This window comes from Cucumis sativus, chromosome 4, assembly GCF_000004075.3.
Source record: "Cucumis sativus cultivar 9930 chromosome 4, Cucumber_9930_V3, whole genome shotgun sequence".
NCBI lineage: Eukaryota > Viridiplantae > Streptophyta > Magnoliopsida > Cucurbitales > Cucurbitaceae > Cucumis > Cucumis sativus.
Window position 1 is genome coordinate 4,362,854 of NC_026658.2, and position 71,294 is coordinate 4,434,147.

General features: G+C 30.9%; 6 protein-coding genes and 1 long non-coding RNA gene across 13 annotated transcripts; 3 read left to right on the forward strand and 4 right to left on the reverse strand.

Annotated features, from left to right (window-relative positions):
• Positions 1-200: 200 nt before the first annotated feature.
• On the reverse strand, positions 201-6,181 carry LOC101203513. Its single transcript, XM_004149701.3, has 5 exons — positions 6,026-6,181; positions 5,771-5,911; positions 5,226-5,688; positions 3,712-3,839; positions 201-1,015 (listed from the first exon to the last, which is right to left on the reverse strand). The coding sequence occupies exons 2-5, from the start codon at positions 5,846-5,848 to the stop codon at positions 554-556; spliced, it is 1,131 nt and encodes a 376-aa protein (XP_004149749.1). The 5' UTR covers positions 5,849-5,911; positions 6,026-6,181; the 3' UTR covers positions 201-553.
• A 14,105-nt stretch (positions 6,182-20,286) lies between these two features.
• On the forward strand, positions 20,287-25,408 carry LOC101203271 (endoglucanase 6). Its single transcript, XM_004149700.3, has 9 exons — positions 20,287-20,585; positions 20,667-20,879; positions 21,560-21,760; positions 22,324-22,413; positions 22,568-22,732; positions 23,335-23,619; positions 23,728-24,076; positions 24,165-24,227; positions 24,492-25,408. Exons 1-9 carry the CDS (start codon positions 20,391-20,393, stop codon positions 24,788-24,790), a joined length of 1,860 nt encoding a protein of 619 aa, XP_004149748.1. The 5' UTR covers positions 20,287-20,390; the 3' UTR covers positions 24,791-25,408.
• A 558-nt stretch (positions 25,409-25,966) lies between these two features.
• LOC101203036 (F-box/LRR-repeat protein 14) lies at positions 25,967-30,620 on the forward strand. 5 transcript variants are annotated; one of them, XM_031884675.1, is made up of 7 exons: positions 25,967-26,324; positions 26,834-26,988; positions 27,249-27,466; positions 28,003-28,612; positions 29,100-29,600; positions 29,900-30,040; positions 30,136-30,620. In XM_031884675.1, the coding sequence occupies exons 1-6, from the start codon at positions 26,155-26,157 to the stop codon at positions 30,004-30,006; spliced, it is 1,761 nt and encodes a 586-aa protein (XP_031740535.1). In that variant the 5' UTR covers positions 25,967-26,154; the 3' UTR covers positions 30,007-30,040; positions 30,136-30,620. The 5 variants fall into 5 exon arrangements, with proteins under 5 accessions (XP_031740535.1, XP_004149747.1, XP_031740537.1 ...); XM_031884677.1 differs by adding an exon at positions 26,569-26,675 and having other exon boundaries at positions 26,182-26,421; positions 29,900-30,620; XM_004149699.3 differs by having other exon boundaries at positions 29,900-30,620.
• A 2,486-nt stretch (positions 30,621-33,106) lies between these two features.
• LOC101202800 (long chain acyl-CoA synthetase 4) lies at positions 33,107-39,071 on the reverse strand. Its single transcript, XM_004149698.3, has 19 exons — positions 38,588-39,071; positions 37,902-37,965; positions 37,705-37,794; positions 37,552-37,608; positions 37,315-37,363; positions 37,081-37,157; positions 36,869-36,908; positions 36,663-36,757; positions 36,173-36,340; positions 35,882-35,992; positions 35,724-35,811; positions 35,440-35,506; positions 34,995-35,070; positions 34,775-34,892; positions 34,398-34,643; positions 34,163-34,302; positions 33,868-34,050; positions 33,639-33,758; positions 33,107-33,403 (listed from the first exon to the last, which is right to left on the reverse strand). The coding sequence occupies exons 1-19, from the start codon at positions 38,737-38,739 to the stop codon at positions 33,362-33,364; spliced, it is 1,983 nt and encodes a 660-aa protein (XP_004149746.1). The 5' UTR covers positions 38,740-39,071; the 3' UTR covers positions 33,107-33,361.
• A 6,004-nt stretch (positions 39,072-45,075) lies between these two features.
• On the reverse strand, positions 45,076-52,402 carry LOC101223070 (mitochondrial inner membrane protein OXA1). 3 transcript variants are annotated; one of them, XM_011654912.2, is made up of 11 exons: positions 52,251-52,402; positions 51,984-52,084; positions 50,794-51,274; positions 50,597-50,687; positions 49,248-49,295; positions 48,967-49,025; positions 47,133-47,208; positions 46,879-47,010; positions 46,668-46,775; positions 45,751-45,805; positions 45,076-45,664 (listed from the first exon to the last, which is right to left on the reverse strand). In XM_011654912.2, the coding sequence occupies exons 3-11, from the start codon at positions 51,267-51,269 to the stop codon at positions 45,369-45,371; spliced, it is 1,341 nt and encodes a 446-aa protein (XP_011653214.1). In that variant the 5' UTR covers positions 51,270-51,274; positions 51,984-52,084; positions 52,251-52,402; the 3' UTR covers positions 45,076-45,368. The 3 variants fall into 3 exon arrangements, with proteins under 3 accessions (XP_011653214.1, XP_011653216.1, XP_004149745.1); XM_011654914.2 differs by having other exon boundaries at positions 51,984-52,045; positions 52,251-52,399; XM_004149697.3 differs by lacking the exon at positions 51,984-52,084 and having other exon boundaries at positions 52,251-52,397.
• An 876-nt stretch (positions 52,403-53,278) lies between these two features.
• LOC101206642 (putative RING-H2 finger protein ATL21A) lies at positions 53,279-56,308 on the reverse strand. Its single transcript, XM_004149714.3, has 3 exons — positions 55,731-56,308; positions 55,463-55,628; positions 53,279-53,900 (listed from the first exon to the last, which is right to left on the reverse strand). The coding sequence occupies exons 1-3, from the start codon at positions 56,250-56,252 to the stop codon at positions 53,407-53,409; spliced, it is 1,182 nt and encodes a 393-aa protein (XP_004149762.1). The 5' UTR covers positions 56,253-56,308; the 3' UTR covers positions 53,279-53,406.
• An 8,212-nt stretch (positions 56,309-64,520) lies between these two features.
• On the forward strand, positions 64,521-65,886 carry LOC116403281. The gene is made up of 3 exons (XR_004215957.1): positions 64,521-64,788; positions 64,895-65,019; positions 65,544-65,886. It is a non-coding gene; the product is annotated as an uncharacterized LOC116403281 (long non-coding RNA).
• Positions 65,887-71,294: the final 5,408 nt, after the last annotated feature.

Sequence of the window (71,294 nt, forward strand, 5' to 3'; positions counted from 1 at the left end):
CTCAAAAGTATTAAATTGCAAAAATAAGAAATAGATTTCAAATTTATAACCCATTTATTAAATTAGAAGTTGTCGCATGTACATAACTGAACTATCTTAAATATAATCTCCATTGTTGAATCAAATCAATAGGAAGAAAGGGTGTTTCTTTTCCTTTTCTTTAAATGCAAAATACAAAAGCATACGTACCCTACATACAATGGAAAGAAGTTTAAGTAATAATAAAGCAAAATTATTATCGTATCCTTGATAGAAAATGTAAAAACTATTCAACTGAGAAGAGAATATAAATGAGGTTCTGATGCCAACACATTCCTGGCCAATTCAATAGCTAAATGTGAGAGAAAAATTGAGAGATAATACTTACAGAAGTTGGATGCAAATGCAATAACAAACATATGCTTGTTGGTTTAAAACAACACGGCTGTACTTAAAGAAAAGGGTAAATGGGTGTACCAAAATGTACATTGTGTGAAGAAATCCTGACCGAAAACCACAGATAATCGGATTCACCCTCTCTACGTGTATGAATGTGTGAAGCTAATACTGGTGACTAATCTTTCCAGCCATCCTTATTCAACCGTCGTGAGGCGAGGCCTTTCGAAGAAAGACTTGGAGTAACGGGCAAGGAAGGTGTGTGTGGTGTCTCATCATCCCAATTGTCATCCCAACTGTTTTCCCATCCATCGTTATTGTCAGCAACGGCTTTGCCTCCAAGGGAAACAGGGAGCTCCATGTCCAGCCTTTGATATTTAGAATTGCTACTTACGAAATTCTTACGACGAATGCTGATGATCACTGAAACAGCTGCAATGGTCAGAATTACACCAAAAGCTAAAATTGCGATAACGTGTGGTTTTGTGAGGTAGCTGAACCACGAGGACTTGGGGACATTATCAGAATCTTTGGCATTATGGTGCGCAACAAGATCCCTAAAATCAAGACTACAACGGCCGCCACCTGAAGTCAGAACGATAGTATTCCCATCTCCTCCATCGCCGATTGAAACTTTTACCTACATAATTTGATTGTTTGGATGTGTATATTACGATGAAACTTCAGTACATGTGTCTTACAATCAGCAGATATTCCATATTATTAAAAGGCTTAGTTTACTACAATCTAATTGTCACTGGGATACTTGGTGAGATAGTAGTCAAAGATTATCAAGGAAATAGATGAGATCTTTTATTGGATTTTAACCATGGGCTATAGGGGTGTAAGAATAACCCTAAACCTAACCTTAAACTCAAATAACTCAAACTACCCGACTCATATGATAAATGTTGGGTTGGGTCTTTTTTTTTTCCGGGATGGGTTGGGACTCGGGTTGAGGTTTTTAAATTTTGGTCGTCCCAAATTAATGATATTATATATATTTATATTATATTAAGTTTTATAATATGATGTTTGAAATGTTTTTTTATTTTAGAACATTGGTTCATATTTGAGTTTCCTTAAGTAATACCGGATGTTTTAAAACTTTTTGTTAAGTATTATTATATTAATGTTGTACTTTATCGATTTTTTGGATGTGTGGATTTATGGATATGATGTCATCATGTTTTTTAAATTTAACAAAAATTAGAAATGGGAAAAGAATCATACTACCCAATAACCCAACTCAACCTATATTTTAAGGATTAGGTTGGGTTAGGAATGCTTCTCGGGTCATTCAGATTGCCAACCAAAAAATTCGGGTTGGTCCCAAAATACCCCCAACCGAACCTGTCTACACCCCTAGTGGGTTATAATTTGTTGACTGTTCCTTCAATGAGAACTTGTAAGCAGGATTGTCAGAGAAGCATAAGACCAGTATGACCTCAAAAATGTGTACAAACTGCTGGCTGTTCTGCCGACAGAGTGGTGATAACTGATGCTCGAGGCAAACCAAGTTATCACTCTTATCTTCTTTAATGTGTCAGAATTAATGGAAGAGCCTTGAGAAAGTTCTGATTTCAACGTAAGTGCAGAACAAAGAATTTTCAACTTTGGGCGATGTCTTCTTCCCTCAAATTACAATATTTCTTACACCATAATCCACTCTTAAGCTTGGCTTGAAGTTTAGCCAATGTTCTAAGGTTAAGTTCCCTAGCCACGATTGCTGTGCTATGATGGGAGAGAATGCATGGTATATGGAAGTTCAGACACAAGAACGATTCACTATACTGAACTGACCAAACTTTTGAACCTTTAATGGAGTTTTATTTCCAAAATTATTTGTATATGTTCCTTTTTTGTTTTTTTTTTTTTTTTTTTTTTTTGTCTTTTTCTAATTGAAGTCAATTGTAAATGATATGAATCAAGAAGTCTCTATGTTACTTCCAGATCCAATCACGTGTTCAAGAGCTAACAAGCTAAAGTTAGCATTGAATTCTCCCATATAAATAAAGATGAACTCAATTGAGATGGTTCAAGAGACAACTAACCAAAAGCTCTATAAATGTTTCATGTGATGTTCCACAAGATAAAATTGATCGATTTTTGTAAATTTCATTATTGTAATTTAATTTGCAAACAAACCTAATATTTGGTAAAAAAAAATTATTTTTACATCCATGTATGTTTTATTTGGATTTAGTATTTTTGAGTTAGGGGTAGAATGGACTTTAAAGTCTCTTTGGTTAAAGTAGGATAGATTTTAAGGGCGAAAAGGGAATACAGAATGTTAGTTTTTTAACTTTTTAATGAAAAATCTCTTATAGATGATAGAGACTCATCACCATTTTTCCGCAATTCTTGAGACAAGGTTGTATACCAAAACCATTCGTGTAAGTCTAATCATTTTGTTGGTGGAGTGTTTGAACTTGGAGTAAGAAACTAGTCCTCCTTATCCCTTGGTCCTCGATCAAAAAGCAATTCAATTCTAAATCCCTCCCTTTGAAATGACATCAATTGACTTCGGGGTTTTGGAATTTATTGTGATGGACTCAACAGAGGTTCCTAATTTATAAATTTCAAGAGTTTTCACACCAGGAAAGCTTCATTGTTGCTCCGTTGGCTCTCTAGGGAGAGCACATTTTATCCTCCCATTTCTGAATCAGCTCATAAAGAAATGCTTCTCTAATCTCCTCAGAAGAGTGAGAACCTTACTATTCTTCCCAATAAAATTATTTCTCTCGTAAAAACCCTGGTCTCTCATAGTCATAGTAAGTCTGCAGTTCCATTGAATCCACAATAACTACATATATAAACAAGCATAATACTGGTAAAACCAATTCACAACCAATAATTACTGAACTGGAAACATTTCAGAAAGGTGGGTGGAGGGATGTGTTGTTTTCCTATGGTCAGAGAGCAAAGATACGAGTTTTATAGAGAATAGACTTATATGTAGAGTTGAAAATCAAATAGATGGAGCATCCGTTGATACACTTCGATGGGGATCTTTATCTAGGGAAAGTCAAAACTACTCTCCTGCCTCCACATTCACTACTTAGATATCTTTTTTGAGACACTTGGGAGTTTAGGGACGATGTCTTATCATCCATGTTCTTTGCCTTAAAGGAAAAAACGATTGGGTGCAGTGCATGAAAATTTGGCATATAATGTAACAAGGAGCGAAAGTCCCTGCACCAAGCATTAAAGGAACAGATGATTGGGGATTGGTTATTCATTGATCTTTTCATCAAAATAATCAAACATCTAACTTAAACATCTCACTATTTAAGGCTACGATTTCTTAAGCATCATATGAAATGGTCTAAATACCTTTTTATTTTCTCTCTCTTGAAGTTGAACTTCACTCTTCTCCAGATGAACAAAATCTGGGGCAGAAATTTTCGCAGTAAGAGGACCTTTTCCTTTGTTCTGGATTAGCAACAAAAGTTGAGGAGAATCTGCAACATTGTATACATACAAGAATGTAAGATTTGAAAATATATACAACGCATTAACTGAAAAAATAGAAATGATTAATAATGAGACAACTTTTATTGTGATGAAGTGCACACTAAGAAAAGGTAATAACAGCTGAAAAATGTTAGGTTCGTGTATTTGTAACCATATGCAACTTTCAATCTGTAGCAATCCCATTTGTTTAATACAACGTAACCAATATTCTTAGCATACATTTAAGTCCAAAACAGAACTGCCCTAGCCCTGCAGAGATCAGATTTGATATTGCAATAGATGGTTTGCACATTTTGTTTAATATACGTGAGTGTTCAGGCTAGCTTATGCGCACCTCAACTAATTTCACGGAATAACTTGTCTGATTCTACAAAACTTGGGTGTCAAGAAAACTCTTAAAATGTTAATTCCTAGGTAGGTGTCCATCATGGATTGAACTCATAACCTCTTATCAATTGGTTGCCACATTCATAATGGCACTCAGATGCCAACTTGTTGAAGGAAAGCACATCTAAGATTTGAAAGATTTTGGTTGGCTAAGTAAAATTGGTTATTACTCAAAGAAGTTAGATTCGAAAACGATGTCCACAAAGGAAAACAGCATTGAAATAGAAAAAGAAAATCTATAACTGTCAATCATCACCTTAACAAGCCCAACCATCTGTGCTTTTGACTTAAACTCCATGGACCTTAATGTGGAAAAAAATAATAAATAAATGAAGATCAATACAGCATGTGCCTTTATAGTGGTTAAAGCCCTAACTCACCTATGCCTTGAACATTTAGAATTTGCTCAAATCAAAATTAAGATGCTGTGGTAAGAGAAAATCTAAAATTTTAAAAGAGAAGATCAATACAAACATGTGTCTTTGCAGTGTTTAAAGTCCTAACTCATCTCGACCCCTGAACCTTTAGAATTTTACCAGGTGCTTAAGTCAAAATTAAGATTAAGTTGTAAAAGGAAATCTAAAATTTCTAAAAGCGAAGATCAATACAGCATGAGCCTTTACAGAGTTAAAGTCTTAACTCATTTCTGCCTTGAACCTTTCGAATTTTACCGGGTGCTTAAGTCAAAATCTTTATTATGTTGTAAAACCAATACACATGCAAACTTAATACTCATGATGCAATCTGATTTCAAGTTATACTATATAGTAGCTCCCCCACCCCCCCAAGCACGTCCCACATTTTAAATGAAGAATATGGAAGCCTATTAAAATCATCATCACATATTAAGAGCAAAATTTTGTACAGAATAAAGAACTACCATTTGCAGAAATAAATAGAGCAAAAACAATTGGAATCGGTACAGAAAATAACTTAAACCACCATGTTTAGTAACAAATTTAAACTCAATTGCTGTAAATGCATACCATTTCCTGGAACTCGCAAGCAAGCAACCAACTTCTTTGCCTCATCAGTGCATTTATTTGATGAATCACAATCCTCACCGGAAGAGCCATCATTTCTTTTCGAGGCTGAAGATACTGTACTTTCTCCCTTCCCACTACTCTTAGACCCATCCTTTGAAACTGAATTATCCACCGGCTTCCCCTTTACTTTGTCTCCCTTATTCCTCCCTTCCTCTCCTAAACCATCGTCCTTCTTTACTTTATCGGCACCTTCTTTCGATACTGTTTCACTTTCAGGATCCTTCTTAATTTTATCCTCACGGTTCTTAACACCCTCCTTTGAGACGCTTACTTGTTGTTCAGACTTCTTTTCCTTACCAGCCGAAACAGAATTAAGATCCTTATTAGGCCCGGGGTCTTTGTTTGCATCATTTCCTTTATTCACTGTTTTCGAATCTAGACCATTGTTGGCACTATCTTCCACCTACATTCAAATCCATCGCGAAGGATACGCTAAACAGAAATGATAAATTCAATCCTACAGAAGCGAAATGAAGCTCTCGTACCTTAGAATCAACACGAACGCAGTAACAAATTAGCAGCAGTAAAAAGAATCCAACCGAAATGCGAAACTGGGTCTTCATAACGTCAAATGTGAAAGAACAATAAGATTTTAATGTCTTTGCAGAAACATCGAACTTTGTTTGCTAGAAAAAGAAAGTGAAGTGAAATCAAAGGCCATGGATGAGCGAGAATAATTAGTAACTAAAAACCAAAAATAAGAAGAGGAAATCAGCGGAGCAAACTAAGAGATAGATCACCTAATTGAAGACGCCAAATGATTCCATGGCTTGGTTCGATGAGGTCACCTATGCTTCTGAAAGAAGCAATGAAGAAAGCTGAAGGAGCTCGATCGTAGGGCTCCACTTCAGCTCCAGTTTTGAAAAGCATCTGGAAAACGAACGCCAACGCCGTTGACTGACTGGTCAACGATAATGTTTGAAGCCCATTATCAGCCCATCTTTCAAGATGGAACAAACTGGGCTCAAGATGAAACAAATTGGGCTTATGGCTTCAAAGCATCCATTAATGAATTGTTAAGTCTCTAATTCTTAATCCATTCTAACCTTGACAAGGAGATGGAGTTTCAAACTAGACTATCACATTGTATGTTCCTTCAGCTATGCTTGTTTTTCAAAATTTTGTTTAACATGAAATTGGTTTGATTTTTTAGTATTATATTATGGTATATTAAATGTGGAAAAACTAGTGGATCTAACATAGGAACAATATCACTGATCATATATTCAACAAGAGGGTCGTTACGAAAGCAAGTAGAAAAAGAATAACATAGAAATTGACAATCCAGTTTGGTACAAAATCACCTATGTTTGGGTGACAGTGTGTTCAATGGAATGAAACGTCGCTATTTAAATAATTTAGCAATGACAATTAAAGTACTTGTCAAACATACTCCAACCTCTACATGACTATCATATAACTTGCTCTTTAACATTTGAACTTAAACTCCTCCTAAGTTTGAGCTTCTCTTACTTCTACGATATGCTTCTTTAAGCTTTGTATGATATCCTCTCAATACAATATGCTTATACTTCCCCTAAGAATGAGATCTCATTGTATTCACTTATATATTTAGTCTCCCCTTAAATACTATATCAAAAAAGAACAGTCTCTCGAGATCTAAAATGGAAACTTGAAAAACAATCTTAACGAGAAACACAAAGATATTCAATAACAATGCATGGAGAGGTTGAGCCTTAGAAAAATTATAAGCTCAAAACGTTTCATGTACACACGATTCTTTTCATAAGGTGGCTTACTTTAATTAAAAATGGAAATAGTAATATATATATATATGTATGTATATATGACTAGCCTAGAGACTTTTAATCTATGAGAGAATGAATATTTCTTGTATGAGAAAATGGAAGACATAAATAGTTGAAGAAAGAGATCCACCAAATATGCAAAATAGTCTTTCATACATGGAAAGAATATTTTGTTGAAGATGTCAACAATGTGAATGCTATTACCAACATTTTTGACATGTTATCTAACATAATGCTCAAATTAAAATTAGGCAATTAAAGTAGTAATAAAATGTGTGTACACTTCTTCCACGGGTGGTGAATAATGATGTTCAAATTGTCATTGACAATGATCAAACAACCATTTTTCTTGTTCCAAAGATTGTAATTATGTATTAAATCAAATAATTATCTAATATAAAAGCTACTCTATTTATTTTTTTCATAAATTATTTCAAAGAGAAAAAAAAAGAATATATCCACAATCCAATTGTTTATTAAGAGAGTCTTCCAATCACAAAATTATGAAGCAAAATTAGTTTAAAAGTAACAAAGTCTAAAAGAATCTAACTAAATATTGATGATCAAAGAAAAATTAGGCACACCATATAATTAAAAATTATATATATGTATATGTATATAGCACATATATAAAATTAAAAATAATAAAAATAAAAACAAAGTGCCAAATAGAGAGAGCACAATCTAATAAGGTCATCAAGACTTTCACTTGCATGCCGACCTTATAATATATATACATAAAATCCAAAAGACAAATTGCAAATTATACAAATACTTTTTATTCCATAATGTCGCAAAGATCAAGGGATTTTTATTTGATCTGATTTCAAAAATTATTAGGTTACTTCAAGACAAACTCCATTACATCTCTTTAATAATGTCCCTTCATTTCATTGCTTTTTATTCTTCTTATTGTATGGTGTCATTTCACACTCTTATCATTTGTTTTCTATTATGTCATTTTAATTATAAATATAATCACTCATTTTTATTCCTATTTTTAACCCAATTAAATTGCTTTTCATTCACGAATTTTGCTCCTAACTCATTCCATTCAAATACCAATAAGTAGTTTTTATGTTTGTTATATTATAATGCTTTTGATCAACTAATCGGTGACAATTTATAAATTTGTTTTATTGAAGTAATAATTGAAGAAATTTAAAAGTTAGAAATAAGAATAATAAATATAAATTCAAGAAGAAAAAATACATTTGTATTTGTAAGAATCATAAATGTGGTGGCTGTATTAATTGAGAAAAAAGTGTTATCCTGCGGCTGTGACTGTGATGAAACGGCGATTTTATCTCAGTGACTGCGTGGCGCAGTCTGAATGGCGGTGATGCATGAAGCACGTGCATTAAACGATGTCGTTTTTCTTTGTTTTTGTTTAGGGTTTAGGGTTGAGAAGAGAAAGAGAAAGAGAAGGCAGGGAGCATCACGTGGAGGGCCTGGGAATTAATTGTCAGAGAGCACGTGGTTGCACATGATCGTAATTTCATGGTCCCTTTAAAATTGGCCACGTGTCCAGACATCCCCGCGATGAGCGGCATTCTAACACTGCCTTTGTGGCTCTCATGTAAATTAATTAACACCAATCAACTTTTCTTTTTCTTTTTTTAAATTCTACCAACCAATTCTACCCAAACCAAACTTATGCTTTTAAGATAAGAAGATAAAAGCAATTATTTGTGATCACTTCTATGATATAACATTGTCCTACACTTCATTTTAATCTAATGCTTGTGCTTTTTAAACTAACGTCGTCCCGTTTTGTTAAGTCCGTTTCAAGGAGAGTCATCCTAAAAATATCAAAGCATGGTTAAAAAAAACTTTAAATAATTAAACGTTACTACCTATACCAACAATATATACCTTTATTTTCAGTGATTCAATCATAAAAAACTCTAAAGTTAGACATGCATAGTTTGGAGCAATTCTATGTTGAATGATCTACGAAATTTTCTATGATGCACGTGAGTAAGACAAAAAATGCTGAAAGAACTCGTGTTGGTTTCTAGGGCAACTTTCACCCTAATAGGCCTTTAGGACAAAGTATAGGTAATATTGACAGGTCGTAGGGAACGCAAGTAAATGTTGAGATCGTTAGTTGTCGAATAAGTCTAAAGTAACAATTCATCCTTACTACTACTATTACGTACCTATAACCCAATTGAACCATATAGAATTAAAGTTAAGAACCAAAAGTTCACATGACATTAATGCTTAAAAGGGTGAGGCTAAGTTGGTCTTATTCTCATTCAACAGTGGAGAATTAAATTAAATTAAAAATTGAAATTATATGAAATGAAGTAAAAGTATAATCACAGTAACGTAAAGAAAGGGAAATTAGCTTTCTTCATTCTAAAACATATATTACCCAATAACCTTTACAAAGGAAAGTATAGGTTAAACGTTTTGTTTGCTTTTTATATGTTAATGCAATGCTGTATCTTTTTCTTTTCTCTGTAAAGTACCATGTTTGATTGGTGAAAAACACTACTATTTGGAGGTTTAGCTGACTATATATGTTTTTTCCATATTTAGCTACGTTATATCAACACGGAAATTTGTTTGAAAGAAATCTAAATTTGATTAAAATGTGTTATTTTGATGCAATCTGTAAAGGTTTTGTGAGAGTGGGAGTGAGACAAATGAATACCAAAACTGAATTTTGGGACAGAAAATAAATTGAGTTGTATGCAAGCCATTATAGTATATTTTGACATACAAACAAGTTACCATGAAGGTAAATGTTGTCTAAGAGATATTTCAATGTTATTTACGTAAATAAATGACTTTTTACTTCTTCTTTTTTAACTAATATAAATAATTTACAGCAGTATCAATGTTTTCACCTAACAATCTAATAGACACAAACTCCATTTTACCTTTTTAAATTTAATAACAATAAAAAAAGAAAAATGTATATAATGGCATTAATTAAAATGGTTAGTTATAATGTGGAAGATTTTATGACTTTATCAAATTGTGCTTTCTCAACTGCTTTACCATTAATTTTCGTTGCTTTGTTTACCTTTTTTTATCATTAGATGAAGGACCAAATAGTAAAAGACATGCCGTTTTTCAATATTCATTTAATTCAAAGGCGAATTTGCAATAAATATTATTATATTTTCTAAAATTTCTTTTAATTTAAAGGCAAATTTGCAATAAATATAATTAAGTGCGTCGTACTCGTACACACCAATTAACTGCCCGAAAATTAGGTTCCCCACTCACTCCGAGTTTTTTTTTTTAAATGCCCGACCGTGACGTGTATTATTTAGGTCTTTTTCTTCTTTCTTCAATAAATTAAAAGTTAATTGCAAATTAAAATACCATTTCCCTTTCTCTTATTTTAAAATTTAAGACAATTCAAAACCGTACAACCCTCCAAAGGTTGTATCAATTAAAATATTAAATTAACAGATATAATTTAAATAAAGGGATTTTTATAAATGTGTCCAATTCAACCTCCAACTTATACAAATATATCATTTGAAAATTAAGTATATCCAAATAAAATATAATAGAAAGTTTAAATCGATACAGTCATATAAGTTTACGGTTTAAATAGACACACTCTTATAATTTTAGAGTTTAAATTAATACGGCGTTTGAGTTTTAAATTGATACATTCAAGATTTAAATTGATATAATTATTAGTTTAGGGTTTCAATTGATACAATAAATTATGATGATTGTGTAAGTCAATACTTTCTCCAAGTTCAAATTTTATTTAATTTAGTTCATATACATGCAATTATTTAATAGTTTAAAAAAAAAATCAAGAAAACAAAACACGTATTGGGGACTAAATTTTAACTTAATAAATTCTACAATTAAATATATAAAGGGAACAATTGAGCAAACTTTAAAAATAAGAACCAAAATCATATTTCCATCTAAAATAAATAATGAGATCATAAATATAATTTTTTTTTAAATATTCAAAGCGATTAATACCTTTGTTATTCTATATATATGGTATAGACATTTCCAACATTAGCTCGACCATACAAGAAATATTTTAACAACGATCTCTACTTAAGATCAACTGAAGTATCCCTTAAATAAACTAATCGATCTTTAAATGTGTTTACATATTACACTTGCTCGATAATGAATGATAAAATTTATAATAAATTTATTCACCTCTATCCAACAATCTAGTAAGCTAAAAACTCCAATTTATAACTTATTAAGTATTTTATCAATTAAACGTCTTCTTACAATCTGATTTGAAAGTTTATTGTTTAAATATCTAACTTCATTGTCCTAAAGATTCATGAAAAATTTAAAGGATATGCTGACATTTACTCTGATTTAAAAATACATATATATATATTTATTTGTGGTTTAGTTTTAAAAAATGTAAAGCGTAAAGCGTTAAAATTGGAATTAAAATATGAGTAGTGATGGGAGAGGGAAAAGGAATCAAATTTCAAAGTTGGATTTGGATATGAAGAACAAAAATTTTGGGCCCTCCAAAATCAATGGCAGTTAAAGTGTGGACAATCTTGGAAGCTTAATTCTAGGGATTTTTCCTTTTTATATTTCCCCTTTTTCTTTTTTCTTTTTATCAACTATCAGAATTTAATCATATATTAATTCTCTAATTCACTAGTAATTTAAAATTTCTAAAATATCAATTGTCTCATGTTGAAAAATTAAGAAGTCCATAAAGAGTATATATAAGATCATTTTATAGAGATGTGTAATAGTAATTAGAAGGTAGTAGAGTGTCTCTTTCCATGTGTCATCTGGTCGAGTGGGCTAAGGCTCGAGCAACCACGTTACTGCAAAGAAAAAATCAAACAGTTTGTTATGATGTTGATATTTAAAGACCAAATTTGGAGGGAAAAAAATAAGCAAAGCTTTCAGATTTTTCTTATTCTCCACTTGATTATTAGGTATTACTTTTTATTGGTTGATTAGACACATTCTCTCACCCACTATTTAATTAAAAGAAATCACTCATAATTTAAATAGTTAAAATATCATTATTTATGTATTTGTTAAGGTTGTAAATTTGTAAATTTTCCTTAAAAATTAATTTAGATAAATTCTCTAAAAACCATCAATACTCATAACACCAAAGACACAATTCAATTAATCTTAAGTATAGAATCTGGCATTGGAAATAAAAAGTAACTTCACATGATAAGAATGTAGTTAATTAATTGAGATGAAAATTCAATACTTAAAAACACCAAACTTGTAAGTTGAGTGAGTATAGAAAGTTTGCTAAAAAATTAATAAGAAAATTTGAAAGGTTTGTCCTACTATTAAATGCATAATAATACATTTATGAAAAAGAAGACCATTGTTATAAAAGAAGAATTTAAAATCTTTAAAATAAGAACCTAAAGCTTCCCAACTGCTTGCAATATAACCTAAAAATTAATTAAATTTGTTCCCTACCTTAATTTGATGGCAAAATAAAAAAGAAAATATTTATAACATCATAATGAAGAAGGGAAATTAAATTGTTGTGGGGCTCAAGGCGTGTTCTTTTCATCAATTGTGAACCAATCACATTCATTTCCTTTTTCGCTTTTTGCTTTCTTGTTTTTATCTTCTTATTTTTTTACTATTAAACACCTACACACTTCCATATTTCCATCCACCCCCTCACACTCTTCACTATTTCTATTATTTCTTCCAACTTTTAGGTCACTCATTTATAATAATTATTATTATATTATTATCCTACATAGTTTTTTTTTTAAAAAAAAAAAACCTTTTGTTAGTTATTATTAACCCTTTTTAAAAAAATATTGTAATCTAATATTTGAAGACGAATCCAAGATCTTTGTTAGATTTTTAGAGCTAAATAACTAATTTTCTTATTTTTTAAAAAAATATAAAATTGGACCTTCATGTTAGATTTTAAATGTAATGTTAGAATCTAGATATGAAACTTTTTAAATTTTGTGTAGCTAACGAGTTTGAATTGAAAAGAATAATACACAAATCTCACATAATTTATTTATATATACAAACCTTTTAAGTTAGGTAGATAACAATATTCGAAAATCTAAATTTATGTGTAGTGTAATTTATGTCTTACTTTTCACGACAAATCTTCATGGTGTAGATCCATAGTGCGTTAGTTAGTCAGTCATAAATTTTGAATTTTCTTAACCACGAGTATACAAATGCTTTGGCCATATAAGGAGTACATTAAAAAATTCACACAATCTCTAACACTCTTATTCCTTAGACAAAAAATATTGTTATTTATGAATGTGAACTAATGACACCATTCATAAGTTCATTAAATTTCTCGATAAAATATTTTAGTTTGCTTTTTTATATACAAAAGGTTGTGTAAAAGTATTAGAAGGTAAAGGGTGGTATTTTGAAGAGTCCCTATGTTGTAAAATGCAATATGTAAGAGGTAGCATTGGATTGAGTTATTGAGCATTACATCGTTACTTCCAAGGTAAAGGCCGCATGAGATGTAGAATAATGACAAAGTGCCTTTCAATTATTAGTAAAATAATTGTGTGTTTTGTGAAGCATGCATTTAATTTTATTATTTAACCCAAAAAATATGATTTGCTTTTTTTGAATTGATATATTGTGTGGTTGACTCAGTCAACACTTTCTTTAAAATTACTCTTCTTGAGCCTTCTTGGAGTGAATGAAAGTGGGAATTCAAAACAATTCTCAAATTCCACAAATTAAAAGTCAATCATTCTCTCTCTCTCTCTTTCAAGATAATTTTAAAAAAATAAAATTATTTCTCTTGATTTCTTACCTTAGGTTCATCTTTCTCGTCGATTTTTTTAATTGAAATTTCACAAATATATGTATATATATTGTATTCACACACAATATTTGGTTTTCCCAAGAAAATAAAATTATAGAATAATATTTATGGTTAGTTATTCGTTACCAACCTACCTAGAAAATGAAGTGACGGATTAGATTTTGATATTTGAATATATAGCAATATTAATGTTATATACATCATTTTATTTTTATTAAGAAATAAAATGTCCTTGTAATCTTTAAAATGTATAATAATTTAGTTTAAGAACTTGATGCTTTCAATCTGTGAAACAATTAATATTATTAAAAACTACAAACCAATCAACATATGCAAAACTAACAAATCTCTAAATGTTTAGTCTTGTGTTGAATGAATTAAAAAACGTATTTGTATTATAGATATTTAATATTTTCAACTCACAAATTTATTTTCCATTTTGTGTGATTATTTATCCATTATAATATCTTATAGATTTTCAATAATTCTAATTATTTAAGATTTTCAAATATATATGTGTGTGTGGGGAATATGGAGGGAGTTGAGAGGGAGGGACCGGCAGCATTAAAGAGCACTCGTGGTCTATCATTCCCCAAAAGGTAACATGCCTTCGTATCTTTTTCCAAATCCCCTCCGGGCCCCCTCTCCTCTTATTTTTCTCTCCCCTTCACGCGCCTCTCCCTCCTAACTCTTCGGATTTTCTTTTCCCTTTCAACTTCTAACATTCAAACAACTATTCTCTGGGGAAAATTAAGTTAACTCTATTTCTTTTTTTTTTTATTTCATACACCAATTTCTTACCAATCTTTAACTTCACTCCCTAAATTTCATCCCATTCTAACTTTTCAACTCAAATAAATTCATTACCATGTATCAATTTAGTTCATTAATCTTTAAATGATTTTTTAGTTCGTCTAAAAAAACGTGAACATTTGGTAAGTTGGAAAACGTTTTTTTTTTTTGGCAAGGACTTGGAGGCTTTTAAGGATGCAACATGGACACCCATGCCTCAAACATTCTTATGTATTTTTATACATGCATTTTGCTTCAAACTTTAAATAATATACACTATTTTCTCAGATTGGATTCAATTAATTCAATTGCTTGTTAAAAATAATTCAATTCATTATTATTCATTATTATTCTCTCCTTTTTTTTCCCTTCCTTTATTTTGTTTCTGAAAGGTGATTCGGAGAAAAGTGACTTTATGTTTTTCTAAAAATTAGTGATTAGTAAAAATATACTTTAGGGGATAATATATTATTAGTTATATGGTGTGTTAGGTTATTACAGTTATCTATCTTTTTCACAATCATTTTGTCCTTTGTCTTTAATCTAAGAGAACTTACCCCAAAAAAATGTTACATATTGATTTAAATAGACTTGCATAGTTTATGAGTGTTTAATTTACACTTTAAATTATGGGATGGTATGAAATTAGATTACGAAGTAGTAATTATATTAGTTTAAATCACAAACTTTAGGAGTTGTATAAATTTAGATCTCAAACTCACGTTATTGTATCAATTCAAACCATTCATTATGTTTTATTTAGATATACTTATGAAATTTGAGAGTTTAGATGGATACATTTATAAAGATTCGGAGTTTAGATTAATACACTTCTGAAAATTTAACGTTTAAATCGATACAACTATTAGTTTGAGATTTAAATTGAAACAACGCTCAAAGTCTATAATTAAAAATTAACACAATTATAATTAGTTTAAGAAACCTGCGTATTAATTTTAGGAAAAAACTCAACTTTATGCTCTTTATCTATATGTATAACTGAAATATTATCAATATTAAAAGTTAGCGCAGAGGTAAAATTGTCTCTCTTAACGGAATCTAAACCAAAAGTATAAACTAATATTTGTTGGAAAGAAAAAGGGAAAAAAGTGTTTGAAAACATTTGTTAAAGAAAAAACTTTGAACCCAAAAGCATCTAAATATTTGGAGTATGAGAATACACAACTTTATTGGAAGCATCCTTACTTCGTTGACATTTAATTTAGATTCTTATCTTTAACTTTTCTTTTATATTTCTTTTTTTCAGATTCCAAAAACAAATTTCCCTATTTTTTAAAAATGAAATAAAAAGCTTAGCACCACGTAGCAAACTTAACAATAATAAAATAACACAGCCTAATATATTTGGCATTGGGGTTAGAGCAATAGGCCCCTCAAGTTCAACAAACTACGATGATGCTTCCTTCTTAAACCAAACCCTCACTTTTCTTCCTCGAGACCATAACATTATTCTTCTTATCACTTCTAACTTCAAAATCCTTAATTTACCATTCTACTCTCCGTAAACCTTTTAAACTTCTTTCAAAAAGTTTTAATTAATTAGGGTTTGTTTCAATTTTCAATTATACATTAAAATTTTAAAATCTCCTACCGAGTCCTTATTCTCATTCCACTCGACAATACATTTTTTTAGTAGGTTTATGGTTTCTTTATCTTTTTTATTTTTGACAAAATATCATAAACGTGTATTTATTCCACATTTAAAAAGTGATGAAAATATAAAAATAGAGCATATACTTTTGATTTCAAATCACTCAAAAATTAAAATCACTTAAAACTTAGGTGTGTTGAGTACTCCAGTTAAATTTACTTTTGTATTTTTTGAGTTGAGAGTCGCTGAATTAAAGAGTACGATTCTAATGTACAAAAATTTTGAGAGAGCGTTCTTGTAATTGGCTTGGAAGATATAATCATTTTGTGTGGTTCTAGTAAGTTTACACTTTTTGCAATAGTGACTTTCGTATGATCTGTAGTAGTTTTCTTTCGGTTTGGAGTTCTTTTCTACGTTAATTGTTACGCTTTCAATTTTTATTGTTCTTGTTTTATTCCTCGACCTATCTTACTTTTGGTGAAATTTTTGTCTCTAACAAAGTCTATAAGACAACTCCATTGTCTAGTGGAAAGAAGATTTCTCAACATGCCAATTTGTGGTTTAACGTTCTAAAGTGCATGGGACCTTTTTTATTGTCTCTTTAGTATAATAAAAATAAAATGATTCGAACCACACGGTGATCAACAAAACTGATATTTTTTAAAAAAATGAAAGAAAATAAAAGTCAAATAAATATGAAAGGTAATAAACAAAATTCCCTACTAAGAAATACAAACGTGTGTTTTAAAAAACAAAGAAATAAATTAATAGGAAAAAGATGTAAAGAGAACAGTGGTAAATATAAGAAAAATTGTTCATAACACTTTTTGTAAGTAAATTAAATAAATGAAAGATGGTTAAACATTTAATAAAGAGGAATTATTAAATACTAAAGAGAACCTCCGACAAAAGATAAGAGTAGCAGCAGAGAGCGTCACACAACCGGCGTTAATCGGTGATGACGGGAGGTTGCCGGTTTGACCCTATTTGACGTGTCAGGTGATGGTGTTTTGATTTAATTAGAAGTAAAATGAAATTAAATTAAATATACTAAGTTTCACAAACTTCTGCATAATTAGAAGACAAAAAATAGTAATAATAAATCTCCAAAATTAGCAAAAGAAAAGAAAATAAAATAAAATTTGGTTAACCTCTTTTTTCGTGTAGACCGTTGATTGCGGTTAGGAATAAAGCAATCTGACAAGCACCGATCTTTTTGACCGTATCTTCCTTTGTCATTTTCTTTCTTTTCTTTTCAACATAATATTTTTCTAACCTCTTCGAATTATCATTTTTATATTATGATGTAAAAATTAATATTTATTTTTAGAAGGAAAAATAATGCTTCTGTCAAAAAGTATCCTACCAATATATTTTGTATGGTTTATTTTAATTTTAATCTAACACGTAATTGACTATAGTGTTTAAGTCATATAACATTTAAATTAATAACAAAGAATAGTTTAGAGTCTCATTTTATTCATTCAACAAAATAACGAAAATACGTTATCGAATAGTCAAATTTTAAGTCGTGTAACAAAAAAAAAAAAAAAAAAAAAAAAAACTTGACTAAGACATTCCATTAATTTTATTGCACATAAAAGTTTAATTTGTCAAGTTACAACCCTTCAAAATCTTAAAATAATACAAAGGGTTGGAAATACAAAAGTTTAAAATTAAAGATGACTTATCATTTTATACAAATTTTATATTTCATAAATATTACATAATATCAAATGGGTTTTTATTAATGCAAAATTGCTTTTCTAAAAACAAACAAACAAATAAAAAAAAATTAGCTAGTTTCTTTCTTGCAAGAAAACTTTGTGGATGTTTGTCTTCAATATATCATTTTTGTTGTGTTTTGGTAAACAAAATTTTCTTTAAAGATGCTTTTTCCTTTTTATTTTTTTCAAAAGAAATTAAATTACACTAAAATTAGAATTTAATATTTTGACACCACATATTTGTTGAAAAGAAGAAAAAGTATGTAAAGTATTATAAAATGTATGTAAAGTATAAAGAAAAGGAACAAAATTAGTATGGAGATTATTAATTAATATTTGTGCTGTCGGTGGAGTTGTATAATAATAATAAAAATTAGGAAAAATACAAATAAAATGTGAATAGAAAAACAAAAACAAAAATAAACGGAGCGATTGAGAAGTGATGATTTGTCGGGTTGTCGGGCTATTGAATCCGGAATACAGGTCACCCTTCCTGTCCGGAACGCAATCCCCAAAATCACGCTAATACCCCTATTACCAAACAATATTACAACATTGCCACAAATAATATAAACCCCACTTATTTTTAATATTAAACCCAAATTACAAATACATCCTTCCCATAAATGTGACAAATAATAAAATATCATAAGCTTTGAAATAAGGTTGATGCAGATAATAGAAAAATGCAATTAGTATTTATCGTACAAATAGATGGTTATTATAGTCTTCGAATAGTTCTTACTGGCAACGCTCTTGAAGTATAGTAGTAGTTGAAATTGAATGGTCAAACTTTTTATTTGAAAATCCAATTTATAGATCATCTTAAGTTTACGAATTTTTTTTCTTATGTTTTGTCAGTGGTTCAATTTTAGTATTTTAGTAAATTTTATAGCTTCAATTTTAAACATTTAACAACAGACATCAGTGTAATTATAATTGTTGATAAATTGTTGAGTTGTGATCTTTTGAGTTGTAAAAATAGGTTTCACGGTGATTTCAAAAATAAGATTTTGCTATTTTATGGGTTTACTTTCAATTTTTTTTGTAAAAATTAATTTTCACGTGTAGGGTGGATTTTCAAGAAAATAAAGAATATATGAACTCTTAATTTGAAATAAAAAAAAAAAAAAATTTCAAAACCAATATATATATAGGCTAACCTATTGAGTTGGTTCCTATTCTCTTACACCATTCTTTAAATTTTCAATTTTGATTGCATGAAAATGGTGTATTTAAACTAATAAAGATAAATATGACAATTAACAATTAAAGCCATGGTTACTTTGATTTGATGACTAATTAGATTTCTTTCGTATAAACAATGTTTATAACACAGTCAGTTTTTCTTCCGTTTAGACAGCAAAAATGTAGCCTAGGTTCTAAGTTTAGGAACAATCCCCTCTACCATTATTGAATATAAATTCTTAATTTAGATTTGTAATTTAAAGTTAAAGCTTCTGATAATTATTTGTTATTGACCCAACTTATTATTAGGATTTAGGATAGTATTGAACTTTACATGTTGATTTTGTTAGTTCAATATATAAAATTTATCCATTTGAGTCTTGACTGTGTCGAGAACTTCAGTAAATTTATTTCCCAAACAATTTAATTACACATTAATTCCACACCGACCTACTTCTTAAGAACTAAGAACACCCACATGCCTTTCTTTTTCTTTCAACTGTTTCCCATCTCTTACAAAAAAGAAAGAAAAAAAAACAACTCTTACAAGTTGCATTTATTTCTTTTGCTTTTAAATGTGTAGTTTTTATATTTTTAAAATTATCCATCTTAGACCATATTTTGACAAAATCTTCAAACAAAATGTGCACTGGTAAAAATAAAATAGTAAAAGCGATTTGTTTTGAAAATGTGTGATAAGAGAATTAAAAGGACCAAACTAATTTTTCTTCATATATATATATACCAAAAGTAATACAAAGTACAAACATTATATGGAAGTGAACTAAAACTAAAAATACTTTCACAGTTAAAATAATTCAATTCCAAAATGTATATAATTCAACCAGTCAAACTTGTAACATATTCATATATTTTTTTATAAATAAGTAAAATTTTACTACACATATTTTGGTTTTACAATATTTTATCCACACCTAAATAATAGTCTATTACAATTTAGTACAAATATATCGTAAATGTTTTTAATATATATATTAATTGATTAAAAATTAGGTTCTATTTTTACCTTGGGGTCCTTCCAAGTTCCCTCCAAGCTTATATAGTGCTCCCATCCTCACTTCCACTCCCCACCCCACACTCTCCTTCTTGTTCATTCTTCATTTCTCTCTTCCCCTCTTTAGGGGTTCTTCTCCTCTGTTTCATAATCGATTTATCACAACTTTTATCTTGATAAATCCCACCGGCATTGCCATTTCCTTCTCCCATTCCTTCAAAATGGCAAATCCCATTTCCCCCATTGCTCTCTTTATCCTACTTCTAGCCCCCTCTGCCCTAGCCGGCCATGATTACGGCCAAGCTCTCACCAAGAGCCTTCTCTTCTTCGAAGCTCAGAGATCCGGCTACCTCCCCCACAACCAGCGCGTCAATTGGCGAGCCAATTCCGGCCTCCAAGACGGCAAGGCTAGCGGGGTAAACCCTTTAAAACCCTGTTTGGTTACTCAGAAAATCGATCGGGAAACTTAATTTGGGGATTTTGTATGTTTGTTGTAGGTGGATCTGGTCGGAGGATACTACGACGCCGGTGACAATGTGAAGTTCGGACTTCCGATGGCGTTCACGGTGACGATGATGAGTTGGAGTATTATTGAATATGGAAAACAAATGGCCACTAATGGCGAACTTAGCCATGCCCTAGACGCCGTCAAATGGGGCACCGATTACTTCATCAAAGCCCACCCTGAACCCTATGTTCTCTATGGAGAGGTAACCTTAATCTTTTTCGTTCTTTTTAATTCAACGATTTCAAATTAATCCAACCATCAAACTTTGATATGATAAGTGGGTCAATTCAACGCAATTTTCTTTCATAACGTTAGATTTTATTAGGTAGAGATGTTTTAATTTGTACGTTGATTTGTTATGAAATGATAGTTCTATTAATGTTTTACTGACCATTATGCTTAACTAGTTAGAATAAAATTGGTAATTATACTTAAGGGAAGGACTCTAATATCTAATTTTTTTACTGATATTTGACTATTTTAGTAAATTAAACACCAATTTGTCGCCTTGTTCAAATGTCTTATGTTAGTTGTTAAATTTATTATTAAAATATAAGTGTGTGTATTTTAGGGGTGATTTGTCAATTGCATAAATGAGAGGGACTTAATTTGTAATTAGGCTTGATTTGTGTGTGTGTGTTTTTTTAGTTAAAATTATGAAAAAGGGATTAACAACATGGTTAATGAAATGGGATTTTAGGAAATTTCTGTTATTAAAATGAATAAATATTTGAAATTAACAAGTATTATCTTTTGAAATAAAAATCTGAGAATGCCAAAAAGTACGTTAGATTCCAAAAAAATGTGATTGGTTTAATTTGTTTTTGTAAAATCATCTTTGAGTGGAAAAATTAAAAGCAAATTGATGTACGGAATCATTAGGTGGGAGATGGGAACACGGACCATTACTGCTGGCAGCGGCCGGAGGACATGACGACGGACCGCCACGCTTACAAGATCGACCCAAGCAATCCCGGGTCGGATCTCGCCGGAGAAACCGCCGCCGCTATGGCCGCCGCCTCCATCGTCTTCCGCCACTACAACCCTTCCTATGCCAATGAGCTCCTTTCCCATGCTCGCCAGGTTAGCCATTTTTATCATCTTTTTTATTTTTATTTCCACCAATTATGTATTCTTTTTTATTTTTCTGAAATGTATAAAATCATCCACAATAAAAGAAAATGAAAATAATTTTACAATTTAAAGCGTAGGCTAGCGGTACCCCACAGCACATGATACTATTAACTACCGCAGTTAATAGGTTTATTTATTGTGATATTGAAAGCTGTTGTTTTTTTAATAAGAAACATTTATTGTGTAATAAAAAAATATATTTTTTTTCTCAATTGAAAAAAATATTTTAAAGAGAATGTTTAAGAAATGTTTGGGTAAATTATAAACTTAGTTTTAGTTGGAGATGAGTTATAATTATAGTTTAGTCTGTAGAGTTAATTTAACAAAAATATTTATAGTGAATAAAAATAGGATTTTTAATATTTTGTTGGAAAAAAATAGCATAAAAATAGGCATGTGATAAAACTGTCGGTGGGAACTGTTTGGGGATGTGCATGTAGATGTGAAGTTACGGGAATGCCATTGGAGAGATTTAATAAATTTGTTTATTAAAAATGTATTTTGTTTGTCAGCTGTTTGAATTTGCGGATAAATACAGAGGAAAGTACGACAGCAGCATCACTGTGGCTCAGAAGTATTATCGATCCGTTAGTGGATACAATGTGCGTAAGCGTATCATCCTTCCCCTTTTCTTGGGCCCTTCTTCTATGGAAGCCCGTTGCTTACTGATTATTACTCACCTATCCCTTTGTTATGGGTTATTTGCAACGTTACTCCTGGAAATGATGACAATAATTCTGTAATTATAATTTGCAGGATGAGTTATTGTGGGCAGCAGCGTGGCTGTATGAGGCAACAAACAACCAATATTACTTGAATTACTTGGGAGAAAATGGTGACTCCATGGGAGGAACTGGTTGGAGTATGACTGAATTTGGTTGGGATGTCAAATATGCTGGTGTCCAAACCCTTGTTGCCAAGGTTGGTTTCCATTTTATTTTTTACATTTCTTTTTATCAAAAAAAAAAAATTATATACATTTAGAACTTTATGGGTGATTTAGACCCGACTATAACTGGGTGGAGTGACCACTACTTATTTGGAGTTTAAACAATAATAGTTGGTGTGACCACTGCAATTTTCTATTTCAAACTCTCTTTATTACAATATTTATCGTTTCTTGTTTGTTACATTGTAAAGTCATTTAAGTACAAATTATTATAATTTATATACTATAATAACTGATTTAATTCTCTTAAACCCTTGTTATAGTTCAAAAGTTGGTAAGGAAGTGTTATATACTATAATAACTGATTTAATGCTCTTAAACCCTTGTTATAGTTCAAAAGTTGGTAAGGAAGTGCTCTGAAAAAGACACCTAATAAGTTCATAACTTTTCAATTCAACTTTGTGTTAAAAGAATCAAAAGTTTAATGAGCTATTGGCACACAAATTTAATTTATAGTAAATAAGTAAGTTTTGTTTGAGAGGGTTTGGTTCTTGCAATTTGTGGATTGTAGATTTATTAATTCTTAAAAAGTTGAATGTTGAGTTTGAAGTAATTTTGATGTTTGTGATCGCAGTTTTTATTGCAAGGAAGAGCGGCTCACCATGCGCCGGTGTTCGAGAGGTACAAGGAGAAGGCTGAAAATTTCTTATGTTCTTGCATGAAGAAAGGCACTCGCAATGTTCAGACCACACCGGCCGGTCTCATCTTCCGTCAGAGATGGAACAATATGCAGTTTGTTACCAGCGCTTCTTTCCTCGCCACCGTCTACTCAGACTACCTTTCTTCCTCTGGTGGAAACTTGAAGTGCGCCGCCGGTTATGTCCAGCCTTCCGAGCTTCTTCGCTTTGCACAATCCCAGGTCCCTACATTTTCTCTTCAAATGGGAACAACTAGTTTTTGATCTTCAAGGTCAATGTTTGTTAACTGTTCGACGAATTGCCTAAATGGGGTTTTGATTTTGAACCAGGTGGATTACATTCTTGGGGACAATCCAAGAGCTACTAGTTACATGGTGGGATATGGAAACAATTACCCACGACAAGTCCATCACAGGGGATCTTCCATTGTTTCAATCAAGGTCAATTCCGCCTTTGTGAGCTGCAGGGGTGGCTATGCAACATGGTACACTAGAAAGGCAAGTGACCCAAACCTACTCACTGGTGCTCTTGTGGGTGGACCTGATGCCTATGACAACTTTGCTGATCAAAGGGACAATTATGAGCAGACTGAGCCTGCTACTTATAACAATGCCCCAATTCTTGGCATTTTAGCCAGGCTCAGTGGTGGACATAGTGGCTACAATCAGCTCCTTCCAGGTACTTACCTCATTTTGATCATCAGATTTCTCTTAAAGCATTTTCAAGTGCAATCATGGCATTGAGCATCCTTTTGTTTTCTCTCCAGTGCTTCTTCCTCCAGTTAATCATCCAGACCCATCTGCACAATCCAAGACACTTCCATCTCCAGGTATGATGCCTTTGCAATTATTTGGTTGGCTTAGAATACTTTGAACAGATCATTTTCTATATCACATGAACTGTTTGGTACTTAAGATGTCCATCACAAAAGGTTCTTCATGCCAACCAATCCAATTGGATTTTTAAGAAATAGTTGATGAATGACTAAATTGTGGCATAAAGCTGGTTTAATTCAAGAAATAGAAACTATTAGGATGAATGACTAAATTGGTCATGGAAGGCGAAAATTTGACAGAAAAGCTTGTTTTTGCAGCATCGTCTTCTACCCCAATTACCGTAGAGCAAAAGATGACGACTTCCTGGACTGCTAAAGGAAATACCTACTATAGATACTCTACAAAAGTGACCAACAAGTCACCAAAAACTCTCAAAAACCTGAAACTTTCGATATCTCAACTTTATGGGCCTCTCTGGGGGCTGGAGAAATCTGGTGAATCATATGTCTTCCCATCTTGGCTTAACTCATTAGCTGCAGGAGAAAGCCTTGAATTTGTTTACATTCACACTGCTTCTCAAGCCAAAATCTCGGTTTCCAGCTACACTCTCTCCTAAATATGAGGGAAGAATCTTGGAAACCAAATCAAGGCAATACAGCATACAAGCTTATGCGGTTCATGGAGTGGTGTAAGAATTGTGCAGTTATAGATAGCGAGAAAGTCCATATTTACGCGTGATATGTATTTGCTTAGGTTTTTTTTAGATGCAATTAGGCCAAATAATGGTGCTGAAGTTTGGGGGAAGAAAGGAGAGAAGAGAGTTTGAAACGGTGCTCATCCTCTTTCTCCACCCTCTTCAATGCTTTATAGACAGAATGAACAGCTGAGAGTGTCAGAGAAGGCAAACAAAGATGGCTTCTCAAAGGATTTGCAAGAGAGTTCTCATTTCTTTCCTTGTATTTTGAATTAGCTTTATGTATCCTTTTAGATGTGTGATTTGCAACATTTTCTTGATTCACACTCGAATGTAGTTTGTGAAACATGGTGTGCTTTTGCTTATCTTGTTTTTAAGATATTGTAAATTCATCACTATACTCAAAACCTTTTGTGTTACTTTTATGGTAAAGTGATTTTAATGGTTTGAAATGTTCTTAAACCATTGGGACATGGCATTTGTACCTTGAAAACAATGAATGTCAATCAATACAACTACTTTTGAAGTTTTTTCATTCAATGTACAATATGTTCAACTTTTAACGTTACTTAAATGGAAGAAGATTGAGTCTCCAATGTTAGATCAAATTTATGATACTTGATGTTTTTTTTTTTCTTAATCTAAGGATAAAAGAATAATTTCACTGCTAATAAAAAGGATATTTGAGGTAAGTAGGTCATTTTTAAATAAAACATTTAGAAATATCTAGAGACAAAATAGTATCGTTGTGTTAAAAAGAATACTAGTCCATTGTTGCTCAATGGAAGCAACACCTCCTTTTCTCAAAATTATATAACATTTAAGTCCAATATGAACTTAAAAATAAAGTAAAATAAAATAAAAAGTATAAAAGAAAAGTGCAGTTGAGCTTATTATTCAAATAATGAATAGGAAGAGTGAAATAATTATTCAAAAAATGTAAAAATAAAAATATAATTGTCATATTGTAAAACAAAAGTGATAAAAATAAATTAAAATATTTTCAATTATATTAGCGTAGAAAGAGTATTGACTATTGAGATAATATTTGTAAATATTTTTAGCATTGGTGTGATTTGAAATCAATTTTCTTTTAATTAAGCAGTCCCCAAGGCCCAAACATGGCAGAAACAACTAAGAACAGGTAGTTTCATGGTTCCTTCCTTGGCTTGGATGAAGCAAGAAATAAATTGACTTTTCATCTTTGCGGCTGCCAAATTAAGCGATTAACAACACACAACACCAACCATCTCCGATCAAACGCAACGCTGAGATCAATCTAACAAATGGAGAATCGTCTGGTTGAACTTTGCATCAATTCGGCATGTCGGAGCAAGGACAGTGTCGAGAAATGGCGGAGGCAGAAGCGGACCCTCGAGCGCTTGCCCTCTCATCTCGCCGATGCTCTCCTTCGCCGTTTACATGCTCGTCGTCTCCTCTATCCTTCTCTTCTCGAGTATGTTTCCTCTTCCTTTTTTCTTTGCTCCAAAATCTAGATCGAGAAATGTCTCCGTTGAATCGCTGAAAGCGGATTAGAACTTCTATATTGGATGGTAATGCTTCAATTTTGTATCTTTCTGGTTCCATTAAGTGGAGTGATTAATCTGCCATTATTTGCATCAAATCGAATTCTATCGCTTTTATCCATGAGTTTGTGATGTATATGTCGAAGTGATTCCGTCGCTTGATACTTTTGCTAGAATTGTAGATTACTTAGTTGTCATCAAGTTCAGCTTAATTCTTTATTGAGATCCTGATAGTCCACCTCAATTTGGTATCGTCTGGCTTTTAAAACGTAGCTAATAAGGTGAATACAACTTATGATTTTTGGCATTCCTTTCCTTTTTTCCTCCATTATTGCATATAGAAATGCTATTCTTCTATTTTTTTTCTCGTGCAATACCTGTGGCAGTGTCGATGAAGTTTACGTTCTTTCTTTTTTTGAACTTAGATGTTTTAATGCAGAGTTTTCAAATATACCATAGAGGTGGTCGATCTAAGTGGTGAAAATGCTGTTGATTCAGAATGGATGGCCTACTTAGGATCATTTCGTTACTTGCAATCATTAAACGTTTCCAATTGCCACAGGCTTTCGAGTTCTGGTGTATGGACTATTTCGGGTATGTTATTAGAGAATGATACAAATGTGGGTTTCAAGGCTGAATTGTAAGTCACACAAGGTTTTTTGATGATGTGATTCTAGCCTATCGTAACTTATCCACTGGACTAAATGAACCCTGAAAATTGTGTTTATTTTTTATGAAAATAATTTGTTATTATCTGTCTTACTTTTTCTACTCCGAATATTAACTAGTCCATCTAAGTTTAATTGGCTGCAATTTACTTAAGTTTGACAGTTATGCCATATGCTTGTATATAGGGATGACTACTTTAAGGGAATTGAACGTTTCTAGATGTTTGAAAGTTACTGATGCTGGAATTAGGCATCTTTTGTCCATACCAACATTGGAAAAGCTATGCATTGCCGAAACTGGCATCACTGCACATGGAGTTACACTTCTTTCTTCGCTAAAAACATTGGTGTTCTTGGACTTGGGTGGTCTACCTGTCACCGATCAGGCTCTGAGCTCTCTTCAGGTATTTCTTGTTTCTTTTTCAATGAGGCAATTTGTTAACAAGTCTTACTGTCAATCCAAAATCTTTTGTCCGTGGACCTGCAGGTGCATGGTTCACACCTTATGTTTCTTGCAGTGCTAACACAGAAACACATAGACATTCTCTTCCCTCACTTGCACGCCTGCACCATCAATAATTTTGAATATTTTTCTGCCCATTGGTCCTATTTGATTTGGTGTAAGCCTTCACAGACAATGTATTGGACCTTTATTGGATCTATGAATGACATGGGACATTCAAGTTTTTTTTCCTTCATTGACGTTTTCTTCCACTTGATGTTGACGACTGGATAGCATAATAGCTTCTATAACAATCTAGTATAAAGATAATTAAATTGTTATTTCTCCACTTAAACTTAAGCTGACTATTTAGTTTCTGAGTAAATTCTGTTTATTTATTGTTGAATCTATAAAATTTTATTGCCTTTACTTGCACTGCATATTCTTAAATTAATAAGTTTTAGTTTTTTCCTCGGCTTCTGTTCCATTCTCTTTTAGGTGCTCACAAAATTACAATACCTTGACCTTTGGGGTAGCAAAATTTCTAACAGTGGATCCGATGTTCTTCAAATGTTTCCAAAGTTGAGCTTCCTGAATATAGCTTGGACTAGTGTCACCAAATTCCCCAACTTGCCTCATCTAGAGTGCCTGAACATGAGCAACTGCATCATTGACTCTACACTTAAAGGGCTTGGTGCTAAAGTTCCTCCAAGAAAGCTTATTGCCTCTGGAGCTACGTTTTCTAATGAGACTGAAGATCTGGGATTTGTTGCAATGGATGCCCTATATTATCTGGACTTTTCGAATGCTTCTCTTCACAGATTCTGCTTCTTATCTCGTATGAAAGCAGTAGAACATTTAGACCTTAGCTCTACTACCATAGGAGACAGTTCGGTCGAATTAATTGCGTCAGTTGGAGAAAATTTGAAATATCTAAACCTCAGCTGCACAGCAGTCAGCTCTTCTGGAATTGGAAGTTTAGCTGGAAAAGTATCCAATCTGGAAACTTTGTCACTCTCTCATACTATGGTTGATGATGTTGCTCTATCATATATGAATATGATGCCTTCCTTGAAGTGTATTGACCTAAGTGAAACAGACATCAAAGGTACTCTTTTGTTCTAAAAAAATGCTCCAAGTGTACCCAGTCAATTCATATATGCTGCATTTTCCCCCTGCTTCATTTCATGTATGTTAAAAACACACCAACTCCATTCGCATTCTTATTTTGCATCTTCTTTCAGTTATGGTGCTAAATCCTTTTATGCTCCTGCGGGGAAAGCTAATGTTTCATGGTAATGACAGCCCACAATAACCTTGTGTAGGTTTTATGTGGGTGGCTTCGTTATCCAATGCATTTATATCCAATTTGCATTATATGAACTGAATACTAGTGGAAAATATTTAGCCTTCACTCTGTGCTACTTGATGAGAGCAGAACAAAATTTCTCTGGAAACTACCCTCCCGATATGGGAAATGGGAAAAGCAACTGGGAAACTACGACACCTATTGTTGCTTATACTTTTCACCATGGTTCTTTAAACTATTTGAGAAGTTTGACGTCTTCTAATCTTTTTTATTCCGTAAATTTCAGGTTATATACACCTATCAGCTCCAGAGACTGTGAAAGTTTTCTCGTTGACAGAATTGCAAAACCTTGATTGTTTAGAAATGTTGAATCTGGAGCATACTCATGTTGATGATGAATCTCTACGTCCATTATCAAGATTTCGGAAACTGAGTCACTTGATGCTTAGAAGTCCCTCATTTACAGACACGGTCTTGAGCTACTTGTCAATTTTGCCCAATCTAAAAACTCTCAGCATTCGTGATGCAGTTTTGACCAACCAGGCATTTGATACATTTAAACCTGTGGCAACTTTACAAAAGATAGACTTGAGAGGTTGTTGGCTTTTAACTGAGGATGGTCTTTCTGTATTCCACAGAAGATTTCCACAAATTGATGTTAGACATGAACTTTTTCACTTCTCATCCAATCCAACTTCCACTGATCAACCTTCAACTCATTTTATTCCAAAGAAAATACAACTGAACCAGACAAGCAGATCTACCGGCATGCCATCATATTTTGTAGGTATGTAACGTGAAAAATAATACACGGTATGGTTTTATCTCATCATATACATCATGTATTCATATATACTGATATATTTGCTCTATGATATTGACAAAATAACCGATATAAGCACATGTTCTTTTATGGTGAAATTTTCGATTTTCTGGTGAATGTTGATTTGGAACATTCAATTTTAGTATAAAATTATGGAAAATAATACAAGAGATTTCAATTTCTAATCCTTGATTCTAAGTAGGCTGGTGTTTACAAGGTTATTTAAATTCTTTCTTTCTTTCTTTCTCTTCTTTATCCAATAGATCAAAGGTTGAAGTATAGCAAAGAAGAGCTACTTGCCCTACAATTTTCTTCTCTGCCCCACGGTTCCACATCTGTCCCTGAAATGGGTCGGAAATCTGATACCTGAAGAGCTTGAAGTATTCTAAGAATTGAATTATTCGGTAATCCTATTCTCACTATTGATGGCTTAAGTTCATTACATTTAGATCTTTATGTTGCTGACATACTAATCATGTATTCTCCATTGGGATTGTAGTGAAGTTTTCGTTGCCCCTTGGAACATGTCAGTTTGAATCTTAATTTTGTGGATGCTGGGGGGGTGATTAGGGTAGAAACATTTGAGGTAAGAAAGGATGGAGATGGAATGAAAGGGAGAAAGTTTTCAGTAGAGGAAATGGTTATGAGGTTTAAAAAGTAGACTTTTGCAGTGGAGTTTAACTTATTTGTTTAAAAGAAGAGGATGAAATGTTCTTGGGATTTTCCATAGCTGGTTAGATTCTAGGAAGGTTTGAGTCAGTGTTGTAGAAGATAAAGTCATATATATATAGGAAATATTAAAGTTATTCCGTAATTATTATTTTTACTTTTTACAAGTAGGGTTAAAATGAAGATTTAAACCTTCGTCCTAAAAGAAAGAGTATACTATATGTCATTTACTAGCAAGTGCTTTTGTAATCTACACATCGAAGATAATCTTCTCCCACGCTTTAATTATATGGAAACTTTTCTTTTCTTCTTTCACGAGTTGGTTGATATCAAATAACTACACTTTGTTTTTCCTACTTAATGTCTAAGGAAAATATATTACTTTATTTTATTTATTACCAAAGTTATATATATATTTGTTCAACCATTTAACTAAATAGAACACACATGGGCACACACTATACGTATGTAAAATATTAAACTGTTTGTAAATTGAAAATCATACGCTGTATGTGTTCAAAAGAATGTGGAATCATTTTTCTCTCTCTACAAAAGGTATAACAGTATGGATAGATATAGAACTGCAAGTATATGATAATTAACTATTTAGAAATTGTTGTCAAAGTGAGATTAGTTTAACGATAATTGAAATTACCTTTCATTTTTAGGTGAAAAATTCAGTTTCTTATTTTCACTATTGTTGTAAAAAAAAAGTGAATCGCTCAAAACCTGTAGATATTAGAATTCCTTTTTAAGATAAATGGGGTGTGGCATTTGAACTATGTGAATTAGATATAGTCGAAACAAGGTGGAAAAATGGAAAAAATATAAAACAGACCATTTAAGTAAAACTACAAAGGTTAAAACTGAAAAACAGTAGAAAGCATACCTAAATTATTATTATTATTTTCCAAATACATGGTTTAGACTTTAGAATTGATATTCCTTAAAATTTCACTATTTTATATAAAATAAAAATACTTATTTCACGTGTATCAGTTCGTTATAAAAATTGATGCAAATGTAATAGAATTTTATTGACATATTTCATTGACATATTAATTATAATGCCTTGAGTGCAAATATAATTAGAATTCTTTTGAGCATGTTTACCAAAAGTTTAAGGATTTGTTAAATTTACTGTTACTTTTGTCATTTAGGGTTAAGTTGTAACGGTAATAGTAAATATGTAATGATTAAAAGGGAATTGAGACATGTGTGGAAGTTTGATCAATTATTTTCCTAATTGCACTAAGTTAACATCATAAACCCTAAAAGAAAATTAAATTAGGGTTTAGTAACGGTATCTTTGTAGCTCCTAATTTTATTTTATTTTAGAGTCTATCCCAATTTGTTTGATTCTTTTCACAAACTAAAACTAAACCATTATTAGCGTTGACCTACTATTCTCTAGATTTGGAATCGAATTGTGGCACTTGATAGAGAGAGATGAAATTTGGAGGTTGGACTTGGAGTTGAGATTTTGGAAAGGAAAAAAACCTTTTTTTTTTTTACAAAACTAATTTCAAAGAAAAAAATACTTAAAATGTCTTTTTTTCCATGTGAAAAACAACCCTCTAAATGGAGTTATAGTATTATAGAGAGATTTTTGGATAAAAATAAAGATTTAGGCGTTTGTTAGAAGAGAAAATAAAATGAGTGTTCCAGATCTTTTGTTTTTTTAAGAAGTCTAGGTGAAGTAATGATTATGAAGATCAAACTTTAAGATGTGAAAGTTGTAAAAATCTCAAATGACTGGTTTTATTTAATTTTAAAATAATACTAAATGGTATGGACCTTTACCAAACAAAACCAATTTTAATTCTCCACTAACCTCAATCATAATTCTTCACCTATTTAATTAGTCTAACTAATTGATTTAGTTACTTTAAAATTACCTACAAAAGTTTAAAAGACATTTTTTTACTAATCACAAAATTAAAAATAACTAAATTAGCGAAAAAAACTAATCTACAAATTGAATTAATTTTAAATAAGGTCGAACAAAATTAGATGGTTACAATGAAAAGTATAACTATAACTATAAAGTTCTCACTAAAATTACATTACTTAATTATGGATTTTCGACTATGGCCAACCAGTAAATACAAATGCAGAAAGCACCAGTAAACAGTAACAAACGTAATAATGAAAAGAAATTTACTATACAAATTATCTTTCATTTATTGTAAACATGAACATGAACCTTACCGCATTTTGCTCCACTTATTGCAAACTATAATTGAGTGGGATGCCATGAATTAAACCCAAACATTACTTCTTTGTAAATGAATTTACTAAATTATTTTAGGAAATCGATGTTTCATTATCCAAAGAAAATAAATAAATGTTCTGACTTTCTGACATAAGATATTATAATGGTTATAGGCATTGGTCAGAAGCCTTCAATTCTGCGTCGCTATCGTTTTTGGATATCACTTTCAGAAAGAAATACTCCATTACCAATAAATTAAAGAGAAGGACGTGAAAGTGCAAATCCAACTAACTGATTTATAACTCTTTATGTCGGTTTCGATATTTATAAGTATCAATGTCACATCAATTTATATTCCTAACCCCACTACTTATTAATTCATGACAAATTTAATAACAAAGAAACAAAAAGAAGTTACAAAACAGCACATGTACAAATTGAATGTAACCTTCTTTTTATTTGAAATTGATCCTAACGAGCAAAGAAGAAAATGATTTGAAATTCATAATCATTCATAAAAGGTTAAAAGAGATGGATTGATTTGTAAAATTAGTTGGTGTATACGTAAATTAGGCTTACTCATAGATATCAGAAGAGAAAAAAATCAATTGCTAATTGTTAACGTGTCTATAATGATACAACTAATAACTAGATTTAATATAGCAGAAATGTTTGGTTCAATAATGTCCATGTCCCTCTAAAACAAAAGCTTTCATCATTCACATAAATGGATTGATTAGGTTGATTAGTAACCCATATGTACAGTAAAAGAAAAAGGGGATCATTTCATGAGAAAGAGTGCAAGTTTTGGAATGGATTCCATAAATGTCATCTTCATTCATTAAGGCTTCTTTGCATTATTGTACATGCTGTCAATTACACTCTGCCAAAGAAAAATAAATCGTTCATCAGTATCACGCAGTAAAATTGAATGAAAATCTTTACCAATGAGAGAAAAATGAAAACACAAACAATCATGTATTTGGATTGAGTACCCTTTAGTTTAATTACAATTGAGTTCTAATCCTTTATTTTTAAGATTTTGAAGTCATAAAATAAGTTTGACGAGTTTGGGAAATTTGACTAAATTGATAGATGAGATAGGTTGTTACATGAACCTGATAATATTTGAGCAATTGAGGTCTCTTCTTCTTGTACGTTGGAGTTATTAGGTCACGTTCCATATCGAATGGTAGAGGGTCGAGGTGAATGGCTTTAATAAATTCAAAGCCTTTCAACTGCCAAGAACAAGAATTGTGAGAGCTTCATGTTAGTTTTTGACAATGGAGTAAAATATTTGTTTAGTCAAATCAAAAGAAGTGTGCAGCAAATTGGGAGAAATAAAACCTTCTTCTCTTTTGCAATTTTGTTGAGCTCCCCAAGCAGGTAGTCCTTTGCCCTCTTATCTCCACAAAGTGAATCAAAGTCCCCTTCGATACCGTTTTCGTTTGCCCAACGTTCAAGTGCTAGCTGGTTGGGATTAGCAACTGCAACTAGAAACGACTCGAAACTGTTCCCGTAGACCCAGATCTAAATTGAGCATCAGAAAATTATGTATAAATAACTCAAACTTTCTTTTCTAATGTCAGTAATGTGCATAAAAAACATTGCTATTAAAAGCTAACAAAAGTTTAGAAAATACCATATCTATAGAAGATACAAGCCCATAAATATTCTCCAAATTTTCCACGGCAACGTATTCTCCTTGAGAAAGCTTGAAAATATTCTTCTTCCGGTCAATAATTTTCAAGCTCCCATCCGATTGCCACTCACCAATATCACCTTAAAGAAAAGAAGAAAAATAGGAGGTAAACTTATGATAACGAACCATAGAAAAACGAGCAAATAAATTTTATGGCAAAACGGATTAAGATTACCTGTATGGAACCATCCATCAATCATGACCTCATTGGTTAAGTCATCACGCTTGTAGTATCCAGAAAACAATGGGTCTCCCCTAACACATATTTCACCACGTGGTGTGGTCGAAAGGGCATCATATCCCATTTCGGGGACAGATTCTAGGCAGACATCCACATTTGGCACTGGAGGGCCAACTGTTCCCAACATTGAAAGTTCATTTGGCAATGAGACAAAAGTCCCAGCACAGGTCTCTGTTAAACCTGCATTAGCATGAAATAATCATCATTGAAGTATGGGTGAAACAGAAATGGAAGGAATGGTCAAAAATTATAAGAAACTATACGAGTCAATGAAGAGTAGAAAACTGAGAATGACTGCAGAGATTACATACCATATCCTTGTAGAACATGTGCACATGCCACAACTCTTAAGAAAGCTTCTACGTGGGTAGCTAGAGGTGCGGCTCCAGATAGAATAAGTCTCACATTACCTCCCAACCCTTCCTTTACCTGGTCAAGAACCCCAAAAGGACAAAATATATGGATTAAAATTTTAGTAAATCTGAGGTTCATGTCAAATATAGAAGGTGTGTCGAAGAAAATGTTTTTCACCTTATTAAAGACAAATCTGTCACAAATTGGAGATGCCTCGCTATGTTTATGCCCCTTTTGCATGTTACCATATTTACTGCAATAAAGAGTAAGACTAATGAGATTAACGATAAGTGAAATAATGGACAAGAACTAATGAAAGTTCAAATCCACAAAAATACCCCAGGAACACCTTGTCTAATGTCTATGATCACTAAGTTGACCGAACTATTGTCAAGTTCTAAGGCAGTTAGTGAACCATGACTAACATAGTTGAGTTTATGCATAAAAGTATCACTCGTCATGAAATACATTCGCTCATGTTAAGTAGTTTTACTTAGAAAAATCTTCCTACAAGGAATAGAACGAGATTTTATGAAACTTTCTTTGTTTTATTTAACAAAATTCATCTGCACTAATACAATACATATTTTAAGAAAATTAAACCAAAGTGGAACTAACTCACCGTGAGAATGCAACATTGAATAATGTCCTCTTTAAGAGCCCCCCTTGATCCAACCTCTGAGTCAAGCCTGAGAAAATATAATAATTACTATTTTGATCATGGGAGATATAAACTTGCTGCACCCAAATCAAAACAGTAGTATCCACAGACCAAAGCGATAAAACCAGAGCAACACGCTGGATAATGACAACTTCAATTCACATAACTGGTTCTAGCTTTAGAGATGCTTGTTCTCAATAATAATTATTAGGAAAAATATTATATTTCACATACGATCAGCTTACCAGCATAAATTCTATCTAAAACTCGGGGAACGGCACAGAAAATACTGGGTTTGAGCTCCCCAATATCTTCAATGATTAATTTAACATCCTGCAGAATGTAAAAACATATTTTATAAACCTTATAATTGGCACACAAAGAAAATCAAATGAGAACTCACCCCACGCCAGAACCCAATGGAAGCACCATGTAAGATGAACAGCTCCTCGATCACTCGGTCAAAGATATGTGCTAGCGGAAGGTATGACAAATATACATCTTTTGGACTCAACTGTATGAGGGAGAGAGGGAGGGAGAGAGTGAAGAGACGTAAGAAATCGAGCAATTAGACACAAAAGATACAATGACTATCAATCTAGATTGACTATTTCATAGGGTATATTATTCAAATTTCCATTTCAAGGCTTTCGTAAAGAAAACACTGGATGTACAAAAAACTAAGGAAAACTACCTCTTCATTTACATTCTCTAAGAGCCGCTGGACACCAGCTATAAGTGAAATTATGCTTTTGTTCGATATCATGACTCCTTTAGGATCTCCAGTAGTTCCACTTGTATACATAATAGTGGAAATATCACTTTTCTTTTTCACAGGAAGATCAAAATGTTGATTTTCACCCTGTTTTAAGCAGATACCAAAAAGATTAGATACAATAAATGACAGCTTAAAAGTTGATGGGAGCAATTTGTACTTTCTTCCTCATGATGAAAGATGAAGGGTAAAAAAAAGGCTATTACCAGGTCTACGACATATCTTTACACATATCAATATTATCTTAATAGAAAAGTTTTCAGTTCATTGTCAATACTCAGAAGAGGAAACAGCATATTCCCAAACAAAATGTTACTATGGATAATTTCATTAAGTTGAGATGAAGAAAATTTTCAAACTAAAGACTAAATTACTGAATAAAAGAGACCTATCGAGGATCAAAACTTACCAGAAGCAAAAATTCGTCCCAAGAAAATATTTCAACCCCATGCTTCTCGAACTCCTCTCTCAGATTAGGTGTAACCTTGCCAAAACTCACAATTGCTACAAACAAACAAATGAAACATTTTAATAAAAATAGAACTAAATAAATAAAAATGTGCTTCTACAGACACATCATTGGAAAAAAAAATCTAAATAGTAATAAAAACTCACTTTTCAAGTATTTGGTTGTGCTTGGAAATGTTTTCAAGACCTGGAAAAAAAATATAAATTTCATATGATCAGAACTAACCGGGACAGGTACCTTTTACATATTGTTCCACCAAATCACCGTTCTCAGAGAGTAAAGATCTGTAGTTAATAACCATATATATAACTTAAAAAATAAAGATTCTAAATTTCTGGCTTCCACCACAGGTCTGTACCTCAGGAAGCTTCTTCTCTTCTACAAAAGCAACAGAAATTTCGGAATGGCAAATAATAAATTCCACAGCACCCGCACCTAAACATTGAATCAATATGATAAAAAAGTCAATCAGCTTACTCTTAATTTTCTAATAAAATAAATACTAAACCACATAATATGAGAATAAATTTAGAGGAACAGTGCAATTCTGTCTTCCAATTGAAAACTTGGAGGAAAAGGCATATGGACATACCTAACGTGTCATACAAAGGAACACAATATAGTCCATGAGCATTACATGCCTGCAAGTATTATTAAGTGTCATATAATATTTCTCTAGGATGAAGTAACAAGAAATTAGAGAAGATAGCAGAAAACAAATGAGTCCTGTGAAAGTCAGCACGTTTCTGAAACTCCATAGAAGAAAAAACTGGAAGATAAAAGATGAATGATATCAAGAAAGAAGTAAGAAGCAAAAGAAAATGTCTACCTCCATGCTTATTATCCACTCTGAGCAATTGGCACCATAAATACCACATTTTACTCCCTATAAATGGAGATTAGGATAAGCTTTAATCCACAAGATTTGCAGGAATGTGCTTGCATAAATGAATTGAATATCTTAATGAGAATGGAAGCATACTTGCTCAAAACCACGAGTACGCAAAGAATTTCCAACTTTTACTACAGTGTCGTACACTTCCTTATATGTTAGCCAGACATATTTACCAGCCTACAAAAACATACCAAGCTACAATTTATTGCAAGGTCTTATTGGATATTAGAAAAAACAAAAACATACACTTTGGGGCGTTTGGATTATTTGCAAGATGCATATACCTTTCCATTCACAATCTCACGGTGCCCGAGCATTCGATTTCCAGGGTTTCTTTCCACTGATAACCTGCAATATAACAGTAATCAATGGAAAAATTGGCGCATTACATTTAACGATGATCATCATATTAACGATGGATATCAAATAACTCATAAGCCAACAAGCAAAGGTCTAATATAATCCCATGCAAAGCTGAGAAAACAAAAGAATGGTATTGATCAAAGCTCAAGAAAATGGGAAAATGGAACTGCCAAAAAGGATGAAGCTCAAATATGACGGTAAGAACAGAGCAAGCAGAACACACCCACCCGGCATGGTACAGTAATTTATATCTAAAGAGAAAAAGATATATATTGATCTTAAGCAGTTTGAACTATAACTGTTCCAATCAAAAGCGGCAGAGCCAAGTACTAAAAAAAACAATGAACTATGAAACTTTTGATCAAAACTAATCATACTCAAATTTCAATATATTCATCAGCACAGTATATATATAAAAAAAAAAAAAAAACAACGAGAAAATCTAGCGGAATACACAGAGCAGAACTCAACTTAAGTAACGATATAAACATAACGGGAAAGGACCTTGTACTCGGCTAAAATAAAAGCTGGAATAGAAGAAGGCACAAAATGCAGAATCTAGTAGCGGTATCTCTCAGCAAAGAAGAAGAAAGTGAAGAAATCAAACCGAAATATATCCCAACAACTATCCAATCCTTGAATGGGCAGGGGAAAGCCGTCTTTGGCGAAAATGCTTCTGTAAACGGGTCCGATCGAAGGCCTTCCATCAATGGCGGACTTGGACTTCTCCACCTCGATCAAATACTTCATCTGAGACATCCTCCGGACACCGATAGATAGTAAAAATCCGGAAACAGAGAGTGTGGATTCGTTCAAAATTCAAAAAAAATCGATGAAATTGAGAGGAAGAAATTGGTTTAATATATACAAATCAAAGTACAAAAGTCATGAATATTGGTGGCTATGGGTGACCTGACCAAGTGGCGTACATCGTAAATACACCCTTTTTTTCTTCTTCTTTGAATCTTTTCCCTTTTCTTTTCCTTCACCAAGTAAAAAAAATTGCAAATTTAGTCCCTCACTTTTGTACTTTTTATGTGTTTAGTCCTTCTCTTTCTCTAAAACTAACCCGTGGAATGGAATATCTAACTTTAAAAAATTTTAAACGCGATACTAACTTGTAGTTGGATGATCGAATCTTTGACCTATTTAAAGAACATTATACAAATTTTCTTTTAGTACTACTATACTTCTAATGGTCCCTACTTTGATTTTAGGGTGATATGTTATAGGGGGGTCCAACAATAAATGACATATTGTACTTCATTGTAATGGCTTTCATAGCAATGCCGTATACTATATAGACACATAATTTGATAATATGAGATATACCACGTTTAGTTGTATTATAATGTCAACAATAAAGTGATTGTTTTTATTTTTTTATTTTTTCCTTTTAACAAGAGAACAAATGATTGAATTTCTAACATTTAAGAAAAAAATCATATCAATTACTATTAAGCTAAATTCATTTTATTAAAATTTTTAATACAACGTAGAGTTAGAGGAATTGTTCACCTCTAAAATTAAAAGTCATGTCAATAATCACAAACTAATTTTAGCTTATTTTCTCAAATTATTATCTAATACTTGTAAGTCGATTTTTTTTTTAATAAATGGTCAACTTATTTGAAGAATTTTAGAGAGTGAGAAATAAAATTAAAATTTTATAGAAAAAAAAGATCATTTTTGAAAAATTTAAAAATAAATAGAAGGTAAATTATAATTTGAGGTGTAAATGTTAAAACTTTTATGGTAAAATGTAATAAACGGTAAAGATGAAAATGCGTGTAGGAGTTTATGTTTATATGTTTTTAAAACTTCATTTTTATCCTTCTCTTTTTAGCAGAAATTCATTGATGGTGTAGGTAGGAATCTGTCCTTTTTAAGAATTATTTTTCCCTCCCTATTTTAGTTCAATGCTTATCTTTAGAATACCAAGACTTGTTTTGTATATTAAAAATAAAACAATTGAATGTTGTTTTCCTTTTAAGACTAAAAAAATATATAGAAAGTAGAGCTTGAATTAGAAAGAAAAAAAAAGGTCATCCTCCTTTGAGGTTAAAAAGGTCAAAGGGTCATTGTTTAATTAGTTTTTATTTCACTTAGTTGTAATATATAATTTTGCATTCTCATCTTTTTAATATTTGAAATTTTGAATTAATTTTTTATTATAAAAAATAATGGTGAGTGATAGATTCAAACCGTTAATTAACATTCACTTTTTCAATAAAAATTTTAGTTGATAAATATAAATATAAGTATAAAATAAAAAAATTTCATTGAAAAACCATAACTTTCGTACTTTTTATTATTGTTAGAGAAATTATTGTAATAGACTAAATAACCGAATGTGCTTTTCTTTATGAGTTTTAAATATGCACAACAACACGAAAAACCTTTCCTTCCATTATTTTTCTTTTCTATACAACTACTTAGATGTTGCAGTATGCATATGAAGTACATCGTTCACGTGTTAGTAATCAATTCTATCCCAATAAGCTATTGTTCAATCATAAAAGATTAAGTTTTTTTAATTATTTAAAAGAAAAAATGAAGAAGATAATTATTTAAAAAGTTGATAAAACTGACCCATTATTTATATTTTACGTAAATAATTTGTATTTTCTTATTATTTCGAAAAAACTAAAAAAAACAACAAAAGTAATAAATACATTTACTAGAAGAATAAATACAGAAAATGAATGGGGAAAAACATATGTAGAATTTTGGTTATTTTGTTCCCTTTTTTAATGTGGGCCCTACGGAGAAGGTATTTATATGTATTTCGAGATTCCGATGAGAAATATTGAATTATTTAAATAATTATGGGCGTAGGTATTTTATTTAATTTGAAAAATGAAAGAGAAAAAGAAACCCAAACGAATAGAAAGGAATAGAAGAGAGGATAGATAGGTTGAGGAATGGGGACCATGTTTTGAGTTTTTTGGCATTGGATTTTGGATTTTCCACATTTAAGAAAACGGTCAATGTCCCACTTTTAACTTCTTTTTTTTTCTTCTTCTTTTTTCCAAAAACAAATTAAATAAGAGAAAAGAAAATTAATAGTGCCCACCACACACTTTCATTTATTGATTTATTGTATTGTTTCAGTAATTTTATTCAAAATAAAAGAGAATAACAAAAGGGTGAGATATTTTTTCAACACCCTAACATTAATAATAGTTTAGAATGAGGTGGGCAGAAAGAACCCTCGTGACTCCTCCTATCATTTCTTTTATTTTTCTTATAATATAGTTCATTCTCTACGTCGGACAATAATCACAAATTGGACCATTTAACATTTGAGGAAAAAATAATAATGTCTTCACCTAAACTCATTTTAATCACTAAATATATTCATGCACTTCGCCATATTTTATTTTATATCAATTTCTATGTGTTAGATTCCTAGTTTTCTCCCCATGTTTTCATTCAATTTTCTAAATAGTATTTTAGTTTATAAAATGTTATAAGGAGATACTCATGGAGGTTTAATTTTTTTTTTTTAAGATTTATGAAAAATATATTGATTAAAATTAGACAACTACAAGTACGAAGATTAAATTGAAAAAAAAAAACGGAAGTACATGAATTAGAATAATATTTTAACTAATAAAATATTATTACAAGATAAGATAAGTGGCATAATTTGTTTATTTTATAGGTGGACATATCCTACTTATCTATGTATTTTTTCTAACGACAAAATGAGTTTAACTTAATAATAATTTCTATTTATTTCTTCTCCTAAGTCTAAATTATCATGTCACCTGATGTTAACGTATAGTTTATAATTTAAAATTGCTTCAATAATGTATATTAACTTTAGATTATGCTTCTATTTATTTTATTAATAACATTGGTAGAATATGTGGATGTGGTGCACATTCATTCAAATTGTTTGTCATATCACGTTGTTAACTCAAATAACATTAGTTTGATGATCGTCAAATCAACATTTAGTAGACGCAAATAATAGTTGGAAATTATATTTAGGTAGAAGCAGCCAGCAGGATTCAAAAAGTGTTAGAAATGTAATTAAAACTTTTTATATTTACTATCTATTTAGTTTGTGAATCTTCAAAACCAACCTTTTGTATTTTTGTCACGTGGATTTCATATGCATTTATTGCCACCACAACTCCCTTGTGGACATGGCCTCTAATATGCTTCTTTCATCTAGTTAGCCTTACAGTTCTTTAAATAACAAATAAATTTTCATTTTGGATCGTTCAATAAAATTATCGTATTTTCTATATCACGATCTCACGGCTTTTCTTGGGTTTGGATTGCATTCGATTTTATTTTAGATAACTTTAACCAACGTAATTTTTAATTAGTTTATAAAGAAATAACGATATGACTGTTAATACATATATAATTATACACTTAATTTATTCTCAACGAGAAGGTATTGTAAAATCTACTTATGATTATATGAAATGACGATGATATACATAGATACAATACAACCAACCCTTAAATAAAATAAAACTAAAATTGATTATAAAAATTAATGGTCACGCACACATTTATTTATGAACCGTAGAAATCACATGAGAAACTTAAATGGATAAAAAGTACTTCCCGTTTCCTCTGAATTTAAATATCAAACTCTCCATCACGAAAAAAAATGTGCATGAAAATATAAATACTGATTAGGTCAGAAATATATTTATAAAAAAAAAAAAAGTAGAAAATAGTTAAATTTAATGCTATTACTTATCCTGGAGAAAATATTGCATAACAATAATTATCCTCAAACCTAATTTGAGAGCAAAAGTAAATGGAAAATGGAAATTATCCTTAATACAAACGTGCAGCAAAAGAACAACAAAATCATAAACAAGTTCTCCAAAATGTTATATAAGAAAAGATTTGGATTTATTAACTTCTTTGAAGTGATAATATATGACAGTTAATTAATTATTTATAGAGAGGGAGTAGTGAATCAAATCATTCCAATAATAAAGCAAAAATAGTAATTAGAAAAGAAATAGAAAAAAGTGGGTGTGAGATGTGACTAAAAATGATGCAACATCACAAGTAGGTGTAAATGGATAGGAAGAAAATTAAAATTTGGAAGCCTAAATTGAATAATTGAATTAAGGAAGAGTCCTAAAGGTTGGGCAAAATGGTTGGGAAAGTTGATGGTCCTAATGGGTTAGTTGGGAATTGGAGAGCTTTAATAATATGTATTTTTAGCATTCTGACTAATAAGTGTTCTTTAATCATTTAGTCACTAACCTTATATTTTAATCCATACCTAAAATGTCCATTTTAAATCATGTTTAGTTCTCTAATTTCTTTTTTTTTTTTTTGTCTAATAATAGCAAGATGGTGAAAAAAATATACCAAAAATTTTTGAAAAAAAATTGTTTAAATTTAACTATTCAAAATTTAAATAACTGTGTTAAATTTTAATTTAAATAAAAAAAGTTACGATTTTGCTCTCGAACAAATTTAATTGTCTACCAAAAATTCAAATCTAAACAGGTAGCAATAATCTTTCAAATTTAAATAGGTAAAAATAGCTATAAAAAAAAATCAAATTTAAATAATTGAATAGCTAAATTTGAACTAATTACCAAATATATTAACCTCAAGACATTTTTTATATTTTTTTATGGAGCTTTTTCTATTTTCAAAATTATTGGTAAATATTTTTCCGTAAATGAATGAATTTTAAAAAATAATAAAAGTCAATTTTAAGGACCGACTAAATTTATAATGTAAGGGAACTAATTTGATAAAATTAAAAAGTCTATAATTGTGGCGAAATTTCTGGTGGTTTGCTTCCAAATTGGAACTTCAACTTCGCATTTATGGTACGGAAAGAAATAAAAGAGACTGTTTTGAACGTCCAATTTACATTTTCATATAACAATTATTCTTCTCTTCTTTTGAAACAAATAATTCCCAAGTTTATTCATTGAGAAAATTATTTCAGAAGATTTAATACCGACAAAAATAAGATGAATCTATATTTAAGAAAAAAAATCAAAATAAAAGATTGACTTTGGGTTGCACTTCTTATTAATAGAAACTTGTGGATGAATGCAAATGCAATTAAAATGGGATATGATTAAAAAGAAACAAAAATGAATAAAATAATTAAGAGAAATGTTAGAATATTGAAGTGGGAATTAATGATCCTACAAACAATTATTACAACTCCCATTGAATTGGGTCATTTGTTGTTAGTTGGGTGGTTGGTAAGCTTCTTCAAATGGTTGTGGTTAAGCTTTGTGGGTTCATTCAACTTGTATGAAACTTCAATTCTAGAGTTTATGATTTAAGCCTAACCAACTTCTTCACTTTACAATTTATATTAGGAAAATGTATTTGGAAATCACTTTTTAAACACCCACCTATTTATTACAACAGTGTACGATTTTATCTTCAAATTCGTGTATCTCCTACAGATTATTCATTATCCCACCTCTCCTTTTTTAAACAAATATACATGTGAGTTTTACCCACTACATGAAATTTTATCTCAAAACATTCATATATTTCTAACAAAAAGAAATTGAAGTTTGGATTTTTCAATATGTTATAAGAAGACTTTTGCAATGTACTCCTTTCAACGGAAGGAGACTTTTCTATATTATTAATTAGGAGAGAGATTGATTGACTCTCTCTAGTTAAAACAATACAAGACAAAAGGACATTGCTCTAAAAATGTGGGGTTCTTGATTACTTTTCTATGAAACATTTCCAAAATTGCTTACAAGTTTTGAAACATTAATATATTACTATTTACTTATAATAACGTAGGAATGTTAATGTTTTTTTTAGGGAAAAAAAGCTATTTACAGCAAAATTTTACATATTTATACTCATTTGCCATTTAAATTTTTTCATAATTCAATAAAGATTAAACGAGGAAAGGGAAAAGCCGTTTGAAAACAGTTTTTGACAAAATAGGTTTAGAACGAAAATAAAAACTAAATGAGTATGGTGTAGGTGTATGTATTGTCGCATACATCAACATACAACCCATTCAAATTCAGATACATATTCCAAGAGAAAACAATAATAATTATTATTATAATTATAATAAAGCAATTAAATCATGACAATAATAAATAAATAAATAAATATCAATACTACAGATCTCAACTCTATTTTACAAAATTTTCTTCTTTTGAAGAATCCAAATATTCAGATCCAAATGGAACTTGTAGAAACACTACAAGCGAAATTTTTATTTTTCTTTTGGCTGGGCTCTCTCTCTCTTTCTCTTTGGAGTATCAAAATTACCAATTGGAGCAAAATTATGACTAAACTTAACTGGGTTATAATAAATCATATAATACTACAGTCTTCCAGGCAGAAAAAGTCTAAATAAAATAATGTAAGTGATGTCCTCAATACGCGTCTCACTTTTTCTTGTTCTTCATCTTTTTCCTTCCCTTCACTTCTTTCTCCAAGATTCTAAGCCTCTGGCTTATCAATGACGATGATGAATTTTTTCGGTCTTGGGACTGTGATGGTTGTGATGGTTGTGATGGTTGAGCGGTTAATGTGTTCGTGGTGGTGGCTTCATTGGATGCTGTTGTTGCTTGTTTCATAGCGTTAAAAAACGAAAAGGCAGGTGGTGGTGTGGGGTTGTTTCTATTGGCTTCTGGTATTTCAGGGACACCCAAGGCCTTCTTAACCCCAGGAACTTTGAGAGCTGAAAATTATCAAACGTCTATTAATAAAAGAAAAACGGTAAAAGATTAGGGATTAGGATTAGGATTAGGCAATTGGAGGACTCACCAGCCCCGTATGCGAGTGAGAACAAATTAGATGTAACCCAGTAACAGAATATTGCCTGCATATAATACCAAAAGTAAGTGACCTGAGTAAAGTTGAGTGAGGCACATTAGGGAAGCTGTGCCTTGTGAAATGCCAGAATTCAATTTCAAGATGTTATGAAAGCTTTTGGATCTTGTAAGAATGTTTATGACGCAGAACTTAGATGACTCTGTGCAAATTACTTAGGGTCCAAACTTCATTTCAGTTAGCCCACTCAGTATTTATGCTTTCAATTATAATAGTTAGTGATAGTGCTTCCAACTATTTTATAACCCATAACTAACTATAGTAACACTAGTTAAAATCTATCTTTGTTACCATATATATTATTTCCTATCAACCCTCTCTCCCATTCTGTTATAGTGTGTTTATTATTTTTCCTATCCAGCCTATTATAACCTATCAACTAAAATGGCTACTGACTTCTATGATAACCTAACCTACTGCCTCAATCTCCCCCTTGCTGATTTTATTTCCACCTTGTAATACAAGACTCCTAGTCCAACCAGATACATGCAACAAACATCTAGCAAATAAACAATAATTGAGTAAATGCTATTTACACCATCAACCTCCTGCTTCATAGAAATCGTAAAGCTACAGTAAATAACTTCAGATATCAAAAAATTGAAGAAAAAAACTTTAAAATGGCAAGCAGAGAACGGATAACTGCAACTACCCATCAACCTCGCTTCAGATATTGCCATTATGTTAATATTTAATATGAATACTAAATAAAACTGCAGACATTATTAAGTAGTAACGAAGTTGAGAGCCAACATGAGGTCAGGACTGCTTTGATATCCAGAAATTGCATTCAACACAGAAGCAAAACAAGCAACAATTTTACTGCAACAAAAAATAAAGTAGCAAAATACCTTCGGAAAATGCATGGTCAAGGGAACCGTAGCAATAGCAAGACCCCTCATCACATTTTTCATTGTGCCAGCTATAGGGTTGCCTTCCATGCCTTCTTGCATGTTGTACTGAGAAAATAAAGCACTCAGAATGTCTACGATTAGTTGTGTAATGATAATAATAATAATATATAATAATAAAGACAAAAAAAATAAAATTACGAATGTCTACCTCCACTGTGACCCAGAATGTCACCGCGGTTAAAACTGGGAAAATGTACATTGTATCTGGAGTCGTGAGATCAACAAACCAGTATGCTCCACCATTTTTAAATGAAGGCATTTTCTCTGCCATGTTTGAAACCTGCCAAAGAAAATAATAATTGAGAAAAGTGAAAGTAATAAACAGCATACGTCACTATACCTAAATGTTTTATCATTAGTCATTTATAAGGTAAAAATAAATTAAAAAGAAAAAGTCATTACCGCGAGGAAAAAACTGATGAAGACAGGACCCTGAATAAAAAGTCCCTTCAACGGAGTGAATGGGCTCACACCAAACCTGCAAGGTCAAAACTCATGAAACCGAAGACAACCAAGAAAAAAACATCAAAACGTCCAGAGAGGTGAAAGAAAATATCAAAAGCACACTGATTTACCAAAGAAAGGTTGCTCGATGAAAAAGATCTTTTGCAATCACATTTTATCAAATACTATTACGTTAATAAACCCCGTGGCCACCACAAATAAAAATAGTTCTGTTCATTTACAATTTTTAATTATTAAAAAAAATAATGATTTCGCAGTTATAAAACTTCCAGCTTTATTCTAAAAAACAAGAATGCTAGTCTATCGAATGTATTATAAGGACAAAATGACATTCTGACAAGTTTGAGATGATATACATTTAGCACACAAGATAGCACACAGTATTACGAGGCAATATATTTTTATGTAAGGATACAAGCATTTTGATAACCAAAAGACGAAGTTCACAACAATTACAATATCAAGATCACGATAATCAGCAATTTTGATTTTTGAGGGTGCTGATAATATCTCCTCACCATAGAACAACTGTTCCATCTAAAATAAACCATGAAGGCTAAAATAGGGATAGGAAAGAAAAAACAATTGTTCCTCATCAATCCAAATATGGATGATGCCTAGGCATAGTTATTTGTTTATTATATTTTTATACATTAAAAGGATAAATTCATTTTTTATATAAATATATTAAGATACATCATAGTTTTTAGTTAACATAAAAAAAAAAAGTGTTAAAACTAATAAAACTTTTTAAGATAAGTAAACACCGAATAAAACATGGAAAATTATTTCAAATGGAAAATTTGTTGAAAATTTGAAAACATTCCTATTCATGTTGTTATATTTGAAAACAGCCCATAAAATATGCTAATATTAATGATTTTATCCATAAAAAATAATAAAAACGAAAATAAATTTTAATAACATTTAGTTAAAAAATCTAAAAAACACTTTCTTTCAATTATTAATATTCAATGGGCCAACCCAATCCAGACCCAAATTCAGCGCCAAAATTGATCAACGTGCCAAGCCCAAGGGCTAGACCCGTGGGATTGACTATGAAGCTTGAGCCAGCCTAATCCAAGCCCAAACAATGTCTTGAGTCTTTGGGCTTGGGTCAAGCTTAGGACTACAAATTTTAGAGCCAAGCTGAGCCAGGGATGAGGGGATAGAGACCATGGTTTATGGGCTCTCAATCCTACCGTACATGATCACTGTTTCTTCATCATATAGATAACTTTTTGAGAAATTGCAATTGATGACTATTTTAGCAATAATAATTAAGGATATAGCAACATTTTAAAAAAATTGCAAATATAGCAAAACTATCACTGATAGACTTGATAGACTTGTATCGCTGCTGATAGACTTCATATGGTATATCAGTGATAAATCAATATTTGCAACATGGTCTGTCAGTGATAGACTTATATCATCGATAGAATTTGACAAATTTTGCTATATTTGCAAATTTTTTAAAATTGTGCTATATATTTAATTAATTTGAATTTAATTGCTAAATTTGCAACTATCCCTAACTTTTTACATAGAGAATCTCTTGAATACTACAGACTTACATTTCTCCCCAATTTCTCACACACAAACGTGTGCATGCATGTGGACAAAAACATAGACATGCGGGCACTCACACAGCACGAATAGGCACAGACACAAAAAAGCAAAGTCACTGCTTTCCTTACTGCTCCTCACATAAGCCACACAAAAGGGTATTGCAATTTAGTCTATCTCAAGTTTTGAAAAAAGAACTTACTCATTAAAAAGATTTTTCATTTTTCGTTGACCCTCAGCAACCGCCCCTGGATCCATACCCTGAGAGGAAAAAAAAAAAGAAATAAAGAGGGTTTAACTAAAAAAAATTATTACAGTTCTTCAAAGAGTGACTAAAGTGGTGCACGAAATACAATTGCCTTTACATCAAACAAATTGTTTTATATTATAAATGAACCAATAGATGGTTTTTTTAAAAAGGGTAAATGAACCAATAGATGATATTGATCGGCTTTAAATACAAGAACTGGACAGACAAAATACCTTTTCTTGCATCTCCTTCTTCACCTCCTCCAAGTGAGGCCTCAACAACTACACAGCAAATGAGACTAGATTCAATCTTTAATTAAAGCCACAATAACCAATTAGGTTGCAGATATTTCACAGCAGAAAAATATTATCAGATACTATCACATTAAAACTGATAACATGATAAAGATGCAGAAAAATAGTCAATGGTGCCCTGGACAGCTTTATGTTTTATATTCGCATGGAGATAGGTGCAACAAAAGCCAGAGTAAAGTTCTGTGAGCTACAAAGTTCAAGGTTAAAAAGAGTTAACCACAATGTCACAAAACTAATTATATCACAGATGGTGGCAGCTCATGCCATAAAAAGAGGGTAAACCATAAAAGTTTCAAGAAACTCTCCATTGATTCGGTGGCATGAGCAAATGGCATCACCCAAAAAAATTAGGATGTGCATGAATAAGGCCTATTGGATTTAATCACCAGCAAAAAAAAATTCCTATGCAGCTACAAAATGAATGTGGGACTACATTATCAGAATGTATCGACATGCATGTTTCCCCCTTCCATCAGATCGTTGATAGCATCAAATGCAAATGAGGCAGTAAAAGAAATAGAAATATTACATCCATCATGCCAATTCAATGACAAATGAACAAATAGTATAAGATCGGCATTCCAATTCCCAGCCAACTTAACTCCTCTCTGGCTGTAACAAACCAAATCTCCAGACGTAAGTGGCAGCATATAAGATCATAAAAGAGGAAAGATACAAGATTGTCAAAAAGGAAGTATCTCATAGACTTCACTCCTAACAATTTTGCTCATAATTAGGATATCAGAGACTTCACTCCTAACAATTTTGCTCATAATCATGGCACACCCCTTAACCTTCGAGAGGCCTTGCTCACTCAAAGACTTCCAAAAGACAAGGACAACAAGGATTTCAAATAATTAAGTTTCCAACCGGAGGCTACAATCCAAGACCTTAGAAGCTATCTCATAGCATCCTAACAGCCCTAACCAAGTTACCGCCAAGATACCATTTGGTGTTTAAAGGATGCATATGTCTTAGAGTGAGAAATAAAATCTCACGGAAAATACTACCTAAAACAACTAGATATTGAGTCAAGTTAGTATCAAATCAACTATTTATTAAAAAACTGCTCCTTCAATGAGAATGAGGACAACGAGTTGAATTAAAACTCGTTCTAAGGTTTCAGGACCAAGACACTGGGTGGAAAGCTCAAATTACAAAAACCCAAAAGAACAACAGATTATGAGCAAGTGAACGAGGGGAAGAATTTGCATCTAGAAGTAGGAGTTGGAGTAACGTGAAAATAAAGTGCATAAAAACTGACATACAGTAAGCTTGGCAGTAGATTTGAGTTGATTAATCAAAAGAGGGAATGTTGCACCACGAATCAATAGGGTTGTTAATACAATGCAAGCCCACCTGGTGGATTCAAAAAGTTAGATCATCAGTGAACAGTTAGCTATAAGAAGTCCATGGCACAACATACAATAACGTATCCAAGTGTGAAAAAAATAGGAATCCTCACCAATTTAATCCAGTATAAGAATGAATAGCATCTATAAAATACTGCACACCCTTGACAGGAAGAAAAGAATCAGCAGCAGCAAGAACTACTTCATTAGCAGCGGCAGCCTGAGATGCAGCTGATTGAACTGTTGTATCTGTGAGAACTTCTGCAACATTACTCATGAACTCAATGTTTTCAGACCCTTCGCCAATGGTACTTGACATGTAGCGACAGAAAAAGGAACCAGCGCTTGGGGAGACGAAAGTGTTTGGATATTTTCTACCAAGATCAAAAAAATTAGACCTGTACGACTTATTAAAGCTGGTTCCAAATGATCTCCTCTGCAAGAAACTATTGATTCTGTCATGGGAAATTGAATCTTCATCCAAATGTTGTTTTTTACGGTCATCGGTTTGACCAAAGACACCAATCGATGGATGATATTGTCGAGCTATAAGATTTGCTCTTGTGCAAAGGCTGCGCCGGTAAGCCATTGATACTGTGTACCAACAAGCAACGAGTAATCATATTAAAAAATTTATTGCAGAATTAACCAGGTAAAAATGAAGTTAGAAAGCAAGAAAATTTATTATAAAGCCATACCATATTAAAAGACAGCCAAGAGATTCTAACATGATAAGCACAAACTAAATAGTAAACCCCATACTTAACCCTGTTTGCTTAATTAACTGTTTTCTATATTACATTCTTCTTAAGATATTCAGCTGAAAAGGTAAGCTCCATATTTGTTTCAAATTAATGGAAGCACAGAACGGAATGCTTAAAGAATTTGTTTTTTTTTTCATAGAAAAAAAAAAACTCCTTTTTCACTAAAATAACATCTGTCGACCTCGACTGTCCACTCATAGAGCAAACTTCCTCCTGTTTCCCGTACTTCCAGCTAATTGAACAAACTCTCCTTCCCAATACTACATGTTTATTGCAGCCCCTATCCCCTCCCTCCAAAAAGATAAGAATAATTTGATAGTCTTCTTTATCGTTCCGATAACATTTCTCAAGCGTATCCAAGCGTTAATCAAATCTATAAATAAAAATCACAAATCAACATCTCGAATTCCCAAAACTGCATTAAAGAAAATTCGAGTGTTGCAATCGGGAAGGAGATCAATGTATGCGCGCACCTGACATTTTATTACCTCCAAATTGAATCTTAAGACAATCTTCTCTACGAAGTAAATTGAAATTACCTTGCCTAGGGTGCAGTCATGCAATTGATTAATTTTTCTCAGATTGCTAGCTTGCTTTTCAGCTGCAAGTGGTAGATAGTTTAGTATGGGTGTTGCTTTAGCTAGAGAAAGGTAAACAATGAAAGAAAAAACAACGTGTTTAGCGATTCGAATTAGGTAAATCTGCACAAAACACACATCCGAGAACGAACAGTACTAAAGTTATAGGGTGATTAACAAGATAAGGAACTGATAATGGAGGGAAAGAAATGAACAAAAGTAAATCACCTGAGGGTGCGCTCGCTGGCGATCGCAAAGACTTAAGCAGAGAAGGGAGGAGGCCGGTACCGAAGCGTGGCGCGTACGAAGAGATACCAGTGAGGGTTTTTGGGTTTAGAAGGTGAAAGTTATTTTATTAAAAGTTCCCTTTTGCCCTTCCAAAATTAATGGTTTTTTCATAACATTAATGTTATTTTTTCATAGTTTCCACATTTCAGTACACTTTAGAATTTGTTTGATTGATTTAGTAATGGAATGCTTAAAACCTTAGTTAGTTTCAAAGAATTTGATAGTATTAGAGATAATTATGGTTACTCGTATACCATACATTTTCTCTTCTATATACAAGACTTCACTTATAAATATATTATCTTCGTATATCTGTCTTTAAGAATTCAAGTAAATGTCAAACGTTATTTTATATATATTCATCTGGCATTTTAATGTGTGATAGCAAACACAACAAAAGAATTACGTGTAAAATTAAATAAATATATACATGGATGTGTGATGTACTTATGATTAATTTAATTATATTAATATTTTAACATGTTGTAGGATGAAGATAGACTCATGGATGATTGTTTTGATGTTTTATCTGTTATTGAATCAAGTTTAGATTGTTTTTTATGTTGTTTTGAATTGTTTAGGAATTATTATTTATTGTTTTTTATAACACAAGTATGAATGAAAGAATTCAACCGTAATAAATCCTATGCTAAAAGCTAGAGTTATATTCATGTTGGTGATTACTATCGATATCACAAGCATTCAACTAAATTATTTTTAATAACGATGAAAACTAAAGTATATTTTTTATCCCAAATTGAAGGGGTCCACACTACTGCAGAACTTTCCACAACCAAAATTTATAATGGGTGTTTTTAATAAAACAGCCTTCTTCTCATTCCATCCCATTTTTGAACAAAAATTAAGAAAAACTGAGTTGTTTATTTATTTATTTTATTAAAAAAAGCTGCTTTTTATCCTACATTTTTTTTTATTGTCATTAGTTTTTAAATAAAAAAGGCACGAAATAAAAGCTAAATCTTGTCAAATACTCAAAAATCAAAATTATCCTAATACTGAAACCATAAACAAACATCGAATCCCATATATACACAAACTGCAAACCTTGTAGACAACCCTACTTAGACAAACTTCCCTAGTCATCATTACGCGACAACGATCGGGGTGACGTTGGCAACGACACAGACACGGACGTTGATTGAGAAGGCGTGGAGGTGGCGGAAGAATCGTCGGGCGAGGTTCGACACACTGGACACGTGGCATTCAATTTAAGCCACTCATCAACACAGTTAGCATGAAAGAAGTGACCACAATCTGGTATAGTTCTAATTGTCTCCTTTGATTGGTACTCTGACAAGCAAATGGCGCATGTGGTGTCGTTGGACTTTGGAAGTCGTCGACTCTGGCCCAATGTTGTTTTCGGGAATGATTCGATTGTTGGGCCATCGAGGCCTGCTTTGGTAGAAGTGGGCTCATGGCCCAATGAAAGGGAAAGGTTTGAAGTTGGACGATTGGGCCGAGCAAAGGCCTTGCACTTGCCGCAGATGTAAAACACCAGCCCGATTAGAAAGAGAAGGCCCGGGATTCCAACGCCGATGATCAAGCCGTATTTTGCACCTCGTGGTATACCTGGAAAATTCATAAGTTATTGTGTTGTCATTCAATCATTGGTCAAACATATTTATTTAATAATCATTATTGTGTTTTATTTATTTATTGTTTATTTAATTTAGTCAATGGAAAGATTAGAATTTTTTTTCTCATATATATAAGAAAAAAAAAAAGATACACTTTTGATGTTTGACTTCTTATATTTAGGTTTGATTTATAGACTATAGATCTTATCTTTAAACATAACACTTAGGCTTCCTTTAATGACAGTTTAGTTCTCCCTTCCCTTCCCTTCTCTTTCTTATTCATGCTCGATCACCTCCTCCTGATGCCTCGTTGTTTCAAATATTTCTCATTTTATATTATTGCTTATTCTTCAATTTTCTATTTGTTGTAATTTAAAATTCATTTGTTCAACGTTATCATGTTATATTATCTTTAATATTCGTTATTCATTTAAAATTAAAAATGATTAGTAATGGCAGAAAGAAAATTATAAAGTATATTTTCTTATACTTGAAAATATATATAAAAATAAAAAACAATTGAATAGGTGTTTTGGTAGATGTTGTTTTCCAATTTAATCCCCAATTAAATGGAAGGTTGAGTTTACTTTTCATGTCCATGGATTATGGTTAAGAGTATTTCATACATCTCATTCTCAAATCACAAAAATCCCAACTGTATGAACAACTCAAACTATTCAAAGCAGACGGCAAGTATTAGGTTGTAGGTTGGATTTGTTTTTTCCAAAATTAAATTGGATTGAAAATTCTTTATTTTAACCGGGTTGGGTTGGATCTTGAATTGAATAAAGTTTTTTTCTTTTTTTTTTGTCGATCCAACCCAACTCGAAAAACATATATATTGCATACACGATCCAAAAATTGGTAAAGACTAAAAACTTATGCATAACTACTATTTCAAATATTACTTCACGTTTTCTCAAAATTGAAACAACCATCACTTATAGTTGTCATCAATGATAGTTATCATCATTTTATCGATTTAAAAAAAAATTATTAACAAAAATGTCAAATATTTTATAAACTTGCAACTACAGCTAAACTTGACATTTTGCAAAAGTTTTCTAAACCGTAAAAAAAAATCACCTAAAAATATAGTGGTAGTTGCACTTTTACAACTATTTCTTTCAAGCTTGGAGCATAGAAATTAAGTTAGAGGAATTATCTGATTATTTAGAGGTCGAATTTTTACTTATATAAGTTTGAGAGTGAATTTTAATATTAAATGATGAATTATTGTAACTATTGTGTTTAAAATATGATCTAAAAATGTCAAAATTAGTGGAGGTGGGCAGTCGAACACAACTTTTCTTGGTCTTAAGAAATAATAACTTCCAGCTTTTCCCACTCTTTTTAGTTGACTTCTTCCACTATTAACTCTCCAATTTCCGATTCACTAACCCACCGTCTCCGCCACAGCCTCCTCCGATCACCGGTTAAATCAAACAAAACCCTAACACTTCCTCCTCCTATCTCTCTCGCCTCGCCGAAATCAAATTTCTCAAGAGATACAGATACAGATACAGAAATAACAGAACAATCAAATTCACATACCGCTCTTCGGAAGATTGAAACACACAACTTCATCACTCGAATTGCTTCTGAATCCACAATCTCCACCGCGTAACTCGCAATTTCCACATTCCGGCTCACTCCACCTCACCACCATTCCTTCTTCAAGCTCCATTCCCGTCAACGGAAGCTTCTTCGTCGTAATCACCTAATTTTAAAATTATCAATCACCCATCACAATCATAAATTGCCAAATTCAAACAAACAAACAAACAAAAATCAAACACCACGACGTTTTTCCATTTCTTACTTTACATGGCGTCGGTAGAAGATTCGTAACTGCCTTTAGGTCTCTGTCCGGAACATTGATTACACTGTAGTTTGCGCCGCTCATACATTTGATCCTCCGTACGCGATCGAACGGGAGTGTTTCAACGTAATAGGAACAATTGAGAACAGTGAATTTATCCAGTCGATAATTATAAATGAACGGAGAGTCCTCTAGGCTGAAAGAATCCATTAGTATCCGTTTCGGAAAGCATTGATCCGGATCGTTGATCCATAACCTCTGAAATTTGTAATCGACAATCTCCACCTTGACGTCTCCCGCGTTCGGGAGACTCAGAATCGTTTGGTTTCGTTTGTTGCAAAACAAGTCGAAATCTGGCTGGTATCCACACCGAGAATCCTGCGAATTCTTCAGTCGGAACGGGAATCGAACTTCCGGCGTCAAACGTCCACTGCAGGAGGAGGTTTTACAAAGAAACTGCGATTCAGCTCCGTTAAAGAAGATAAGAAGGATGACTGCGACGGAGAATTGGGAGAGGGCCATTTTCAGAGCTCCGATGGGATGGAAGAAGAGGAAGAGCCGATGAATTTCAAAGTTTAAAGTAAATAAATGAATATATTAAATTATAATTAAAAAGGGGTATATTTGTAATTTGGAGATGACTTAGTCTAACTTTTGATTTGGCTTATATTGTAGTTAACATTAATTTCTATATTATAAGTGTTCCATATTATAAGCTGTGTTCTAAAATAATATTAATCCCATTTGTTTATTCTTACTAAATTAAAAATTAATAGAAAATACAATAGTCTGATTGAATTTTATTTTTCTTCACATCAATGGAATCTGTTTTTTTAGGGATAATATTTCTTTTTAGTCTTTGGTAGAGGAACACACATATATACATATACACATACACTTTCCAATTTTTATTCAATTTCTTCACCAATTCCACTTTTGATTTTTTCTTTTCCCCTTTAAGGTGTGATTCAACTTCCAATAAAAATTTTAATTTTACATTTAATACAAAATCAAAAGTTTAAACTTTTGTTTAAACCCTTTAAAGTCAGATTAAAGTTCAACCTCTTTTAAAACATAAGTTTAAAGTGGTATAATTTAATACCTTTTAAAGTTCAATAATTGATTAAAAGAAAAAATATATATTAGTCTTCTAACTCAACCTACTATTTTCCGAAAAAACATATCAGCTTTATGCTCTAAATTTTGAGGTTTAATTTAATCATAAATTTTCGTACAATTATCAACTCATTTATGTTTTATAGAAAGTAATACCGTATAAGATTTCTAATTTTATCAATCATTTTGGTCTCTCGGTTAGAGTATTTCTTTAAAAGTTGACTACATCAATTATAATAATCTGGTTTGTTAATCTTACGTGTGGAGAAGTTAAATTGATGAATTAATAAATTTCAAAGACTATAAAAGTTTAATGGTAACGGTTATGAATCTCACACAATAGTTTTTAAGCAAAATATAAAAATCTTGTCTAAACCGACAAGAGTACGAAATAATATTAATTCAAAATTTTAATCGATAAAAATTTAGAAGTAGAAATTGATATTTTTTTAAATTTAGAGCAAGTTTAGTTGAATGTATTAATCAACAAAATGTATGTTTGGTTTGTATGTTGACTTTCAAGTTTATGGGTCAAATCAACATAATAATCAAAGTCTCATTTCATCTGAAAATGATAAGAAGAAGAAAGAATGCATTAAATGATACAATTCTACATCAGTTTGGTGTATGATCTTTTGCCAACTTTGTTTGAAAAATTACTTAAACTAGTTTTGTAGTTCAACTAAAATACTAAAATCAAATACTTGACTAAGAGATGGTATGTTAAATTTTAATGTTATTATTTGTTGAACTCAAATACATGTTATAATTTTATACAATTGCAAATTTATGCATCAAATATAAAACAAAACAAGATTTTAACAAAAGTTTGAAGTGATTTATTTACAAAAGTTTAGTCTTTCTCTAATTGCCATGCAAATTAATTTATTTTTCACGTTTGCAATGATTTTTAGAAAAATGGATAATTTTTTTTGTTTGAATTATAGTTTAAAATTTGTAATTAAAGAATAATTCAATATATAAACCATGTTAATTAGATGTTTAATTAAATGTCTCACTCCCATAACTATTTCTTAGTTTGACATTCAAATGAATTTATTATATACACAAATAAAGAAAACTAAGAAGAAAATAAAATCAAAATTTTGTAGCAAAGTTTTGAAGTCAATGTCAAGGCCGCGTTGAAAATGTGGTGTAGTAACAATCATAACATCAATTCTAACTATACACACAAATTTAAATAAATTAGATTTGATTATTATTTTCTAACCTCCCATTTCAAACGCCAACATATAATCAATTGTATAAAGATTAAGAGGTTGTCTTAATAAAAAAAAATTATTAATTTAGAAGTTTGTTAATAAATATGTCAGCCTTAACAATTACTTGACTGATTAAGATATATATAAATATAACTCTATTAATATGTTATCTATGTTATCGAGTGTGTAAAATCTATTCATACATATAGTAGAATAGGAAAATTGTGATTAATTAATATTATGTTGACTTAATATCATTATTAAAATTAAGTAAATGTTAACTTGCCAAGTTTTTTTTTTTTTTGGAGTTAATCCAATTAGGTTTCTATTGTATTACTTACTTTAAGGTAGGGTTAAATGTTAAAACTGATCACTACTTACCGTGTGGTAATTCATTTTTGTGTCGTTTGTATTTATTCTTTACTAGCTTAGCGGGTTAGTTAATTGTATTAGCTACTTAGATATTGATATCATATGAGAAAGATGAATAAATAATTTACGGTGTGAGTGAGTAAAAATAAATGATAAAATTTAATTGTTTAGAATCTTAATTGACTCAACTTAGAGTTCACTCATGTTGGTGGATTGACTCAATTTAGTGTTCGTATAGATAATTTTCCTATTTGGTTGTGTCTTTTGATTAAAGTTGATATGGACTCGTTGACTTTGTAGGTGTTGTATACGTTTAGCTTTTATGAAGAATAAAAAACAGTTCTAATGTTGATTGGGTTTTGTTCATGATAGTTTGAGAACAATCTTTAAGTTCGTCCTTCGATAAAATATAGGTTTCGTATGATTGATCTGAACTTCTCTCTTGTACTGTTCGTTGAGTTGTTCTCTCTTAGTTGATTTGTAAAATTTTTTTTTTTTCTCTTGAGAAAGTTAACTTTCAACTTTGATTTTTCTTTTTTCAAATTAAAAAAAAAAAACATTCAAAATACTAAATTTCCCTAAGGTATTTTCTCAAATTTGTACCTATTTTATTATTATTCTAATGCTTGACCAAGACAATAATAGAATTGTCCTCTTTTCCAAGTAGCTTTCTAGATTCACTATTTTTATGATATGCTTAATCTCAAACATTTTATTAATTAATTATATTTCAATCTAACAAAATTTTAAATTCCTTCTTAATTGATGAATTTGGAGTCGGTTGAGAGACGTTCTCAACCCAATCGATATTTTCAGGTTAGTTCGATTGCCAATCAAATAACCCAGATTCATTTTCTAATTGGGTTGTCGGGTTGTATTATTTTTTTATTTTCATTTCCAATCGAACAATCGTTTATCCTCTTACGGAATCATTTAGTTTTCTCCCTTTAAGTGATTATTTACTTATTACACAATCAGATAACTTTCCATACAATCGTTTTAACAAAATACTCATAACTTTACTTTTATATATATTAATTTAGGTTGGTCTGTGTTAAACCTAATTTTCAACCCTAACCCAATCTCAAAAAATCAAATTTTCAACCTAACCTAATTCATATTTTAAACTAACCTAGTACAACCCATATTATATAGATTGTGAGACTATTTGGATTGGACTGACACCCCTAATATCAATCGTATTTTAATAATACTAATCAATTATGTAAACAAATAACTAACACAAAGATCATGTCTAAGTTTTAAAAAGTATCATGAGGTGTTAGTCATATAATAGACCAAATTGATCCAAGTATAGCATAATGAGTAAGTTTGAATAGACTTTTTTCTTTTTTGGTTTTTTGTGGTGAGCTTAAATTGATGTGAAACCAATATATAAAAAAGACAATTGAAAATCAATGTCTAAATGGACTTTTTTGAAGAGTTGAAATGATCAAAATTAAAACAAAATTATGTGACGCCGACAATATTCCTTTTTTAAAAAAAATAAATTCAAAATCAGTCTATCATTAATATGCTTTGAAGGCACCATTTGTTGATTTTATATGTAACAAAAATCTAATTAAACAACAAGCATTGTTAAAATTATTCTTGATTTGATGTTAAAAAAAATTTGTAGGATGGAGATTAAAACTTATTTTAACTTTTTAGTTGGTTGGTATATATTTATTCATTACTTTAGCCAACAATTTAAATTATGTACTTCTATATATTTTTTTAATAATGATAGTTTAGGTAAATGATAACTAAACAGATAGCTCTAATTAGTAAAATTTAAATTTAAATTCTAAAATTCTTTTATTTAAAGAAAGAACTACAAAATTCAAACTATAAAAAAAGTGATGATAAATGATAAAACGAATCAAAATATTTACAAAATATAAAACTTAAAAAAGCATAATATTCATATATCAATAATTACTAAGGTCCCATTAATAACGACTAAGTTGACTATCGATAATCTAAATCAACATTTATAAGAAGGTGTGTAAAAAGACTCATTGTCTATCCTTAATTACATTCGCAATAAATGATTGCTATTTTTCTTATATATGTCCTAAAAAAGAAAATCACATCAATGTGTGGGCATGAAATTTTACATATGCTTTCATGAAACATGTACTCACAATTTAAAACTACACTTCTAAGAAAGAAAATTAGAGGAGATTTTAACAGTGACCCTTCATCATTTCATTTTCAAAATCGTTATTTCACATGTCAACATGAGTTGTTCGATAATAATTGGTACTACACATTATTTTTTTAAGGTGGAGTTCAAATCCTCCCACCTATATATTTGTTTTATTTATCTCTTAAAAAACCTTTTGCATATTATTTTTAGTCAATATTGAATGAAAATTTCAAAATAACAATATTGAAATAGATAATTAATTTTTTAAAACTTGTATTTAAAGTTTAGTGACTAGAAACTTTAATACGTGATTAGAGTATGCATTTAAAACCTAGTTGAAATGTACTAAGGCCGATAAAATTAACTATTATGGTAGGTTATACTCTTTTGTGTTAACATTATTTGTTGTAAAAACAAGGCAGAACCGGAACACAAATATCGAAAAAATGTAATATTAAAATACTACAATATAATATATAAACAAGAAATTTGAAAATTAAAAAAGTGACGAGGAAAATCAAAATCTCAAATTTCTTCATTCTCACCCAGTCATTTGGAATTCTCTATGATGTTGGTGTATCTTTACAAATCCACTTAAGTCCTCTTGTTTATAATAAAAGTGACAAGTAGGTGGTGGATTACTTCACCACCAAAAGTGAATATTTGATAGACACATCAAAGGTATGTTAGATGATAAAAGACTTGACATGTGGCTAGTTATATGACCCGTAAGCATGCTTAATAGACATCTAGTTATATTAATCAAACAGTTCAAAATCTATTTGTCTCTAAATGAAAAGGGTACATATGTACGATCAAATTTGAGAAAAAAGAAAGTCATTAGGCCGCAAAATGAAAGACAAATAGGGTTATCTCAATATTTAATTAGGTACAATGTAAGCCCAACAAGAAACGCGGCAGAGCCCATTAAGCAGGATACGGGCCCTAAGTTGATTAAGCCCAATTGATTGTTGGGTTAATACAGCCCAATATTGTGGAACCTCTTTTAACTCATCAGGAAAGTTTTCATTTATATATCTAAAGGATTTTTTTTTCAAAAACTCCTATCACAAAACCACTTACAAACAAAATTTATTACATTTATTTTTCTTCATATTTTGTGTTCTATTTTTTACGATTTTCCTATTTAACAAACCCCAAAATTCTTTTATGTAAATATTATAGATTTTGAACTGTTTCGTTAAATGCAAATTTCGATCAATTGACCTTTTCCAATTTTCTACAAATTATTGAAATATTTAATTAATTGCGTTGGTTAATTGTTGTTTTGATATTTAGTTGATGCAAAATATTTAAAATTAATGTTCCATTCTTCCTATAATTTTTTAAAAAAATTTTGATTTTAGATTAAAAAAACGAACAAACAAACTATTCACGCATTCATGTGAAAAACATACTTAATTTTACCATAAAATGTTTGTCATATATTTAATTTTGCTAAGATATGTTTACAAGTGAGATAATTGTCTCTTCAACGTAGCGGTATCCCTTTCCCGAAGACGACACTTTGTCATCTATGACAATTCTCATTTCATATTCTTCTTATTTGAAAATCAGTCAGTTCTACATTGATATCTCAAGTATACATCAAATATGCTAGCAACATATTATATAATATAAATACGTCATCTATTCCATGATTTAGTTCTTAATATCTTTACAAAAATAATATACGCACTTTTAGTGGCATATCCATCAATTTTATATAGGGGCACCAGGTACTACATAATAAACACATTAAAAAATATTTTAAAAAATATCATGGCATTTCACTAATGCTCTAATAACATTCACTACATTTGTAGCAATAAAGAAATACCAACAATTTTCACATGATATTTTGTAATGCAAGTATGTGAATTTAAAATTATCATAAAAAAAATAAATAAAAAAGATTAATACCTTTTGCTTGGAATGTTGTTGAGAGAGTGGAAGTTTGGATCAACGACTTTGTTCATTTTTTAAAAATTTTTGTTAGATAACAAATGAAAACTAGGAAATAAGTTTGAGTTTTATCTTATATGAGTTTTTTTTACCTCTTTTAAAAAAGTTACGTTCCTTTTAGAAAATCAAGTTATCTTCCTTTTTTGAAATGATTGAAATTTACAACAAATTTTGATATTTGGGGAAAGAAAATTATTAATATTTGAGGAAAGAAAATTATTGATGTTTGAAATAAAAACTAAGTGATTGTACACGAGTGGCACAACCACTACAACAGAAACAGAAATTAGTCAAAATAAAACTAAATTTAATATATATTGTAATCTAAAACTTCAAAATTAATATTAAAATATAAAAACCGATAATGTAAAGAGGGCACGTGTCCCTGTGGCCCCCTTAATAGACCCCCCTGCGCACTTTATCCATTATATCATTGTTTATTTCAAGAAAAATCAAATATAATTTTAACTCTAAGTTGGTGAGATCTAATTCAACTATAAAGACTTTAAAATACAATGTAAAATTGTCTTAAACGGTGACACGTAATATAACGAGACAATTAGAGAAATATTTTCGTAGATTTGTAGGGTTAGACCATATAGTTGTCTTGAAAATGAACGAAGAAAAGAAGAAGATAATAGGGTAGATATTAAAATATATACAAGTAGAAAATTAGAGCAATTCTTATTGGATTTGAGTGGAAAGTGTGAACTAAGAAAAATTTCAAACATTCTAAAAGTGTATTAGGTAAGGGTAATATGATCTCCAGGAGAAATTTTGTCATTTTCATGTGTTCCACCAATAACTTTTACTATTTTAATTTTCATTACACAACATTCAAATATTTATTTCTTAACCCTTTCTCTTTCCCCAATTTTCTTGTTGCTCCTAATTTTTTACTTTAGCTTTAAAACTATGTCGTTTTCGTACCTAAATTTAGTTGGCCCTCGGATATTGACCATTAGGAAAGGAATCCAATCAACCTCTACATTATTGTTTAAAAGAAAAACACTTTCTTCTAATAATTGTCCAACAAATTGTTTTGTTTAGTGGATATTACAAATATCACTACGCAAAATGTAACTCTTAATTTAAAGTCTCTTCCTATATTTTTTCAACAGCATATATGCTATTTGTCTAAGATCACCGACGAGTATTTAACATGTTAATATGATCTAATTATTGTTTTTAACTTTTTATACTCAAAATCTGACCTACTTCCAACAAATTAAGATTTTCTTTTTCAAATGACGTGTGCATGTATTAAAATATATTGTAAAATCATAATTTAAGAGATTAACGTTAAGATTGGTCTTGAAAGTTATGGGTGTATGATATAACAAGGTTTTAAGCTTGTTATTTGTTCATTCATTGTCATTCTAACATTAGACACTTTGATGTTAAATAATAAACATGTTCTTATAAATAATAAACAAAGCTTTTTAAAAAATATAACAAACTGATAAAATATTTATAATGTGAAAATACCTCATTGGTCCACGATGTGAAATATAAAAAATACCTCAATTAACACATAATTAATTGGTCACAAGCACACAAATAATCTTATTCTAAAGGATCGTGTACTACATTCTAAAAGATGGTTTAGATCATGATACACAATTGTGTAATTCATTTTAAGCAATGAAAAAAAACTTCAAATTTAAATTATCGAATAATTAACTTTAAGCGATAGTGAAAAAGCTTCTCACCTAAAATATTCACTAGGGAGAAGTACCCATCTTGCCTTGCAATATCAAAACCAACTAACTTTTTTTTTCTTATTTTGTTATATGAATGGTAAATATTTAAATTTTTTGTTATATTTATTTAAATTAATCATAATAAATATTAAGAATAAATATGAATGGTGACGAAAACGGATCTTTAATAAATTTAAATTCTTTAAACTACTTTTCCCGATAAATATGAATGGTGACGAAAACTTTTCCCAATGTTTTCTAATTTTTATTTTTAATTAGATATAGGATGATAACATTTTGGTTTTATTCTTGTGGTGTATAACTTATAAGGATGTTTTAACTATCCTTTTGCTTTTCATTATATTACTTTCCTATATGGCCTTCTCATCATGTTTGTACATTGCGATCATATTTTTCCACTCATTGATATTTTTTTCTCTAATTCCAGTGCAGAAAACATAAAGATCTTTATCTATGTATGGCAAAGTGCCCTAGTGGGCCATCTGTGAAGTTTTTAGTTAATGCCAGTAATTTTAACTTGTATTCAAATTTTATTACTGGGTTACTAAAATTTTATTTGATTTCTTTATTAAATGAAGTTTTCTTACTTGTCCATTTTTTTTTTGCTTTCAGTGCATACAATGGAAGAATTGAAGCTTACAGGGAACCATCTGAAAGGTTCCCGTCCAATTTTGACATTTTCATCAAATTTTGATAAAGATGTCCACTAGAAACTTCTGAAGGAAATGATTATTCAGGTACCAATGGCAAAGTTTTGTCTTTAACAATTAATTTTTGAATGTTGAAATGATTTTTCATTCTTACTCGTGGATCAATGTATGAGGCAAATGTCAATTTCCTTGTCTTTCTTCATTAAACGCATTTTTTGCTCATTTCCTTGCTCCTTCAATCCAAAGCTAACATCGTATTGAATTGATAAAATAGTCTGCATGACTGTAGTCGAAGTAGCTTCTTTCAGTTTTTTCTTATGGAAAGAAAAATAAAAGATATTCGTAATGCACTTCTTTCATGTAATATCATGGCATAAGAATAAGGTTAATGAATACTTGTGCCCATTCTAAAATGCCAGTGCCTCACCACTATTATTCTCTTTTCATGCTGCCTTTATTAATTTCTGATTTCACATATGCATATTTACTATGTTGTGAAAAGTATGTAGATCCTTGCTGCTTCTCCAAATAATGTCATTTTTTAAAACGATTGCTATTAACTCTTGTTTTACATGACATACTTTTATCTCACCAATGTGTTTTTCTCTCAGATTTTTGGAACTCCTAAGGAGCATCGACATTCTAAACCGTACCATGATCATGTATTTGTTTTCTCTATTGTTGATGACCATATCTGGTTCCGGAATTACCAGGTATGCTTTATTTATTTCCTACTTGCTACAGAATTTAATACTAACCATGATCATGCTTTATTTATAACCATCACTCCGTTAGCAACACCACCTGAGGAACAATGCGTGTTTTTAGTGAAGTACGTTAAGGTATATATGGATAAATGTCAGAAGTGTCGTTCTTAAGATATGAGGCATACAATCGTCATTAGGAAAGGAATTTGGCATGGCAAAAAATTAATTGATTTGAAGAGTTTGAGATTAAGCAAATTTTGGGGAATAGTTTTTAGGAGTCCTAGTTGGGGATCTTGCTATTTTTCTTTCTTATGTCAATGATTTCATTGTTTTTCTAGTTCACTGTATACATTTCCATATAATTGATTGTTATCCTTTAAACTTACATGTTCAATTTTCCATCAACTGTTGGTATGAGAACCCACTTTATGTATCGCCAAACCAGGTTAGATTGATTGTCCAACTTTTTGATCATTTGGGATTACACTTCTTCACACTATTATTTAATGATCGTTTGCCTAATGTAGTCCTCACGTGCTTCTTTTCATTTCATGGAATCAAGTGTTGAAGTTCTTGTTTGTGTTCTGTATTTTGTTGAGACATTGATTTAGTTACTCATTGACTGTACGTATGTGTTATGGATACTTATATTCATGTTGTCTTTGTAGGTTCAACTGGAGTCGACAACTTCATGAGTTTTCTTTCAAAGAACATTTCCAGAGACGAACATTCTCGGTTGGTCGTTTATGCTTCTGCAGAAAATCTTGTTAGATGTATTCTAATGCTATTTAAAATATTTTTTGATTAAGGGCTAGTATTTCGTACATGTGGATTATTGAAACTTGTATTAAGATGTACAAATATTATAAATCGTATTATAGTGTATATATATTAAAGTGTTGGCTATTTTTTTGTACATTGGTGTGAAACTTGTATAATTTCAAATTTGTCATTCTCAGCTACATTATTGTCATTCTAATGGTTCGTGTAATGGTGGAGTTGCAATATATTTGACTGGAAAAAAATGTCGTCACTAGCAAAACAATGACATTTAATGTTATCGAAAAACTGTCACGATTGCACAATCGTTGACTAGAAAAAAATGTCGTCAGTAACTAAACAATGACATTTTTACAAAAAAAAAACTGTCGCGAAAAACATATTCATGACAATTAATACATGTCACAATAATAGAATTCGTGACAATTATTTAACTGTAGTTAATAAAGAAATGATGATAGTTATTGAATGTCATAAAATAGATTATGACAGTTATTGAATGTCGTTGAATGTTGATTAACGACATTTATTTCATGTCATAAAATAACCTATTGCGACAGTTTTCAAAAACTGTCGTCGAAGGCCTTTCCATGACTCCCGCTTCTATGACTGAAAATAACAGTCGCGAAATCCGTTCACGACAATAAATAACTATCGTCGTAGACCACTTTTGTACTAGTGACTCTTTTTCTAAAAAAGATCTCTTGAAGAAAAACAATACCATAAATGTAAAAGTTTAGATTCATAAATAGGAATATTATTGAAATTAAAACATACGATAAAATTACCATTTATTTTAAAACACATCACAATTTAATGTGAGCAATTGATTTGCTAAAGAGACACATTCTAATTTTCTTTTTAAAAAAATCCATCCAAATCAACTTAGGTTGCCTAATTTTTCATTAAAAAATTACTTGATCTTCTCATTGATCATTGTTGATGGCAAAATAATCCCAATAAGAAAGAAAACACTAATACAATTTCAAACATAAATAGGGACAATAACTTAAATAACTTACCTTGATTTTCCTCTACCATGATTCATAGTTACATATGGACTTAAGGGTTTGATATATGAGAGAAATTAGAATAATATCCATTATGAAATTAGAATAATATCCATTATGACTAGCTAGTCAAGGGAACTTGGATTATGACCTATAAAAAACAAATCACCGAAGATACGTAAATTAAGCCAAATGACCAAACTTACTTCAGACAGATCGAGGTTGGGTAACTTCTCTCGACTCATTGATTGGTTTGTTTTCTTGCGCTCCTTTGTTTTCACTTTATTGTCATTATTTCAATTTTACTCCAACAACTTGTCTTCTAAATCGGTAATTCTTAGTTCAAAAGTGGCCTAATTTATTTGTAATCATATATTTAATGCTAAACTACACAAAATCAAACAATGTACAATGACTTCAATATTGTGTCATGGCTATCTCATTATTAGAGTTTCGGAGATAAATAAATAACTAAAATCGAGTCCAAAATCACTTAGGCCATAGTACGAGTTTGTTTTAATTATATTTGCACAATAATAGAATAAAAAGGGACAAATTTTCAATATATAATCTTCGATAATTACATAAATATCACTTTCAGTGGACCAAGAGGGGTAGGTACTTCTTTCTTTATGCCAATAATGTGCTGGCTCATGGGGACGTTATTGGCACCATATGTTTTTTTTTCCTTTAAAGAAATGTAATATTTACATGCATTATATATCACTACTTAAGTTACTTATTAGAGAAAAGCCAATAAATTTGTTAGATTACTCAATTGACGTATAATATGATACATCAAGTATACATAGTTCAATATTGACACATATTTGAGCTATAAATCTCGAGGTCAAATGTTTGATCCTATTAATTTTCTAATAAAAATTAATGTAGGTACTTTAATGACTAAGAGATTTGTTTGAATATTCTCAAACTCGATTCAAGGAAAATACTTACATAAAACATTTACGTTATTTCATTTAGTTGGTTTCGTGATTTGAAAAACTTTTACTATATTTATGCCCTCCATTTAGGATTGAAAGTCAATAGTTGCTAGTTGAGGTGGAAGATTTAGATTAATACCAACCCAAATTTTTTACTTACTAAAACAATCCACACTTACATGGTAATTAATTGAGTGGTTTTACATACCTACTGTTATTTTAGTAAAGTCAAATGAAATTGATTTTTATTGAGCTAAGTATTAATATAATGATCTCAACAGTTTAGTTTAATGTCTCCGTGACTAAAATTTAAAATTAAGTTTATAAATATTTACTTCTACCCTTCAATTAGTAATAATAGTGGTTTATTTTTAAAAATTACAAGTTTTGAATGGAAAAAAGACGTTTTGTAAAAGTAGTTCTTCTATTATCATTTTTACTTTAGTTATTAAAATTGAACCTATGTTTTGTAATCATTTAATTTTAATTTTTTTTTTATGAAATTTGAGTTTTTCTTTTCTTTTTTTAATGCTCTCACAAATTTAGTATAAAATTCAATATAGCTTTTAAAAATAATTAGACATTGCATAAAAAAAACAACGTTACTAATAATTAGACATTGCATAAAAAAACAACGTTACGAAATAGAAAAAAACAAACGGAACTTTTAGAATAAAAAAAAAACTAAAGTTAAAGGCTTCATTTCATTCTTCAAAATTAATCTAACAAACACAACTAATACATCTAGTAAAAAAAAGAAACACAATATTTTTAAATTTTACTAAGTTCAACATATTAACTGAAATGAATAGGTCAAATACTCAAAACATCAAAAAATGAGTGAAAGAAGATTTTAACTAATTCAACCGGCTAAACTTATTAACTCTAAAATCATGAACTGATTCAACGCCGGAAACCTGTTGGAATTGAGTAAGAAATATATTTGTATTATAGGGGGAAGTGAAAGTGTTAATTTAAATAATATCCACAATACATCATATGATCATATGATATGATATGATATTGATATTTGTTTTATGGTATGCTTTTCCATTAAAGGCGCCGTGGTTTACGCGCATCAATTGTTATGTAATTGTGATTATCACATGACATGACCACATGATTATAATCCAATTCTTTCCTATTTTTAATTTTTTTAAAAAAATACAAATTTGTTTTTATTATATATTAAAAGAAAAAAAGCCGATGCCGACACGTGTAGGTCCAGGAAATAAATAAGAACAAATAATGGCATCCATTTTGATGTAAGGGACCGAGCAAGTGGTAAAGTGATGGGAAGAAAATTACAAGAGAGCACATGGGCTGTATAGGCTGTAGCATTACGTCTCTTCATTTTAATTTCTTAATTACACAAATTCAGGGGTAGGCTTCCTTTGAAAATTACGTTACATAGACTCTTCACTCTATGATTTTAATTTTATTAAATCAGAATAATTAAAAATAGAGAGAGAATATAATTAAATGGGAAAATAAAGAAAATGAGGACCATATTCATGTGAGGCGTGAGAAGAGGAAGTGCAATGTATGTATGTGTATTTCCTCACCCAGCATGGGATTAAATAAATTTTTTTTGAAATTGTAAAAAATTACTTCTAAAAAAGAACTTTGAAGACTAGAATGGACCAAATATATTTATTTTTAAAAATTCCGAAATTGAAAAGATAAAATTTCAAGAATTAATAATCGTTGTTATTCTCTAAGACTCATGTAATAAAAAATAGTCTTCCTTGTTTTTTGTTAAAGCCAAACAAAGAGTAGTATTTAAATAGTTAGAAGCATATATCCTATAAATCCCCTCGTTTCCCTTCTCTCTTTCTTTTCTTTTCTCACCTCAGTCACATTCTCAACTCCAAATTCTCCGGCCAACAACCGACGACGGGGGTAGCGATATCATAGTGTTCTGCTGGTATCAATGGGCAATTGTGTTGAAGTATTGTCGAGGCAGCGAGAAGAAGACGGGACGACGACGACGACGTCAACGAGGGAGATGGAAGAGAGAGAAAAGAAAGGAGGAATGAGAATAAAAGTAGTGTTGAGAAAAGAAGAACTGGAATGGCTAACGGAGCAAATTAAGGAGAAAGGAGGGAAATGTTTAGAAGAATTGTTGGAAGAAATAGAAAGAGGAAGAAGAGAAAAAACAGTCATGAATTGTAGTATTCAATACAATGTTTCTTGGAAACCTTCTTTGGAAAGTATTATGGAATGTCCAGAAATTCCCGATCACATGTTCAGATAGCTAGAAACAGCAACTCTAGTTGGTAATTAAATCAATTGAAATACATATATATTATTGTTTTGGAGATGAAGGTGTTTCTTTTTCATCCACCTCACTCGTCTCTTTCTCTGTTACCTTTCTCTTATCAAGTAGATTCTTTTTCTAAGCCAGGTCTGTAATTATACACTACGTTCTAATTGGAGACCTCCTTTTCAGCTTCTTATGTTTAAGCCTCTCAACTTTTATGGCAAATTATTGTAAATATAACTTAATTATTGAAAAATATTTAGCAAAATTTTAGTACTAATATATATAATTTTATTCATTACCTTATATTTAATCATTGCATCTAACTTAAAAATTCTAAAAAATTAACAAAATGTACAAAACATTTAGAATAATTATAACGAGTAGCACTATTTTTAAAAAATTGTAAACATAACAAAATGTATCAATAATAAACTTCTATCGATAATAAACTTTTATGGTTTGTTAATGATATACTAATATTTATCTATCAAGATGTTACTAATAAATTTTTACAGATTTTACTATATTTGTATTTTTTTAAATATTGTTATATAATTATTTATTATTTAAACATAATTATGTATTTGCAACTATTCTAACAAAATTTAATATTAGAATTTTTGGTGGGTCAAATTTTTTAACTCTATAAAATGTA

What these genes read in the sequence shown, in the direction of transcription:
- LOC101203513 (XM_004149701.3), bottom strand. Translation starts at nt 5,848, where the DNA reads ATGAAGACCCAGTTTCGCATTTCGGTTGGATTCTTTTTACTGCTGCTA. An exon ending in GCGTTCGTGTTGATTCTAAG is followed by an intron (nt 5,689 to 5,770) that starts GTACGAGAGCTT and finishes ATTTGAATGTAG; the next exon opens with GTGGAAGATAGTGCCAACAA. An exon ending in CTTGCGAGTTCCAGGAAATG is followed by an intron (nt 3,840 to 5,225) that starts GTATGCATTTAC and finishes ACAATGTTGCAG; the next exon opens with ATTCTCCTCAACTTTTGTTG.
- LOC101223070 (XM_011654912.2), bottom strand. Translation starts at nt 51,269, where the DNA reads ATGGCTTACCGGCGCAGCCTTTGCACAAGAGCAAATCTTATAGCTCGA. An exon ending in AATCTACTGCCAAGCTTACT is followed by an intron (nt 49,296 to 50,596) that starts GTATGTCAGTTT and finishes TTTGCTGTGTAG; the next exon opens with TTGTTGAGGCCTCACTTGGA. An exon ending in TCATCAGTTTTTTCCTCGCG is followed by an intron (nt 47,011 to 47,132) that starts GTAATGACTTTT and finishes TTTCTTTGGCAG; the next exon opens with GTTTCAAACATGGCAGAGAA.
- LOC101206642 (XM_004149714.3), bottom strand. Translation starts at nt 56,252, where the DNA reads ATGGCCCTCTCCCAATTCTCCGTCGCAGTCATCCTTCTTATCTTCTTT. An exon ending in TTCTACCGACGCCATGTAAA is followed by an intron (nt 55,629 to 55,730) that starts GTAAGAAATGGA and finishes TTTTAAAATTAG; the next exon opens with GTGATTACGACGAAGAAGCT. An exon ending in TTTCAATCTTCCGAAGAGCG is followed by an intron (nt 53,901 to 55,462) that starts GTATGTGAATTT and finishes TGAATTTTCCAG; the next exon opens with GTATACCACGAGGTGCAAAA.
- LOC101202800 (XM_004149698.3), bottom strand. Translation starts at nt 38,739, where the DNA reads ATGTCTCAGATGAAGTATTTGATCGAGGTGGAGAAGTCCAAGTCCGCC. An exon ending in AGTGGATAATAAGCATGGAG is followed by an intron (nt 37,364 to 37,551) that starts GTAGACATTTTC and finishes TAATACTTGCAG; the next exon opens with GCATGTAATGCTCATGGACT. An exon ending in TCCTTTGTATGACACGTTAG is followed by an intron (nt 37,158 to 37,314) that starts GTATGTCCATAT and finishes TTCAATGTTTAG; the next exon opens with GTGCGGGTGCTGTGGAATTT.
- LOC101203271 (XM_004149700.3), top strand. Translation starts at nt 20,391, where the DNA reads ATGGCAAATCCCATTTCCCCCATTGCTCTCTTTATCCTACTTCTAGCC. An exon ending in AAGACGGCAAGGCTAGCGGG is followed by an intron (nt 20,586 to 20,666) that starts GTAAACCCTTTA and finishes TGTTTGTTGTAG; the next exon opens with GTGGATCTGGTCGGAGGATA. An exon ending in TTCGCTTTGCACAATCCCAG is followed by an intron (nt 23,620 to 23,727) that starts GTCCCTACATTT and finishes ATTTTGAACCAG; the next exon opens with GTGGATTACATTCTTGGGGA.
- LOC101203036 (XM_004149699.3), top strand. Translation starts at nt 26,155, where the DNA reads ATGGAGAATCGTCTGGTTGAACTTTGCATCAATTCGGCATGTCGGAGC. An exon ending in TGGTGTATGGACTATTTCGG is followed by an intron (nt 26,989 to 27,248) that starts GTATGTTATTAG and finishes GCTTGTATATAG; the next exon opens with GGATGACTACTTTAAGGGAA. An exon ending in CATGCCATCATATTTTGTAG is followed by an intron (nt 29,601 to 29,899) that starts GTATGTAACGTG and finishes TTTATCCAATAG; the next exon opens with ATCAAAGGTTGAAGTATAGC.